The sequence below is a fragment of the Centruroides vittatus genome, unplaced genomic scaffold, assembly GCF_030686945.1.
Source record: "Centruroides vittatus isolate TY-2023 unplaced genomic scaffold, ASM3068694v2 contig_5, whole genome shotgun sequence".
Lineage (NCBI taxonomy): Eukaryota > Metazoa > Arthropoda > Arachnida > Scorpiones > Buthidae > Centruroides > Centruroides vittatus.
In genome coordinates this window covers 2,811,951-2,884,039 of record NW_027122286.1, presented here as the reverse complement: position 1 = coordinate 2,884,039, position 72,089 = coordinate 2,811,951, and the positions used below count along the sequence as shown (strand labels likewise).

The 72,089-nt window shown below is 30.8% G+C and overlaps 3 protein-coding genes and 2 long non-coding RNA genes across 5 annotated transcripts in view; 2 read left to right on the top strand and 3 right to left on the bottom strand.

Annotated features, from left to right (window-relative positions):
- Mat89Ba (nucleolar protein 6 Mat89Ba) overlaps nucleotides 1-27,015 on the top strand; it is a 38,332-nt gene extending 11,317 nt beyond the window's left edge. The window contains exons 3-23 of the mRNA XM_067273900.1: nucleotides 154-270; nucleotides 392-568; nucleotides 2,964-3,132; nucleotides 3,238-3,369; nucleotides 6,746-6,903; nucleotides 8,551-8,671; nucleotides 10,911-11,056; nucleotides 11,753-11,868; nucleotides 11,932-12,106; nucleotides 12,183-12,305; nucleotides 12,410-12,558; nucleotides 13,673-13,910; nucleotides 13,992-14,112; nucleotides 14,178-14,332; nucleotides 14,404-14,567; nucleotides 18,344-18,496; nucleotides 18,574-18,671; nucleotides 20,531-20,742; nucleotides 21,382-21,579; nucleotides 21,647-21,748; nucleotides 26,817-27,015. Of these exons, the coding sequence (XP_067130001.1) occupies nucleotides 154-270; nucleotides 392-568; nucleotides 2,964-3,132; nucleotides 3,238-3,369; nucleotides 6,746-6,903; nucleotides 8,551-8,671; nucleotides 10,911-11,056; nucleotides 11,753-11,868; nucleotides 11,932-12,106; nucleotides 12,183-12,305; nucleotides 12,410-12,558; nucleotides 13,673-13,910; nucleotides 13,992-14,112; nucleotides 14,178-14,332; nucleotides 14,404-14,567; nucleotides 18,344-18,496; nucleotides 18,574-18,671; nucleotides 20,531-20,742; nucleotides 21,382-21,579; nucleotides 21,647-21,748; nucleotides 26,817-26,966 (3,174 nt within the window). The 3' untranslated portion in view covers nucleotides 26,967-27,015. The remainder of the gene's footprint in view (nucleotides 1-153; nucleotides 271-391; nucleotides 569-2,963; nucleotides 3,133-3,237; nucleotides 3,370-6,745; nucleotides 6,904-8,550; nucleotides 8,672-10,910; nucleotides 11,057-11,752; nucleotides 11,869-11,931; nucleotides 12,107-12,182; nucleotides 12,306-12,409; nucleotides 12,559-13,672; nucleotides 13,911-13,991; nucleotides 14,113-14,177; nucleotides 14,333-14,403; nucleotides 14,568-18,343; nucleotides 18,497-18,573; nucleotides 18,672-20,530; nucleotides 20,743-21,381; nucleotides 21,580-21,646; nucleotides 21,749-26,816) is intronic.
- Nucleotides 23,427-24,161, bottom strand: LOC136978240 (uncharacterized). Its single transcript, XR_010881193.1, has 2 exons — nucleotides 24,101-24,161; nucleotides 23,427-23,959 (listed from the first exon to the last, which is right to left on the bottom strand). It is a non-coding gene; the product is annotated as an uncharacterized lncRNA (long non-coding RNA).
- LOC136978241 (uncharacterized) lies at nucleotides 24,332-25,066 on the top strand. Its single transcript, XR_010881194.1, has 2 exons — nucleotides 24,332-24,392; nucleotides 24,534-25,066. It is a non-coding gene; the product is annotated as an uncharacterized lncRNA (long non-coding RNA).
- An 8,754-nt stretch (nucleotides 27,016-35,769) lies between the features above and the next one.
- Nucleotides 35,770-63,740, bottom strand: LOC136978236 (polyisoprenoid diphosphate/phosphate phosphohydrolase PLPP6-like). The gene is given in 4 exon segments (XM_067273906.1): nucleotides 35,770-36,009; nucleotides 36,012-36,266; nucleotides 36,340-36,593; nucleotides 63,635-63,740. Coding segments are annotated over 3 exon segments (636 nt in total). The 5' UTR covers nucleotide 36,593; nucleotides 63,635-63,740; the 3' UTR covers nucleotides 35,770-35,881.
- Nucleotides 39,573-41,375, bottom strand: LOC136978160 (protein FAM200C-like). The gene has a single exon (XM_067273813.1). The coding sequence runs from the start codon at nucleotides 41,373-41,375 to the stop codon at nucleotides 39,573-39,575; it is 1,803 nt and encodes a 600-aa protein (XP_067129914.1).
- Nucleotides 63,741-72,089: the final 8,349 nt, after the last annotated feature.

Below are 72,089 nucleotides of genomic sequence, written 5' to 3'. Positions count from 1 at the left end.
CCATGTTGCACAAGAGATACCTGTATTTGATGTCTATAAAGACACAAGGTCCCAGGCAAAAGTTTAAATTACTTGTCTAAAATTGCCATTGCTTATTCTTGTTGTATGAATTCTTGTTTCTGTAATGATCAAATATATATTTTTAAATATTAGATTGATGAACTTCTTAAAGAAATAAAAATAAAGACTAAATGGAAAATAGAAATGGACGAATGGCTTGAAAAATTAAAATCCATTCTCACTCAGTTACCAGAATCTGAGACATATCAGGTAAACTCCTAGTTTTTGAAATGTAAAAATGAAAAATTAATATATATTATCAATAAATGTTTTGCTATGTAAAATATTTGGGAAATAAATGTGTGTTATATTTATAAATTTTTTGTTTCAGATTACTGATCAGAGTTGGATCAAAAAGATAAAGGTACCAATAATTCAAAAACCTGATTCGGACAAAGGAATTTTTAAATTCTTACCACCATCTGACATTAGAATAATAGGAAGTTATCCATTAGATTTATTGTGTTTGCCAAATGCTACTGTAGATATTGCTATTGAAATTCCAAAGGTAATTATACTGATTTGTAATAAATTTAATTATATAAATTAAAAAGTAACATACGTTTGCATACAAATATATAAATTATTATTATATACAGCAGCGGTTCCCAACCAGTGGTCCGTAAGAGCAAAAATATGGTCCGCGAAAGATTTAAAACTTTTATTCATTTTAAATTATTATTCCCACGTTGATACAAACTGAATTTAATTTTTACTAAAAATGTTATGTTTTCTATTATAATAGTACTGTTAAAGCATGTTACTCTTGAGTTTAACGATTACTTATGTTAAAAGTTTTGATTAAAGTTTATTTTTAGATTGACAGTTTATTTTTTTTAAACCTTGTGGTCCCTGCTAACAACAATGAAATCAAAGTGGTCCCTGGTCAAAAAAAGGTTGGGAACCGCTGATATACAGGGATGGAGAGTCTGGGAATCAAATCTTTTTATAGAAGTTGAAAAACTTATTGACTTTTGACTCCTTACATTGTATTGACATTTAGAAAATTCAAAAATTTTCAAAAGTTGCTAATGCCATTATTTTTGACTTTTTTAATAATACTAAATTCAGCCCATGTTGTTACTGCATTGCCTTCTTCCCAAGTCAATGTTAAACGATTATTTTCAGTTCTGCATTTAATCAAATCTCACTTGCATGTTAACTTGAAAGAGGACATAATTGAGGCTAATCTTTTTTTAGAAGAAATTCTTCTTAATTAAATTTTGTTCAATCTTCTTAGTGTTAAAGTTTTTACCTCAGTATTAATAGCAAGGTTGAGGCCAAAGGTTTAAAAGCGTAAACGTGTCGAACGTTCAGCACTGCTTTCCTGTAAGCCTAGAAGTTTGACAATGGTGTTTGGAAAGTCAGTGGAATCATGCTCGACATTCCAAACGCCATTGTCAAACTTTTAGGCTTACAGGAAAGAAGCACTGAACGTTCGACATACACGTTTTTGCATTTAAAACTTTGGCCTCAACCTCGCTAATATCATTATGTATAGCATTAAATATTAATGCATTAATATACATAAAAATAATAAAAATTTAATAAAGTCCTTCAGTTTTTTTATAAAGGTAAAAATTGTATTGTTAGATATGTATTATGCATATGCAATGCCAAAAAAAGCCCAAAATTAAAAAGTTCTAAGTTAACATTTTCATATATAATGATTAAAATTTAAAAACTCTGTATTCAAAGTCAATATTTTCTGTTTTTTTTCCCTTGCAATTTGAAAAAATTGTAGAACTATAAATTCTCACTGTCGTCTGTCCATCTGTCTTTCCTTAATCTCGAGAACAGTTAGATAGATGAAAGACAAGACCAGATACGGAAACTTAGGGCAGGAGGCCTCAATTAACTATATATGAACTTCCGATGCAAACTGGAATTCAAATTATTTCAGTTGAAAAATTTTCCCCTGAAAGGTGTTAGTAAGATGACAAGCATGTATATATTTTTTTAAGACGTATTCTTCAGTTTTATTCATAGTCAATTATCACATCTAACTGATTAATTTTCAGCATGATTAGACTATTTTTGAAATAAATTTGTTTTAAACAATTTTAAACAAATAGATTAAGAAATAATTAGTAATGTAATAACATTGTTTTGTTAACTATATTACACTCAAAAATTAGTGAATTTTTAGAATAATATATATATTTTTATCACAGTACTAATAAATCTAAAGTATTTTCAGTCTGAATAATAGTGTCAGATTGAAAACAATATGGATACAAAAAGTTGTTGTCTTATTGTTAAAGCTACCATTTCTTAAAAATCATTCATTTTTTAATGTTAATTCAATTTAAAAGTAATAATGTTTTTTCCAATATAATGATTATATACTGATTACTCTAATTATCGAAGAGTTAATTCTTGATGGAGAAGCCAGTTAGTATTACTAATGATTAGAAAGCAATTAATTCGTACATCAGTAGTATCAGGATTCATATCTAGTCTGGATTCCAAAATTTTCATATTTATTAAATATGTATCGGGATATTGTTCACCAAAGTAGGTTGATCTTGTAAATTAGGCTTACGTGTGATAGTCAAAATTGTGGCTAGCTTTATAGTCTTAATGTAATGACTTCTTGCATTATCAGAACAATTACTTAAATGATTGTATATAAATTTTTACCAAAATAATTTTGTTTTTTATTGGCCATTCAATATCATAGTACTGTTATGAGATTCAGATTTGAATTCAATATAAACACACACAATTTCTCGTGATTTGTGTTATCATTATTTATTGTTCAGACACGCTGGTTAATTATGCCTTTATAATCTTTAATGTTGGTACTTTGTTTAACAATCAATTAATCATTTACTTTTGTTTTTAGTTAGGCATTTAATAATTTAAAATTTAATTAAAAATTATTTTAATATTTATTCTAGGGATGTTGGCAAAAATGTGATTATTTGAATCATAGGTATCATAGAAAAAGATCTCTGTATTTGGTTTATATTGCTTCTCAATTAAGAAAAATAGATTTTATTGAAGAAATGAAATTTTCCTATCATTGTGATGATCATATGAAACCTGCCTTAATTCTAGTTCCTAAAGGTAAACTTTTTTACTAATTATATTTTTAACTTAATATCAGTTACATATATGCTCTTGTTTTACTGCAATAATTATTAAAAATTACATTATGTTTGTATTTTCTAGGAAAACTGGGTACAAAATTAAAAGTTAAATTGCTTCCATATCCGTCCAAAGAACATTTTAGAATAATAAGATTCATCCCAAAAACCAACAATGTTAGAAATTCATGGTTTTTTGAAGATAAGAGTATAGAAGGTAATTAGTTATATTCTGTTATCAGAACTAAAACAAATTTCTAATTCAGCTCTTGAAAATTAGTGAGATAGTGGAGCATTAAGGTTTAGCACTGGCCACTGACTTCACGTCACTGGTAGTAAGCAAGAGCTATGGAGTCATTATGCAAAATCTCCAATTTCAACACTAACTTATTCATAAAAATTCAGTGTATTAATGATGATAAACTTAATAAAATGGTAAATGGTATCAATAAAACATTTTCTCATCATTTGAATCATTAAGCTGTTTTTTAGTCTTATAACTTATATTGAAGTATAATTCTAATGGTTATCATAGGTACTTAATACCTTTATGGCTTTTTTCTTTATTCTTCATATTTAATGTTACAATAATGCTTAAAATAGTTATTAATAACAGAATTATACACTTAAAATCAAGAGAAGATTACATGATACAAAAGTGTTAAAATAGTATTTTCTTAAAGACTTTAAAGAGTTGATAAAAATGTAAAACTCCACAGTCCTGCTTGCCGCTATGGAGATCCAGTTTCTGATATGATCTAACCCAAGGGTCACCAAACGTTTTTGATCATCGACCCTCTACAATTTTTCGAAACCTCACATCGACCCCCACCGAAAAGTTTGTGTTACAAGCAAAACAAAGCACTTACTATTTTAATACATTTCTTTTAATTTTGCATTTGTTTTTCATTTATTGTATATTTGTAAATAATTTTTGTAACTGACAATCAGTGAGACAGATAAGCTTGATCCTTAGCTCCTTTTTATCCTTAGCCTAAGCTTGATAATCGACCCCCTTATAATGTTATATCGACCACTTTGGCGACCCCTGATCTAACCAGACTTCATAATTTATTATTGCTAACATTGATTAGGACATTATTTGCCATCTCTCTCAAGCTGGCTGATCATATTACAGGTCGGGCTTGCCCTGGATGTAATTGTGACTGATCATGTAGGTTAAATATATTGGTGCTTCATGTTAACTAATCAATTAATCAACCTGAAACATGTTGTTTTTCTTATAATTTAATAATAAAATTGCTTAGATTCAGGCAAAATTTTATTAGCAACATTTTCACATCACTTCAGTCTGCTTCACTGGAATTTGAACATAAACACAAACTGGAATGTTTACAGTATATTTAAATTTTAGTGAAATATATTTAAAGTGAAGTTGTCTGTAAATGTTTGGCAATAAACAAAATTTTTCTTTGAAGAAAGCAATTTTATTATTAAATTACAAATGGAAATATTTAGTAATATAATGAACTCTCATCTCATACTATTAATAAATTTTCAAGCATTTATCATATAATGAAAATGTAACAGTAGTAGTTCATTAATCCAGCACCCAAGGGAACAGAATTATGCCAGATATTTTTAGTGATAAGTTATAAACGATCTGAATGTTTCACACATTGCTGTACATTTTGTACCACTGCAAGCTGCAGTATGCTTCAGATTGTTTATACACACACACACAATCAGTCTGAAGATGATACAGTGCATGACTATACTGTGCCAATTTTGAAAAATTTACAAATTATTAATGAACATGTTATTGCATGAAATTAACATTTACAATGATTCATGTACAATATAATATTTTATAGTATTTAAAATGTCTACTCAGGCTCATTTTATTAACAGGTCATATTATACTGACGTCTTTGTTCAGCAAAAGTTAAGAAAGCTTATCAGAAAATAATAAATTGTTTGTTTTTTCTGATAAGCTTTCTTAACTTTTGCCAAACAAAGATGTCAGTATAATATGACCTGTTAATAAAATAAGTCTGAGTAGACATTTTAAATACTATACTATAAGATAAGGACACAGAGGCATATGATTCAAAACATTTACTTTACATATAATGTTAATTTACCAAAAATATATTACACATATACAATTCGTAAAACCTATGTGTAGCTTTTGTAAGTGCTCAGAGTAAGTGAAACTTGTTTTTAGATGTCCTGTCTTTACATTGACCTATAAGAAAGAAAATATATCAGTTGCACATATTACCGAACACAATCACACTAACAAAGCAATGTTTGTTCACCACAATAACTTACAAACTAGACTACCGGACCTTTAGCACACCACATGCCCAAGCTAATTTTGATTTGCAGAATAATATACTGAATTATTGGTCAATTTCAGATTATTAGATAGTAAAAGATGCCAGATAACCTGATGTGGATTATTGAATGCTGGATTAACAAACTTCTGTTGTATAATGCAAACCTAATAATACAATATTATTTTCTTGTAATTTGTTCCAAGATTTTGGGAGTTCATTACAGAATTAAGCTGTTTACATTTTTTATCAAAATGATAAATACAAATTACTAAAAACATTTGCATTTGCCATGTTGCTTGAGTTATTTACCCAAAATAGGTGTGTTTACATTGCTGATTGACCTACCTACCACTTAAGCTCACTCTCATGATCTGGTTGATGGTAATTGTGAGCCTATTGTAAAATAAATGCACTCAATTCTGTTTTACACAGCTTTATTTATGTGGTTTTGATTTAACACGATCAGAAAAAATTCAGTCCTCTGTTTACAGATCTGTTTTGATCTAATATATTTTAATTGTAAGAAAAAATATTCACACTCTTCCTAGAATAAAAATAGAAATCCTTTTTTTTTTTTAAGATAATTTTCTTAGAACTTGTATTTAAGACTGCTAAACATTCTCAAGTAAATTTTAAGGTTTGATTATTTTTACAACTTATTTGAATGTGTATAGCAACAATTGGTTCAGACTTTTTCCCATGATTGCATTTCTTCCAATTTCTTTTGATATGGAGCCCATTAGTGGTTAAGTGGATAACACTGCTGAACACTGATAGTTGTCCCAGATTTACACCTGATAACAGATTGGCATAAAACTGCACAATACACGTGGAGTTTTCTGGATTATCTTCACCTGTATAATATTTAAATAGGTGTTTATTTTCTAAAGAAAGTCCTTCCAGGAGGCACACCCCTTTTTGGCAGATAACCCATGTATTGTGTTACCTTATCCCATTACTCCAATCTAATTCAATTCTTTTAATATGGAATAATGTTTTGTACACTATTTGATGATGTTAAGAGCTACAGTAGATGTCTTTTGGCATTTAATTAAAAAAGTCAAATAAAAATTTTAAAGCACTTGATATAAAGCAATAATTAATTAATATATTAAATACCATACTTTTTTCACTGAAATATATCTACATATTATTTTAATTTTTAATGAAAATTAAAAATTCAATGAATATGAATGCTTTAGTTTTGTTAAATATCATTTTTATTAATTGTATTTTATCTAACAAATAGTTTTTCACTTGATGTTCATTTATAGAAATACTTTCTTTCAGAACAAACTCCTACACCACATTATAATTCTAGTGTTTTGATGGATCTTTTAATGGTGGATATCATGCAATATTTATCTCAAAAACTAAAAGATAACCAGAATTTAAAAGATGGAATTTTACTGTTAAAGGTTTGGTTACATCAAAGAAATATAAACCAGGTAAGAGAATTTACTTACATGAGATTTATACTGAAAATTTTGACTGCATTAATTTTACTTCTAAATAATGGCACTGAGAAGAAAGTATATGTCAACTCAACATAATCTATGTACCTTTATTTACGTTTCTATGATACAAAATCACCATTCTGACTGATTTGTCGGTTTAAAAATTTCTTTGCATTAAAAATCCATTTTGATCATTCAATCCTAGCAAAGAACAGCTTGCGTGAATGCGCATTTTAGTCTTTACATGCATTCAGTTGTTAAACAACAGTTGAATTTTTATTGAATGTGAATTATTTTAATAGATGATTTTTTAAGTAACAGTCATATAAAATTATGGAAAATTACCTTAGTCAGAATTAACTTGCACATTATATCTGAACATATTTAAAACTGCTAAAGGATAATAAGTAGTGTTATTTGCAAAACATTAATAAATGAAAGCTACAATGTAAAAAAATTGCCAAACAACAAGTAATTAGTTAACTACATAAAAATATATGATATGAATATGTTTTTTGTAGTAAACTAAATTCTGGTTGTTTGGCAATTTTTTATACTATTGCTTTTATTTTATAATGTTTTGCAAAGAACAGTACTTATCTGTTAGCAAATGAAACTATCATCATTTTTTACTTTGATTGAAGAGCTAAATGACTCAAATTATTTCTCTTAAGTTAATAAAATATGGAAGTGCTATAACAGAATTAAACAAAACTTGTTTCAATTAAATAAAATATGACAGACATAAAAGCACTTGGAGACATCTTAATAATATGGCAGGTCATATGACAGACCACTACCATAAAGTAAATATTGAGTTAAAGAAAAGACTGTGTGTATAAAAGGCTAAAAAGATATGTACAATAAACCCCCACTAATTCCAACTAATAAGAGTAAAGGTTGTCCAAGTTAGTGAGTGTTTTCTCCAATGAAACAGAAAACAAGGCAGTGGATACAGTAATTTATTACAATTAGCTCTATACAGAAGTTTTACTGAGCTTTAGTAGCTTATACTGCTGAATTTATTATTACAGGTAATGAGCTCAAAAAAATTCATGATGATGAAGTATACAGCTATATACAGTCTTCAGTAACTAATCAATTACAGTTATATTATTACTGTAAGTGTACAGTATTGCAAAGATTTCAGATTTTGAAAACACTTAATTATAATTTTTTTTATTGTCAAGAAATTTTAAATTACTATATACTTTTCATAAAAATTTGTCTGAGTTAGTAGAGGATTACTGTACATGATAATTTATTACTATTTAAAATTTTTACTTTTGCGTAATATTTTTAGGCCCTGTACTATTGTGCACTTATACTTTTGAACAGAAATTCAAAAGTATTTGATAAACATTAATGTTAATTAACTTCAAATAATTTTTTAAAAAGTTTGTGATGATAGATCTTCAAGTTCAAAAATACTCAGATATACTGTAAATGACTGCATTTAAAACAATAAATGATTATTATTTAAAAAGTGTCTCTCTGTATTTTAATTAGTTTGTAACAATAATAAAAACAATATTTTTTTTCTGTCAGCAAATTATGAAGGATAATTTGTAAACTAAAACAATATAACAGAGAAAAATAATTTTATATTAAAAACATATTAATAAATCTTTGTTTTAGGGGTATGGAGGATTTTCAAACTTCATCATAACGATGCTTGTCTGTTATCTGCTGACAAATCAGAAAATTAATATGTTAGTCAGTTCTTACCAGTTAGTGCGAAATGTCTTGTTATACCTTTGTAAGTAAATTTTGTTTTATTTTAGATAAATTTAGAATAGGAATTAAAATTAAATAACAGTTTAAGAATCTGTTTATGTTAAATTCACACTAAATTTTGGTATGTATCTGAGAAAAATTGTTTATATTTGCAATTTTATAAAGTTTCTGGCTTATACAGATGATTTTTACTTCCCAATAATGTGTTGACTTTATTGAAATTAATTATACAGTAAAGCATAGTGGATAGATAATCTTTGTATAAAGTATGACAATGCATTAAAGTCAGAAAATTTTCAATACAGATTCAGGTAAAATCAGTAAATGATATACACAATATCTTTTAAAGAAAATAATTAATATCTAAATATATTATTTTTAATTTTATTAACTACAGTAAAATCTCAAATCCCCTCTTTCTTGAATTGTTGGTCCTGATGAACATTTTATATATATAATATAAATTATTTTTCTACTCCAAAAATCAAAATTTTACATATCTTAACATATTTTTACAGTGATTAAATTTAGATTTATTCAATCTATGATGCACTGACAGTTAATTATAATTTTTTTTTCACTTAAATTCTTATATAAACTAATAATTCTATAGACTATTGGTTGCAAATTAACATTAAACTTGATAAATTGTTGCTAGGCTGTTTAAGCCTTTAAGAACTTGGTATTCTGAAATAAGCTACAATACTATATTGTCCCTATTAGAAGTTACTCCCTACCATTTTGTATTTCTTTGGTTAAAATTGACTTGGTAGATGTCTCCATTATTGTATCATATTTTTGTCATTGAGAAATTGGTATTTTAATATACAGTAAACAGTGTATTTTAATGAAATTTGATGTTGTTTTTTAAATAATGGTAACTGTCTTTTCCCTAACTGTTTCTACAATTTTTTGCATCAGCTTAAATGTATTGTAGAGCTATTAATAGCCAAAACAATGAGGATTGATGATGTAATTTTTTCGTATAAAGGAAAGAATTATAATCTAATGCTTTTCTATGGAGAGTTCTTGTACATTATTTTTCTTAGCTTTTAAGTGAGTAATGGTGTTAATAGAAGTCCATATCAGAAAATATTAAAGACTGATAGGGACAATACAATATTCTATAGCTATCCTATGGAAATGTAAACCATGTTATGAATTCATATCTCAAACAACTAAAGTAAATATTTTTATAACACATCATATTTAAAAATTCTTAATTTTAAAATATTTTTATGGGTTTATAGATTGATTAGTTAATATGATGCATTAATATATTAAAGTAGGTTTGTATCTGCAATGGGTTGATTGGTAAGCAGAAATGAGGGATAAAGAACAATTTCACATCCTATACTGGTAGTGCCCAAACCTTTCAATTAGCAAGCCAAATTGGGTAGAAATTGTAGATAACTCAGCCAAAAATATTTTGTATATTCCATATATAATAAAAATATACCAGTTTCTATCATTTATAAATGATATGTCAAGTATATTGCTGGGCTGAATTTTGCCCAGAGGTCTTAGTTTGGACACTACTATCCTTGATGAACTATTGGAATCTGGATTGGGTTTGTGTTAGATTTCTTGTGGCATTAGGTTAGCATCATAGTATGTGGCCATCTGACTGCCATTTCTACAGATATAAAACTTTATAAATGTTAACATGTTATAACCATACTCAACATTTCCTCTAATTTTTTTTGTAGCTGAGCAGAACATGTACTTATCTGAGCAAAAAAATTTTTGCTGAGCAGATACATAGACAATCTTATTTTTTTCCTTTAAAAATTAAAATAATTAATTATAAAGTAAAGATTAAAATTCATTTAAAACACTTCCATACAAAATATTATCTTTTGTCAATGATTTAATGTATTTAATCAAAATATACGTAGCAATAATCATGTCGCAGACAGAGTTAGAAATCAGTAAACAACAATTCAAATCAGTGTGCATGCTCGCCTGCATGGCGCACACATTCTCGTGCATGGCAACAATTTGAGCAGTGTGCAGCCGTGCAGCTTAGTATGGTCAAGGTTCCCTCTATCTTTTTACTTTACTCATCTATTTTTCATTTTGTTATGTTCATGAGGGAATGTTGCTTTCTTCCAAATATATCTATACTTTCCATTCAAAAGAGATTTTTGAAGCTTTAATAAATTTATGATAATTTCTTAATTGAAGTAATTTTTAATTTTAATTTTACTTAATAAAATTGTAAATTACAAATACTTAAATTTTTAAAATTTATTTTTTAGCTGACAATAATATGTTGGAAAAAGGAATTTCTTTAGAGAAAAATACAGATATAAAAGTTTTCTCTGAAGTGTATCATGTAACATTCTTAGATTTCTCAGGAAATTTAAATTTTTGTTCTTGGATGACAAAGGAAATATTGAAAAGGGTAAGAAATTTTATTTAGATGTAAAAACAAAAATCAAAATTTTGTCTTCACCAAATACTTATAAAACTAGATTAATTGATCAACACCAAAAACTGTTTTACCACCAGCAGGAGTTTGATTTTAATGCAGACAAATGTTTTTGATCTATTTTGGAATGATGGTGAAATTCAAATGTTTTCCATGTTCTTTGTATAAATATTTATAAATTAAAATTGATATTTAAATATGATGGTTCAAATAGTACCCAGCAAAATAGATTACATTACAGTCAAACCTGTGTAAACTGGAATTGCACGATACCAAATATTTTTTCCAGTTTGAACAGTTTTTTTAACACAAAAAAATCACTCCATTCTGAAGGATTCTTCCTGGCTTGACAGGTTTCTGTTTTGGATATGCTTTACTGTAATTAAGAAAAAATATGTTACGCATAAAATCTATATGAATTTAGCTAAATGTATAAATATTTATATTAAGAACATGGAACACAAATTTGAATTTTGCCATCATTCCAAAATTTTTAAATGTTGTAACTGCCTCCTTCATATTCCAAAATTGAGCAAAAGGTTTAAGATCTGAAAGAGACCTATCACTAAATTGAAAATATTTGTGTACATTAAAATCAAACTCCTACCAGTGTTAAAACAAGGATTTTGGTGCATTGAAAATTTTGTGTAATGAGATTTCTTGATGCAGGTTCAACATGAAGCCAAGTTAAGTTTGTCAGCATTAGATAGTTGCATGTCTGATAGTTTTGATACGCTCTTCATGAAGCCTATAGATTTTTATCAAAAATTTGATCACATCTTACAGTAAGTATATAAAATTATATGTTTTTAAATACATGTTTAATTTAATAAATACTTTTTTTTTAGCATTAAAACACATGATTTGAATAAGACAATAAATCATCTTCAATTACAAAATGAAATTCTTGATTATGGAGGAAATTCTATTGCTGCTGTTATTCCACATTTCGAAGAATTAATAAATAGAAGTTGTAAAAATAGAATTGCTTTATTGGATAAAATTTTATGGAAACCTAAAGAGGTAGAGACTTTCAAATATTTCAAATATAGTTTTAATTTTAAAAATATAATAACTGGATGATTCATTTTTGGTTTAGTGGAAAGTTACAGTTTCACCTCCCAGCCCTAACAATGTTAATGTTGTGACTTTTGGAATATTATTAAATCCTGAAAATTATAATAAAACTGTGGAAAGAGGTCCTTGTGCAGATCTTCCTGAGGTATATTGACTATAAATTTAAAAATACAATTTGAATTAATATTGAGAACTTCTACAGTATGTTCATTTTTGGAATCATAATTTTATTCTTTTTTCATAATGTAGGCTAAAGAATTTCGAGACTTTTGGGGAGAAAAATCTGAATTGCGACGATTTCAAGATGGTGTAATATGTGAAGCTGTAGTCTGGCCTGGAAAATCTTTTTCTGAAAGACAAAGAATTTTATATCACATTATTGCTCACACATTAAAAATGTATGTTTTATATTTATTTTAATATCCATTTTTTTAATTAATATTCTATGATTTAGATTTCCTGAACTGAAAATAATAAATTGCAAATTGATGAAAGCATTGTCGATTATTGCAGATTCCATAAACAACCCTAATTACAATGCTGATGTTTTACATATTCTGGAAAATCATCATCCAGTTTTATGTAAAATAATTGGTTTTCATACAAATTTTGATTTTTTTAATGCAGTTCTCACATGCGTTATAAGCTCTGTAATATAATTTAATTTACCTAAAAAAATGGTTTGAGTGACAGTTTAATAATATAAACCAAAACCCAAATCTTGCTGTTAGACTATTAAAATCAAAATTTGACCTAAAGGTAGGTGATGCACTATCATCTTGTACAAGTGTAAATTATTAGAAATCAATTTTTGATTTATTAAATAGTTAGAAAATTCTGGAAGAAAAAACAATATGGAGTAGAACTCGCACCAACAACTCCAATGGCCAGATGGTTGAGGTGGTTATGGTGTCAGCTTATCAATCTGGGACCTGGGATTGAATTCAGGCAAGGAAGCCCAAGAGTTTTTCATGGGTTATTGGACCCAGTTTTTCATCACCTGGCTGAACCTGAAATGCATCTGGAAAAAGGAGAAAGTCAAAAAATACTTTAGCATGTTATCCAGTTACCCAATTATATTGCTGCACCTCTGGTTTAAGTTTCATTTCCAGATATATATTAAATTATGTGAAATATTTGATTATTATGACAACAAAATATGACTTAAAGCATTGTTCTTAGTTTGCCAAAAGTATGGATACGACTAACTTCAGAAGATGAAGTTTATATTTTCTGAATTTTGATTGAGCTTATTAACTTGAGTTGAAAAACTAGCAACAGTAGTATGTGGAATTGATCCTTTTTAAATTAAAATAAAATAGATAATCTTTTGAAAAATCAGATCACTTTCTTAAATATCCTTTTAACAAAAATGTTGGTAATTACGCCAAAATTTTTGCAGTATTTAATGAAGAATTTAATCAGATCAGATTTGGAATGTTAAATTGGTAGAATTATAAAAGTAATAATTACAATTTGATATTAAAAACTTTTACAATAATTCTATTTTAGGCATGCGCATGTAGATGAAACATCTATACATTATCTTAGCAACCAGTTAGATTCTGTACTCATGCATAGATGTGCACCTGTTTTTGAAGATTCTATTCCATACAGAACTGGAGAAGAAATTAATCTAGATTTACTTCTAAAATATAATGAATTAAGCAAAGAATTGAGAAAATTAAAAGATATTCCATTAACAGTTTCATCTGTACAGGGAATGTCAGCTGCTCTCCGATATTGTGAGGTATCAAAATATCTTTTTTTAATAAATATTGACTTTGTTTTTTGAGTGCAAATAATTAATTATATTCATTATTTTTTCTAGATCTTTCCACCGATTCCACACCAACCTCACATTGATAATAGGATAGTGGGCTCTTTAGGAAACAGTCTAATATTGAAAGAAAATGCAACAATGGCTCCTCAATGGGTTCAACCTATGGAAGGTAAAAAATAAATAAAAATTTACCAATTTGAAATAAATAGAATTTTAAATGACTTTATATTTTAGTATTGTTACATATGGAAACTAGTGGAAAATGGCCCGACGACATTGATGCTATTAGACGTACAAAAGCAGCCTTTTATATAAAATTAGCTGAAATGTTAAAATCTCAGTTTATGTTAATATCTGTTCCTTTTACAGAATATGTGGATGTCTTAAAGGTATTCAAAATTGTTTATACGTAAATTAAATAATTGTCATGTGGTTATATTATTACTATTGATATTTGTAGGATGGATATGTGTTCAGATTATCAATAGCTTGTCATAAGGAAATTAATTTATTGAAACAAACAATAAATGCTCAAGGAATGATAAAATACGAAAATAACGAGGAGTCACAAAAATTAGAAAGGAAAATTGTTCATCTGCCAAAGCTTTCTAGCTATATTTATGGGTAAGTTTTAAAATATTTTCTGAAGAAATAGTTTGAAATCATTCGTATTTCTTTAATCTAAATTATTTATACCAGTAGTAATAATAATTTTATGTAGCACAGGAGAGAACAACAAACAATAGTAGTACTTTCACACACACAAATATTTTTAAAGTCCATATATACCAGTATATTTTCATTTTATTTTACAAACTTTCATCACATACAATAATCAAATAATATAGTTAAATAAAAACTCAGAATCTAAAATCTGAATTAAAATTAGTTTAATTTAGTTCCAAAGTATAATTCAATTTTTAGATGTTTATCTATTAAAACTGAGATATAGTTTATTGTGTGTACTCAATCTTCCTTACACACCGGTGATTCAATCAAAAAATACACTTACGTAAAACCAGATAACCGGAGTGATTAGTATTCGGGTCGCAAACGTTTTCGTAGCCTCTTCTAGGCTCTTCTTCAGGCTTAGTAGTAATAAATTCGAATATATTCCTTTTTGAAAGAAACGAGTTTTGAATTCCGTCACGTGAAAACGTTCCAACATATTTTTTAAACGAAACGATCGCCGTTCTGTGTAGCGCGCATGCGCTTCGAAGCGGCGAAGATGTTAATGTTTACAACAGCATGGCAGTTCCTTTCAGCAGCGTGGCAGTTCCTACTGGAAGATAATTTGTAAACATTAACATCTTCGCCGCTTCGAAGCGCATGCGCGCTACACAGAACGGCGATCGTTTCGTTTAAAAAATATGTTGGAACGTTTTCACGTGACGGAATTCAAAACTCGTTTCTTTCAAAAAGGAATATATTCGAATTTATTACTACTAAGCCTGAAGAAGAGCCTAGAAGAGGCTACGAAAACGTTTGCGACCCGAATACTAATCACTCCAGTTATCTGGTTTTACGTAAGTGTATTTTTTGAGTTTATTGTGTGTTTATCTATTTTAAAATGTTACAAGCTTTAGAATTCTATAAACATTAAAGATAAAATGTAATTACTTACCAAATTTTTTTGTCTACAAATTATATTTCTAAAACTAATTTTCTGCACAGACTGTGTTTTTTAAAGTCAATTTGAAAAGTGACGAAGGCTGTTTGTTTATATTAAATTGTAATTTCAAACTCATCCAACAGCTTTCCTTTATCTGCACTTACTGAGCATGTCTTTTTATGAAACGTTTTTATGCACTGCACATATTCATCTCCATTGCAATTTTTCCAGAAACCTTCAAAGTTTTGCCCTTAGTTTTCATTCTGCTTTATATGTCAACCTTGTTTTAACTGATATTATTAAACGCTCCTACTTGTCTTCAAAGCTAATAAATTTCTGCTAATTCCTCTTTTCTATACAATGACTCCCAGAAAACTGTTTAGAAGATGACTGTCAATTTTAGTATATGCTCATCCTCTATAGTGAATAAGAGCTAAGTCAATTTCTTCCAAAGTATGGGGTGCATGCCTAAGTAGGCACAATCACATTATGACTTTTGAAATTCTTCTCCTTTTAAAGTATACTGTAAATAGATCATTGGTTTGCATATGATAAAAGTTATGAATACTGTTATTGTTTATATGTAGCAAAATACAAATATGTGCCATATTCAATTTTGATGTATTGATTAAAACTGATAATTCCAATACAGTAGAGCATCGATTATTCGACTCCCAATCAACCGTCACATCGGTTAACCGACCGCATCCTAGTCGGCAAATTCAAATGTCCACTAGTGATGTGGCGCTACAACATTTGGCTATGTCTTGGCTACTTTATTATTATTTTTGTTAAATTTTTGCATGTTTTAGCTGGCAACACTGACTCGACCACAAAAGGAAGGCCAGTATTTAAATGAGGCTTAATTTTATTTAATGACACTATCCAATTGCAATTTTTAAAACAAGTGAGAGATTTAGGGGCAAAAAAACAAGTGTCAGTTGTGAAGCAAAAGAAAATTTTGGACTTCTTTTTCTAATGTATAGGTCTACTTTATGTAAAATATGTAACCAGAATATATATTTTTTTGTTTTATATTTTTCAATATACAGTACAGTACTGTATTTATTTTGTGCAAAATAAAGAAATAATTTTTAACGATACAACAGCAACGATTATTACTTTTAAAAAATTTTTGTTAGGCTTAACATCGATGAAAATTCAACACAAAGTAGGTTAATAGCAATATACTAATATACCAATTACATGGGATATACTAATCTATATATATATAATCGAGACAAGTTGATAATAATAATAATAATAATCAGTGCAGAGCCCAAACGGTTAGGAGTTGAAAGTTGAAATTTGGTACACAGTTAGGGTACGTCACGAGAACGCACACTAAGAAGGGATTTTTCGAAATTCCTCCCCACAGGGGAGAGGGACAGGATTAAGACTTAACACTTCCATCAACAAGGGAAGTGTTAAGTAACAATGGAACTGTCAACAATGGAAGTGTTACGAGAAAGCGACGTGCAAGACGCAGATGCAGTTTTTTCGTTTATGCGAGAAATCAAACATATTTTTAGACCCATCTAAAAATTCTCTAATTAGTCTGGAAACAGGGGGACCCAATTCTTGCATTCTGTGAAAACGGGTAAGGTTGACTATAACGTAATAATCTTAATCTTCGCTATCGTTACTTTTGCCTAAGCAACGCCAGGCCTACCTGCTAGTATACTATACTAATAATGTATTTTTTCATACTTTTCGGTTATCCGTTTTTTCAGTTATCCGACCAACACCAGTCCCTAATTGAGTCGGATAATCGATGCTCTACTGTACTTACATGTCCTATTGTTGTCTTAAAAAACCAGACCGATAAATAAAACAAGTCACATTGCAACATCTACTCATCTGCATATTCCCAACAGCCTTTGGCTGGAACATATGGATTCAAGCCAGTCACGTGTGTTCTATACATAGTGTTTTTTTCAGCTTCAGTGATCAAGCTTTTCATGCTTGCTCAGTAGCAATCATTCAGTTATAACTAGTTACTGTTAACTAATTATGACGTAATTTGTAATTTCATGAGATTTTGTATGACAGAAAACAGCATAAAGTGTTGGAATAGTGTGTGTAAAATGAAAAACAATCTTATTGTTCAAACAATCGGTGTTTGAACAATAAGGAGCGAGCTAGCCAATATCCACAAGACTCATACAGGTTTGTGGATGAAGCAGCACCGTAGTTGAAGCTTACTGTAATGATAGCTGCAGGGTATAAAATCTGTTAAGCAAAATCAAAGCATGCATTCTCCCATTTTCTGCTTTGGTTACATGCTTCATGGAAAAGAAGAAGCAGTGGAATGTACCCTACCACCTCACCCATAAATAAATTTTTGTTGTGGGTATTGATTAGTTCACTCACTTCCCATTGACAAAACACCAATATCTCTGTTGTTTCTCATTTTACACACACATTTCCAACACTTTAAGCAGTTTTCTGTCATACAAAATCTCATGACAATGCAAATATCTGGTATTTGTATTCAAAACTTTTGATATATAGTTATGTTAAATGTAACCATGTTACGTATTCTACCCGTATTTTCATGTATAAAGAACGCATCACCCTGTACTTATCCTGCAAAAGTTTCAATTGATTTCTCACTTTCTACACTTTCACAATTGCTACTAGTTGTTCAAGTTACTTTTATGATCACCCTGTATTTATACAAAACAAAAATTGTGTACACAAATGCTGAACTTTGTATCCTCTCTCTTACTAATCTCGCTTTTCAATTAAAACAGATTAATTTTCATATTGCTTATATAAATTTCAGCTTGCAGCAACAGAATAATATTTATGGTTCTGCCTGTCGGCTGGCAAAACGTTGGATATGTTCTCAGTTGTTAAGTGATTTTATATCAGATTCCTGTGTGGAATTATTAATGGCTTATATATATTTATCACCATTTCCATTTTCTACACCAAAGTAAGTTATAAGCATTTAAAATTTTTAGATATATGCTTTTAAACTATATTTTATTTATCATTTTACTATTATAACAGCTGTCCTCAAGTTGCTTTTTTACGTTTCCTTCATCTTCTTCATACATATGACTGGAAATCCTCAGCATTAATTGTAAATTTTAATCAAGAACTAAAGGGTGAGTTTAGATATAATTTTTGTCTTATTCTCAAAAAGTTTTTCAATGCAAACAATCTGAATATTTTTTAACTGTTAATTTATATGACAAATAAGTTGTTCTTCTGCTGAAATATATTATTTTTAAATCAGTGTAAGAAAATCTTTAAAGAGAATTTTATGGCTTGTTATTTAGAAAGGAAAAAGAACTCGATACTGAATTTGAACCAAATGGTTACAAAAATTTATGTAAAATGATTTAATGTGTTTTGTAACCTAATGATAATCCATAAAATAAATCCAAGATGTTTGTTTAAATACATTTATTCACTGTTAAGGTGTCTAGTTCTGTTTCTTTTCTTATTTATAAGATATAAAGTGGTGATGTACTGCATAAAATAAACCATAACTCCTTGCACTTTTTAATAAAGCATTTAATAATCATAACAGAAAATTTGTGTCAGTCTTTTACTTTTTGTTGGTCTTCTCAATATGGAACATTATATAGTTCAAACTATATTTCTTACAACTTCAATTTATGACACTGAACCTATGAGAAATGTGCATTGTCATAATGAAGCTCTGATAACTGTTCTATAGAAACTGAATTAGATAATAAAAGCAGGGGATCTTGTATGGTGTAATTTGTCATGTTAAATCTGCTCTAACCAATTATCACAGGTAGAATGAACCAGAAAACAAACACCAATAACCAATTATCACAGGTAGAATGAATCAGAAAACAAACACCAATACTACTTTCCAGCAACCAGCTTATTTAAGAAGCCTGCTTCAGGTTTAGTTACCAAATTTGAATCTGCTGTATAATCTATGAAATTGTTATCATCATCAAATATTTGATTATGATGGAAAATAGTATCGCATGCATAATAACATGAAGATGGCTTTAGGCTATTACTTATAACTCATAATGTTTTTAAATCTAAACCTAGTGAAATAAGGAATTAATAAAATATATATTTTGAGGTTCAAGTTATTATTAATTCTAAATACAGCTTTTTGCAGCTATTTTTAGAATTTGCTGAATTTCATGTTTTAAAACTTAACTAGATAAGTGCTATTCTGTTTATAATCTACTAACTATGGAAATCTTTCTATAGTAATCTATGGGGAAAATCTTCAAATTTGTTTCTCTTTATTGCTAAGTAGAACAAAAATCATTTGAACAGACTTGAGTACAAAATGATCTTGAGAATCTCTTGAACCTATTATAATTACCTCTAAATTCAAATGTTTTAGGAAACCTTTAACCAAAAAAGAGCTTTCAGTTGTTAAAACTGCTTTGCCATCCAGAATTGATCCTCACAAATTTTCATAGATGATTAACTTTCGGTATATTGAGAACCCTCTTCCTCACTAACAAATCACTCCATGATTGGCATGAGATTGTCCTAAGATTTAAAAAAGAACAGAGCAAACAACATAACTAGAAATATAAATTTTTTCAATATAAAAAGTTGTTAAAAATCTTTCATAGTTATAAACAGAGTATCATATATTAAAATAAACTCATTTGGTACAAAATAATAATAATCTCTTTATTATACACTAGAGCATCAATTATCTAAAACAATTTGGGACTGGCATTCGGATAACCGATTATGTACGAAAAAATATATTAACCTATCCCACGTTGAAATTTGATCAAATCCTGGCATGTCCTTAAGTACCCTCTCACGGTCGCACTAGTGCTGCCAGCTAAAACACACACACCAAGAAAAATAATATTGAAGTAGCCCAAGACATAGCCAAATATTCCAGCGCCACAGCACTAGCGGAAATTTAAATTTGCCGACCGATGCTCTACTGTATTAGCATATTTTTATAATTATATTTACTATTATTTTTGAAATTTCATAGGGGAAGAATGTTCAGAAATTCAATCTAAGTTTACTCTTAATCGTTCTACTTTACCTGCAATGGTCATCGCTACACCATTCGACAAAGATGGAATCACCTGGACTAAACCATCTCCTAATGCAATTATCCTTCACCATTTAATAAAATTATCAAAGAATGCTTATGAAACACTTCATGACCACTTTATTAACTGTGAACCATGTGACACTAAGGTATGGAGACTTCACAAATAAAAAATTCCAAACAATATAAAAAAAATATCTTATACATATTCTAAAAATAATTCTCTTTAAGCATTTGAGCTGGTAAATGTATTAGTATCTGTTAATGAAAAATTATAATGTTTAATTAAATATTCTTTAAGGATCTCTATGCATATAATAAATCTTTGATCAACATATTACTAGGGTTCCAAATTTTTATAGATGGACAATTCTTCAGACCACAAACTATTACTACATGTTTTCTATCAAGGACAGTAGTCAAAATATCAGTCCTACGTCACCCTCAAAAAAAATGGTTTTTCTTTTCCTTCCACTTGATATAGAACTAGATTTTTTGTTTTGTTTGAGATCCAGTTGCCTTAATTTTCAAAACTTCTAATAAAAAATGATACTTTGAGTATGTTCATTGGGCTGCAATTTGAAAAAACTGTAGCCCAATGATTGATCAATGTTCTATGCAGAAATGGTTTTATTTGACCCCAATTGTAGATGGAAACAAAACTACTGTTAATAGCTGCTGGATTGACTTGCTACTAATATATTTTACTAGCTGAAATATCTTTTCACAAAACATTTTAATTAGAGATCATTAATATTTTGTTTAATACAAAAAATTTCTTTTTTTAGCAAATATTTCGCCCTCCCATTGGTCTGTATGACATCATAATACATTTAAATCCTTATTATGTGCCAAAATATTATCAGGCCATCGACATCACTTCAAAATTCAATCCACCCGTTTACAAAAAATATAAATATGTTAATAATGAAAAGATGCCGATAGTGAATTTTGATCCAGTTCTGTGCTACTTGAAAGAATTAAGGGTATTTTGTTGAATTTTTCCTTTCTCTTACATAAACCATGTCATTAATCTTCTTTAATTTATTTAAGGCTTGCTTTGAAGAGATAGCACTTTTCTTTTATGATCATTGTGGTGGTGATGCAATATATGTATTATGGAAACCTAAAGCTTTTGAAGCACAAGATATCAAGGTATGTTATATGAAAACAATTATCTTTTTTTTATGGGAGTACTCTAAACTCTTAACAATCAAAGCAGGGTTTGAACTAGATATAAAACAAACAATGCAATAATCAAATCAACAACAATCATTACTTGTGTTGTAACTATATTTTACATTCTCAATAGCTATCTAAAGAAAAAAAAATTCTTAAGTTTTTAGTATTTTTGGATAGAATATACAGAATGCATAATAAAACCCTTACAAATCCATTAGCTATAGTTGTGAATATGATAGTCACTTTACTATAACTATACATGTGCTACAAGATAAGACTGCTTACAGTGCCTCTAGCAGTAAAATTTGAAGTTAGTCCTCCTATCTTGAAAACAATGTAATTGACCTTCTGTATCATGCAAAGTTTTAGAACATGACTGAGTTAGTATGAGAGGACACTGTTCATACATGAATAGAAGCATGAAATGCTAATTTACTGGTATTCCATTTGTCAATTATGAGAACTAGAGACAGAATAGGAAATACACATTGTTTTGGGAATAAAGCATCTCAGAATAATTTGCCATATATACGTCTAACATGTGGTTTCACTTTCCATGCTGTGTGATGTGATTAGTGACAGCATTGATGAGAATTGAGTACAAATTAGCATTTTATACTTTTCATGTTTACACAGTGTGTCCTTTCATACTAAATGGGTATATGCCCTATAACTTTGTAACTGACTTTTTTTCATATTGTGCATTGTTTGAGAAATGAGTGCTGAAAGTAGTATCATAGCACATAGCTACAGTAAAACTATACATAAATGACCAGCATGCTGGTCTCTCCGGGAGACCATGAAATCTGTTAGTCAGATATTTCCGTACAGTAAAAGCTGGCATCCCTCTCTAAAAAGGACATTAAAAACTTGTTCTTTTTTATTCTACAACTGTGAAACTCAAAATGAAGAAATTACACATATAATCATAGAAAAAAGACAAAAACTAACAATGTAAAATACATAAAAAAAAAGCACTTTCAAAATTCTACAAGTATATTTTGCTATTTGATTCAAAAATGCAAAAATAAACATATTAAATTTAAGAAACTGGCTGTAAATTATCTCAGCTTATATCCATTAACATAGCTTCCAAATTTCACACAAAGCCTGTTAGTTTTAAGGTGAGGTAGATAGTCAGTGTAGCCCACACTAACTATTAATTACTACTACTAATGTCAGTAAGTTGTTAATTGTGTTGTAAACTAAAACTCTGTAATTTGACTGACTTTAAAGAAAACATTATTCCCAGTACAAAAAATCAGGAAGAATGTTATTTTAATGTTTATCAGATCTAACAAAACTAGTTGTTAATTAAACTGCAACTAAAATAAAAAAATTAACTGGCATGCTGGTCATTATGCCAAAATAAGGTGGTAAAGTGACTATCAGCACTTGTCAATTACATGAGGACTTTACTATGTACAGTACCTTGTATACAAATACAATGCCATCACTATACATGAAATCTGAAATACGAGGGTAATCCCAAAAGTAAGGTCTCCTATTTTATAAAAAATACAAATGAACATTTAAAAAACAATAATCTTTAAAAAATTGTAAAATTTCTTAAAAATAAACGAGTTTGTAAAAATAACTCTTTTCTATCCGACTTCGAAAGAGCTAAGAACTGAGATGGACACCTTGGAAATTAATAAATACTTCTTACTTTATTATTCACCAACCATGCGTTATCATTCAAAATATCCAAATGCATTTCGCAAGATTTTCTTTGCCTCTTCAGTGGATATTACACCTTTACGACAGTGTTACATTTATATTCTATCAAATTTTCCCAGCATGCATCTACAGATAATCCGGTATTCAGATTGATGACATAATTTGCATAATTTTTGATACAATAATGTTCCGCGATACGTCTTGTTACAATATTTTCAAATTTATACAATATTTTGATACTATTTCTATTTATGATACAATTATTATTTTTACAATGTTGATACCATGGAGATTCACTTCGCTTCAGGCGAATTGCCGCTTCATGCTCTTTAACACGTTGTTCAAGCTGTCTTCCCGTTTCTCCAACGTAGATCTTACTTTCTGGGCATGTACATATTAGTTTGTAGACGACTCCTGCTGTTTTCAAAGGGTCTTGTGCATGTCCTACTATTCCTCTGTTTACCACATAAATACTTTTGCTTAATCTATTTTTCTGTTCGCCCACTAAGTTGACAGAACAATTATTAAAGTTATTTTTATATTTTTCATAGAACTTTTTAATATATGGTATTTTAATGTATAGGTTTTTACTTTTTTCTTCTTTTACATTATATCTACTTATTGTATAACAATTATACCACTTACGTATTACTTGTTGAGGGTAATCGTTAAGCAGATATTTTTTAAACAGATTTTCAGTTTCAAGTTCTATATACTTCTGTAATGTCGTTCTGTTGAGGATTTTTCTTAGTTCCATTATAAAAACGTTTCTCTTTATACCTAAAATCATACTGTCCTTTAGGTATAAAGAGAAACGTTTTTATAATGGAACTAAGAAAAATCCTCAACAGAACGACATTACAGAAGTATATAGAACTTGAAACTGAAAATCTGTTTAAAAAATATCTGCTTAACGATTACCCTCAACAAGTAATACGTAAGTGGTATAATTGTTATACAATAAGTAGATATAATGTAAAAGAAGAAAAAAGTAAAAACCTATACATTAAAATACCATATATTAAAAAGTTCTATGAAAAATATAAAAATAACTTTAATAATTGTTCTGTCAACTTAGTGGGCGAACAGAAAAATAGATTAAGCAAAAGTATTTATGTGGTAAACAGAGGAATAGTAGGACATGCACAAGACCCTTTGAAAACAGCAGGAGTCGTCTACAAACTAATATGTACATGCCCAGAAAGTAAGATCTACGTTGGAGAAACGGGAAGACAGCTTGAACAACGTGTTAAAGAGCATGAAGCGGCAATTCGCCTGAAGCGAAGTGAATCTCCATGGTATCAACATTGTAAAAATAATAATTGTATCATAAATAGAAATAGTATCAAAATATTGTATAAATTTGAAAATATTGTAACAAGACGTATCGCGGAACATTATTGTATCAAAAATTATGCAAATTATGTCATCAATCTGAATACCGGATTATCTGTAGATGCATGCTGGGAAAATTTGATAGAATATAAATGTAACACTGTCGTAAAGGTGTAATATCCACTGAAGAGGCAAAGAAAATCTTGCGAAATGCATTTGGATATTTTGAATGATAACGCATGGTTGGTGAATAATAAAGTAAGAAGTATTTATTAATTTCCAAGGTGTCCATCTCAGTTCTTAGCTCTTTCGAAGTCGGATAGAAAAGAGTTATTTTTACAAACTCGTTTATTTTTAAGAAATTTTACAATTTTTTAAAGATTATTGTTTTTTAAATATACAATAACCGATCCCATTGCTTGATATTTGTTTAACAAATGAACATTTCTATCATTTTCAAGCTTGAACATTTATCCATTTTTCTACATAATTGCCATTTCGGACAATGCGGCAATTTATGTATGCCCATGTCATACCAGCTTGCCATCATGTCGCTGGACCCATCTTATGCACACCTTCCAATATTGCAACTTTTCATAAAATCCTATGAATGGTACTTTGTGGAAACCCCAACAGCCAAAATGCAGAGATCATCCAGTGTGATTCGCCAATTTTCACGCATGGTTTGCTCAACCTTCTCGACTGTCTCCCGCACCTTTCTTTGTCGTGAATTTCAGTACTATCAGATGCAAACTCCTCCACCACTTGAGGACGTTTTTGACATCTATGCATGACTCGCCATACACTTCCGTCAATTGGAGATGAATTTCAATCTGTTTAACATGACATGGCGGCGAGCTGGTATGACATGGGCATACAAAAATGCTTCGATCGAAACGGCGATTAGGTAGAAAAACAGATAAATGTTCTAGCTTTAAAAGGATACAAAGAAATGATTATTTTAAAAAAAAATGGGAGACCTTACTTTTGGGATTATCCTCGTATAATTTCTGAAGTTTGCTGCAGTCATAATTTTAATTTTTATAAGCATCAAAATGAATTATAAATTATTTTTTGAATTTTAAACTTCAAGTATCATAAAGTATGTTCAGTTATACCAGTTAATAAAGATATCAAACAGAACTGAAGAAATATACAAAGAATGAACTTTTCTGTTTTTGTTTTTTATTCATGGGAAAAGTAATTTACAAATGAGGTCAATTTTAATAAAGTCCTTGAAAAAATAAGAATAATGATCATCAATATAGTGGAATATCTTTTCAAGAATATGACTTTATTGATATGGGAAAAATCAGAAACAGAACAAAGTAGTTTATAATTATACAAATGACTTAATGTCATTTGTATAATTATAAAGTTCATTCGTTATATATCAGATAATTATCAAAGAATATTTTTCACAATTTGTATTAATAAGAGGAGAGTTTAATTCAATGAAGGAAAATTATTTGTACAATTAACAGTCATTATTACTTTTTCTCTTATGGTGTACAGTAAATGAACAAGCAATTATAGATGTAACTGGGAAACAAAGTTAATTATGATTAACTACATAGTTTCCCACCAAGCATGGCAAAGAACTATGTAGTCATTAATAATGTTCAAGCTTTTTGTCCCAGTCAGAGCCTCCTTGTTAGTATGTTACTGTAATATGAAGAAAAGAGAGATGTATTTATTCCATCCCTTAGTTTATGTTTCGACCATAACTGTAGATGTTTCTGCCATTTGTGTTCCAGATATGGAATTATATCAAAAGTTCTGTAGTTTGGTAAAAGAATTCCTTGCTTTGCTTTCTCTTGGACATCAACATACCATGAAGCATCTGGTAAACAATCTGACTTTCACTTTGTATTATTAATGATGATAATTTTATTATATCCAGTGTTTATTGTTATTTTTAGTAGTAGTGCTATCTGGAGAAAGATGCCAAACAAACCCATAGCAATAATATAATATAATCTAAGTACTCCCTCTAAATAATCAAATTTTATTGCATTTTTAACAGGTGTCACATCTTAACTGTCGAAAAATACGTGAAATGCAACCTCCAAAAGTCATTTTAAATGTGGAAGCTATTATTGAAGATTTCGGTATTCTTGGTTCAGGTCTGGTAAATTTTGTTGAAACAAAAGCAGACAAATGGAAAATATCTTGAAAATTTTCATGAAATGTAATTTTGTAAATAAAATATTTTGTTTAAAGAATGGCATTATTTATTTATAAACAAGAGTAGCTGTTCAAAATTTAAAAATATCTATCAGAAATTTCTTTTGCATCTTGCGTAATTTTCTCATAAGTAAGTCGTCACTTCATGTAACAAAATATTCAAATAGTTTGATTATAAATTTTAGACAATGAACAGTTATATTTCTGAGTTGGATCTTTAAGGTTCAACATACAATGGTCTTTTTCAAATTTGGGGCAGGATTTAGAAATGATCTGTACTACTGACTACTGCTCTAGAAACCAGATTCAAGATAGATCAGCTTGGAAATGTTGGTCCCTCACTGTGGACCTGTAAAGCCACGATGAATTTGAAAAAGATTAAAGAACTGTTGTCAGCACTAAGGCAAACTAATTTATTTGGCTTGAAAATCCAAATTAAATGTGTGCTCTGGAGAAGTAATGATTTTAAGTTAAAAATTTCAAACATTTGTTTCAAAACACTTAACAAAAAAAATAAGTACACAATAGTGCTAATAACCTGAATAAACTGCAATATTGAAAAACATATTTGGAAAAATCATAGTATAATAAATTGATATCCAAAACTTTTAAACCTCAAGAGCATACACCAAATAGAACCGATATACTATGACAAAAATTGAATCCCAAAATTTGTTTTCACTTTCCAGAGGAAAAAACCATTTATTTTTTACAAAATATGGAAAAGGTCCTGAAAGACAAATGATATCCGCCCCTCAAAACTAAAAGTAATCAAGTATATATAAAAAATAAAACACAGTTAAAATTTATACTTATACAACACCTTTTTACATATTTATTTATCTAGTTTTAAACTAAAAAATTATTTAGATTGCAAGAAATAAAAGAAAGATTTTCTCTTAAGCTTACATCAAACAAACACAAGTTTGAGGGCATAGACTTGTCTGAAGTATTCACAAAGAAAGCTGATCTGAATAAATTAAAAAATTTGTAATATAACAAATGAGATCAAGATCAAAATGTTTTATACACTCAAAGAATAATGAAAAACCCAGCCTAACCCTAGCAATGCTAGGATTTTGAGTATAAGGTGAGCTGCATAATTTGTTAACAGAAAGAGAAAGAGAAAGAGAAAGATAAATCTTATCAAGAACACAAGCAAGCTTATTTTAAAGGAAAGGTACTGCCAAAGTCAAAACGGACATTCTGTAATCAATACAAGACTGAAAGTTGGTTTTAAAAAAAATAGCCTTCAAGGCACTTTTAGAAAAAATTTAACCAACTTAACAATGTGAGTTTTAAAAGTAAGTTTATCAAAAATTATGCCCAAATCATTAAAAGAGATAACATAATGAGAACAGAATCAATGTAAAAGCAGGTAAGGGGGATTGCAAATCAGAACAAAACACACAACCACAGTTTTTCACATTCATTTTCAGATTAGCAGATTTAATTAGGTTTTTCATCAAAAGGATGTTGGATTGTAAGATCAATGAATCAGAGCAAAACTTCGTGTCATTGGCATAAGCTACAACATGAGATTTAAAGTGGCAAAGAAGGTGATTAAGGTGCGGTGGAACGAAAAGACCACCGGGAACAGAACCCTTTTCAACGCCACAAAGGAATAAAGTCGAGGAAAACATAACTATTTTAAAAATAATTTTGCATGTTTTCAAAGAAATCATTCAGGGCTTAATAATTAAGTGCTGGGTCAATACATTCACAAAGTATTTTAAGAATATCAGGTAAGACGGAATCAAAAACACTGCTTATTTCTAAAATCCTTATATTTTAAATTTTAAAAATATGATTAAAAATTGCAACGTGGCATTGTGACAATAAATAATTGCTTATCTTACATATATGTTCTCCACCTCAAATTAGTAGTGTTCCTCCTGTACATCATACTTTTCCTGTTAGATGACTGGTATAACTTACTATCTAACTCTTTTCGGGGGAAAAGTTTTGAATCGAATTCATGAGACTTCCAATCTAGATCAGAAGGTCATATATAGTTAATTGGGGCCTCCTGCCCCTAATCTTTCCATATCTGGTCTCAGCTTACATCTATCTGAGATTAAGACAGACAACAGTGGGAATTTATAGGTTGATACCTTTTTTAAATGCACCCCAATAAAGCTTGTATCAAATTCATTGTCGTTGAGAGACGTCAAATGCCACAACATCGAAAGGGTAAAAGCTTACTTGATAATGGAGAATAAATTCTACAATATATACAATTTCAAAAATATTTAGCATTGCTGGAGAAAGTATAATAGGACAAACAGTATTTTTATCTTTTTTGAGGATTGGAATATAATTGTTGAAGAAAGCCATCAAATAGGGACAAAGCTAGATTGAGTGTGACAAGTAAAGAGTTTGGCAAGGATTGCTGAGATTTAAAAAAACAAACAGCAGGGATTTGATCCAGAGTAAACGTGAATGTATTAAGTGAATTAACGGTTGAGCAAAGTAGCCCAAAACATGTATTACTTGAACTGTACATAAGGTATCACAATAACTTCTTTGTTATTGTTTTGAATGTGAAGCTTCGGAAGTGGGCCTACTATTTGTGCAAATAAGAAAATCTTTTTTTTCTAATTTTTGTAAAGAAGCAAATAATAATAATTGTTGTTATTATAAATTAACGTTGTAAAAAGAAACCGTCAGACAAGAAAAAAATAGTAAAACGAAAAATGAATATTACATGTCCATAAAAGGACATGTCTGTAGAAATTTCTGAGAAAGTCATTCTTCTCAGGTTGAAACAATAGATGAATCTGAGTGCTTAGATCGAACATCTTCGATAGGAATCGAATTGTCAGTCGATGTTGACTCATCCAACGACCTGGGTTCCGATCTCGTTGCAATGCGTAACGAGGGGGGGACCAATTAGAGAGCGGAGGCAAGTCGACCTATCGGAATGTTCGATCTGGGACTCAAAAGAAAGTTATAAAAACCCTGAGAAAGAGGGATGTGAGGTTCTCGGTTATTAGTTCTCTCGGTTCTTGGCTCTTAGAGCTTTGTCTCGCGATTTTACGATGGGGTTTTTTTTCGTGATCTTCGGCAGTTGGATTACATCTCTTTTGGAAGGTCACCCACTCCCTTGGATTTGTCACCTGTTATCTGAATCGTCCCTACGTCCGGAACTTTCCCTCGAGAAGCTGAACAGTGCGCCCCGGGGCCATCATACTCCTGCGAAACATCGGAGGACTTTTCTTGTGGACTTTCGATTCCGAGAGGGGGCCCAGAAGACTCGAACGCCACCGCTGATAAAAGTGTATCGTAGTTGTAAGCACCTTTTGTTATATAAACGGGTTACGAATGAAAACCTGTCTCTTGAGAATTTCTTTCACTCCCACACGTGGATCGTGACCGCGCGACATTCTGACTAACGCAGTCGTTCGGCAAACCTCACATGAACAAGACTCCATTAATTCTATAACATGAGTGAAAAAGTGAGTCTTAGAATCAAAAATATGATTTTAAAATTTAAAAAAACTAATTTTCAGTTAAAATTGAAATGTTAATAATCATCTTGATCTGACTTTTATGCATGACTGAAATTGAATGAAGCAGCGAGTGTTTCTTTCTATTTTTTATTTTATGATCAAACCAGTGTATTAATCATCAAATTATAAGTTATTAATGTTTCAAATTGTTTAATTGGGTTTGCTCGTCAGGAATGTATTGATAACAAACTTGCCATTAATACTCTTCAATATAATTATTATAAGATAGCCTCTCTTTGACATTTTTTTTACACAGAGCACTGAGCATATTTACTCAAGCTTGATGCAGGTTCACTAGTGTTGAATGGCAGATATTATCAAGCCAAAAATTACTGAAGATTTGGATTTGAATCTCAGCACTGACAATTGTCAACTATTTGGCCATCTTAGCAACGCTTTCCGGTATTCTGCTAATCAATACCATTGTCTTTTCTTTTCCTTATCTTCTTTAACAGCTCTATTCTCTTCAATAACTCTTCATTTGTAATCTTACCAATCAATTTTATCCTTCCCATCCTGAAATTAATAATTTCAAACAAAAATTGCACAATAAATCTTTTTAAAATACCTACTTAAATGCTCTTATATGCTGTATATAAAATAAACTTCAATATACAAGTTGATAACAAAATAAATGAATTTAAATGAAAATATTTAATTACTGTTCATTAGTTTTTTATATTAAACCACAATTATATTAAGGAAATAAATGGTGATCCACTAAAAATTATTTTTTGGAAGCGACTGTCTTTTTATTTCATAAAAAAATAATTTCATCCAGCGAAATTAAATTACACACTTTTGACTTGTACTTTTTTCAAAAGAATAAACATAACTTATCATCATAAAATAAACTTAATAATTATTTGTAGAAAATATAAAACTTTTTGAAGTTCTGATACAAGTTCACCATTGATTTTCCGATATCTCTTAATCTGGATAGAATTATATAAAGGAATTTAAAATTCCCACAATTGCCAAATTTGTTCACTGAATGGCCGCAGATGGTTGCATGAGCAGCACTTGGATTGTCTACATTGAAGTTGTTTATGATCTATTTACTCTGTGCAATTTTAGCTCTTCTTACTTACATTCAATCTTTTTTTAGAAGCAATGGTTTCTAAAACAGAGGCAAGTGTTAACACCAGCCTACATTTAAGTTTCTAACAGTCTGTAGTGCTTTAGAGACATGGGAAACATGTAAGTAGTAATCTACAATGTTGAGTTATAATGGTGGATCAATAAATAACTGGCCAATAAGAGTTGCACAAAGCAGAAAATTTGCATGTGAATGTTCAGTGTATGAAAGGTATAGTACATCCCTATGTAAAGTGGATATTTGCCTTAATCAATCAAATAGCCTCAATCATTTGTTTACATGACCATGGTGGAAAATAGAAGCATCCATAATTGAACAATGAGATGTAATCAGGTTCTTAGTTGCGGAAGGTTATCGGCCCACTGCAATTCATTGGTGAATATAGCAGGTCCATACATCCTAAGTTTTTCCCAGGTTAAGATATAGACAAAAACTTTTGGGAAAGACTGACAAGCAACAATTAGCACACCTGCAACATGCAGACACACCACAGAATATACAAATGGTGTGCATATTCTGTGCTTGCAACAGAATAATGACATTGCAACTGCAGTAGCACTGATTTTATTACTGTGCATTTCAGAAAAGTGTGTGCACAGTGGGTACCACATTCTCTCAACAAAGAATAGACTAAACTCTGGATGGACTTGTCATTGGTGCATCTTACACATTTCATTTTGCAAGGTTCACTTTTCTTTTTATGTCACATGATAGGAGGTGGGACATGGTGTTTCAGTTACAATTCAAAAATGAAGCATTCTAGTATGCAGCGAAAACATTCATTATAGCTACTACCCGGCAAAAACAATGTCCTGCAAACATCAGCAGGAAAGATGATGCTTACTCTCTTTTCAATCATTAGGGCCTCTCCCTCTTAAGTTATTGCAATACCTTGCACATATTACAAATGTACATTCAATGCAGGCAACCTGGAAAACTCACAAATAGATCATCCTTCTGGCTCTGTGAGGCATGCTTTATGACAAAACATGTCTTCGCAGAGTCAAAGGTTAAACATTCTCATATAGTTCAGACTGTTGCCCTACAATTTTCATGTTTTTGGAGAAAGCCCTTAAAGGCAAGCAGTTTTCCTTGGATACCAAATGCAAGCTAAGGTCAATGATTGGCTCTGCCAGTGTCCCACTAAATCCTTTAAACAAGGTATAAGTAGGCTTGTGTCACACTGGGATAAGTAGCTGAACAATAGGGGTAATTACTGTTAAAATAAAATGTTTATATATTCCAAGCTGTTGCTTTTGGCTGGTTATTAATTGATCCATCCTTATAAGGGACTTTAGTTGTTATAGCAAGGTTTTGGAATCACATGTGCTAGAAAATGAAGTGTATAAAGTAAAAATTATATAATTATGTAGTAGGAATTTCTAATGATTTAAATATATTGCATCATCAATAATTAAACTTTGAAAATGCATATGAAAAATTGTTAAACTTGTCGAAATTCATTTCTCCATTTTCAACAGTTTGTCAAGCAATATTTATCACTCAAGCAAATAAAAAAAAACTGTTTTCTCTTTCAGGTTTAGATTTATACTAGAACTCTAATTACTTGATAATAGATTTGTTCTAGAAATCAGCTAGTAGCACATTCTTGTATGCATTCTAATTATTAGAATTAATTTAGAGACATACAGAAAAATGATTAACATGGGATAAATCCCTGCAAACTAAGTTACTAATTATTGGGTGTATAAATATGACTCCACTCTTTTACAATAGATGGCATTAGTAGTGCTGTTTGCATGCAACTGAATCTGGCAACACTTTTATTTGAAAAGTTTGACAGCATTCTTCAAAAATAAGTCTGAGACATCTGTTTAAAGTCTGAACAATAATTATTTTTATTTGGTTAAAAATGTCAAGTTTTGTGCCAGGAAAACAGCATTTGTGGGAAGTTTTGCTTCATTATTTCAAATAAAAATGCAGCAGAAACGTATTGTTTGCTGTTATAAATTTATGGTGAACATGCTCCATCCAATACAACATGCAAAGAGTGGTTTCGATGGTTTAAAAATAATGATTTTGATACACATGACAAAGAGCATGGAAAACTATCAAAAAATTCTAAGATGAAGAATTGGAAGCATTACTGGATGAAAATGCCAAACACATTTGAAATTGGCTGCTGTTTTAAATGTTACCCAACCATGCATTTCCCAACATCTACATGCAATGGGAATAGTTCAGAAGCAAGGAAATTGGGTCCCATATGATTGAAAGAGAGAGAGACATTGAACGTCAAAAAACCGTATGTGAATGATTGCTCCAAAGACAAAAACGAAAAGGTTTTTATACCAAATCATTACTGGAGATGAAAGATGGATTCACTTCAACAATCTTAAATGCCCAAAGGCATGGGTGCATCCAGGTGAACCAGATCCATCAACGCTGAAATAGAATATTCATGGAAGTAAGGTTATGTTGTGTATCTGGTGGGTCCAAAAGAGTGTAATATACTATGAGCTGTTGCAACTGAGTCAGATAATCAATACTAAACATTACAAACAACAGTTAATCAAATTAAACGAAGCATTGAAGCAAAAATGTCCAGAATATGCCAAAAGACACAACAAGGTTATTTTCCAACATGACAATGCTTGCCCACATGTTGTAAGACCAGTCAAGGAAACTCTAGAAGAACTTCACTGGGATGTATTGCCCCACCCGACCATATTCTCCCGATGTCGCTCCTTCGGATTACCATTTGTTTCGATCCACGCAGAGCAACCTTTCAAGAAAGCAGTTCAGATCTTATGACGATATCCAAAATTGGGTTGTTAACTGCATTGCTTCAAAACAACCAGACTTTTTCCTTCGTGGAACCGGTTTGTTGCCTGACAGATGGGTGAATGTTGTACTTCTGACGGAAAATATTTTGAATAAATTTTTCTTTCATTTTAAAAACAAACAAATGTCTTATATTTACTAAAAAGAGGGCAGAATCATATTTATACACCCAATACATTAATATTTATAGAGTAGGCTGGATGTTCATACAATGAAGTATCAGATTACTGCATCACTGAATCCAGATATTGCAATTCTTTTGGTAAACAGTAAAAACCATAATATGGTTCCCCATACATTACCCATTCTGTGGATCAAGCTCATCCATAATGAAACTGGTCATGTGGTCTATATAATTATAAAATATGTTAGACCAAACATAGTGTTATCACACACTAAGCTTGACAAGTGATGTGGAACCGTAGTATAGGAAGAACTAGGACACACGAGAGCATTTTGCATTTAATGCAGTCTTTCTTCTTTCAGGTTGGTTGGTTGGTTGGATTTGGGATTTTTGCCCTAGGTTTTTCATTTGGATGGTCATTCCCTCACTGTATCTGTGGAAAAGAATTCAATATAAACAGGATGGTGTGTCACAATGGTGAAAGCAATCAATATTTACACATGTAGAACTTTTATGATTACAGTAATCTTTAAAAAAATGTTTTAAGCAAATTGCAGTTTCCATAAACTCAGTTGAAGTCCTAAAGGTAATGATCAGAAATTATATTTTCTATCATTGGTTGAAGGTAATGTACAAAAGAACATGGAAAAAATTAAAACTTCTACAGAAAATGGAGGAAAGTATAGCATATAGATTTATAACTAGAATATTAAGTACAGTACAGTACATTCTGGTCACTCTGTAAAACATACATATAAAAAAAAGAATAAGATTTTTAAAAAATTTATATCATTATAACAGGATTTATTTTACCAACTTCTATTCTTAAGCAAAATATAAATTAAAAAATACACAATAATGAATCAAATTGAAAATTTTGCACTAATATTTGATATGCAAGAGTTTATTATAATCATTTAAGACTTATAAAGTTTATTTTTTTCTTTTTAAATACAAAAATCTATCACTTAGAAAAAGTATATGTTAATTTAAAAACGAATAATCTGGAATGATTAAATTCCTGTTCTTCTAGAGATTCCTTAGATGAATATTGATTTTATTAAAAATTTATTTTTAATGTTTTGTAATTGAAGTTTTACCGATTTTATTTAGAAATTAAAAATTAATAATATTTATGCTCAAAATGAATAATTTATATTAGATAAATATTGGACAATATTAATCTAGATTATAAACTATAAAAATGAATTTATGAAGTTCTTATAAAATTAAGAAAAATAATAGTTGGAAATTTGTTCTATGACTACATTTATATGACTATACACTTGAGAATTTCCCATAGCAAACTATGGAAAATTCACATAGCTTGCTATATGTAACAAAATTTAATAATTGTTTAACAATTATTCCATATACAAATCGCTTGAAAAGAAATCTAGGAAGTACTGTGCACTTTCTGAATTCAGCCATATCCAAGACAAGAAATTATATTCGATATAACCCAAAACGACTCCGAGGAGCATATCCCCACGTGATGCCGACCTAATAGCACTCGTGAAATACATACGGCTATGCACCAAGCTAAGATGATAACTGTAAACGGTAACCAAAGAGCGCATTCGTGTGTAAAAATATATCCTAAAAATATGGCTCGAGACGTGTGTCCGGATGGACAGGATAACTTGTCAATTGAAACAGTCATAAACATGTCCATTGTGTTACTTGTAGGTCTCTTTCTTCGAATACTAGCTTTCAGTATTGCTACGAGCATGATATCCAGCACCAGACCTGTCATAAAAGTCAAAGATGATTATCAACAATGACAACAACATAATGTTTTCACTATTGATACAAAACTTACCTAGGAATAAATTCAGGAAAAAGCTTTTTGTTTCGGGATTGGACGACAACCAGATGCACACCAAACATCCTCCCAACCATGGCACTCCGTGACATGATATTTCTAGCCATTTCATATAGGGACGAAGTTGACCCAATGGAGAAGTTGGAGTAGCAGATAAACTCAAACTATTACTTAATTCTACATCAATTTTCTTCAATATTTGTAATAAAGGATGAAGTGAATCTTTGGATTTTTGATTTTTATCCTGCATCCTGAAAAAAATTATATATAGAAATTGAATATAATATATATATATATATAAATATAATACTAAGATTTTTTAGGAATGTATATATGAATGCATATATGTATGATATATTATATTCCTAAAAATCTTTACATTTAATTTTTCTATAACTTTATGTTATTTTAAATAATACAGAAACTATTCAACAATTTTTTTGAAGTACTGAACTATATAAGTGAGGTTTAAACTGTACAATTCATATTCGACCAACTCGGTGCGCCAATAACTATAAACAAAGTTCAGAAAGTTCAATTAGGTTGTATATTCTGATCTAGTTTGTCGAGAAGGCACCTTGTGATGTTTATGCTGTATAGAAGACTAGTAGCAATCTTTTGTTGGCTTCTAGGTGACTTAACATCCCTGGACAAACTTGCTATTAATCTGAAGTTCCACAGCAAACTTGAAGTGAACTTGACAAGTAACCTGAAGTTCCTGGACGAACTCTATGTAGACCTGAAGCTCTGAAGCAAACTTAAATTTCCCGCTTTGACATTAACCTTTTACAGTCGTCGACAGCAGACCAATCAACCAATCAGTGATTTATGCTGGTCGTAGCTTTAATGGAGGTCTGCTGGTGGTGTGATGATCTGCCAACCAATAAGCGGTTACGCATTCAAAATCCAATGGTTGCTTCCTCGACCGTCTTTTTGCAACGGCAACCGTTATCAGTTTAGAAAAAGGTGGGAATCGTGTTCTTACACGATCCACCCCAACAATATAAATATTTCAAATCACTATAATAATAAATAATATGGACATAATAATTTATAGCAGGTCTGACCAACTTATAATGGGGTGTGATCAACTTTCAGGAGTCAAAAGCATTAATGATCTACTCCATGTTTGTTTCAAAAAATTTCATAATCCATCATAATAAAAATATTTTGCAAAACATAGTTGTATTTACATATTGTACAATAATTAATGTTCCACTTTACCTCTTTTTGGTAAAGACACTAAGGTATAAATTAAAAGAAATCATTTATTCTTCACAACAAAAAATTGTATTTCTTTTTGTCACACAAATAAATTTTGCTTCTCTTCTATGCACTCATTTTGCATTGAACTGAATTGTTTATGGTACAATAACAACATATCTGGCTAGCAATAACAATCAAACTAAGGACACTTCCTATTCATCTCACGTAGAGCTCGGCATTACACACTTATAAAGAATAGTTTAAAGATTTCTCTGTGAAAATATGGTTTTAATGTTCATATTAAAATTACATTTTTTGCATTTTAACAAGCCATATTATCTGTGGTTGACAAAAAATGTGCCTACGATCGATCAACCAGTCGATTACAATCGACTTGTTGGTCATGCCTTATTCATAGCATGCTGATAAATGTTTGTTTCTTATAGTGTGGTCCACTAGTCAGTACCTATTTACAGAGAATCTTAAAAATTAGAATGCAATTTATTGTTTTTTCTCTGTGCTGAAGTTGATGATTTTAAAACAGCTGACATAAATTGTCACATGTATATGACAACATTTCATATTCAAGATAAATCTTGAGCAAAAATTATGAAAATTATCAATCACAGTGAAGTGTTTAAGAAAGACTACTATTACTTCTGTAATAAAAACTGACTCTTTACTAATGTAAACAGCAGATGCAGCCTTCATATTGAAAGAAAATGTTTACTTCTACTGCATGTTGATATATTGTAATTTGTTTAGTTGCACATTATACTGTGAAGGATATTATTAGATAAAAAATATTTAACTTTTTGTTATGCCAGGTTCCACCACCAGGGTGCGTTATGTACTTACAACACTAGCAACACTGCCACGTGTTTTTATTCTTGTTCCCGTATTCATGCTGTACAGACTATAAAATAAAACCTCTCTTTGTCTTCCAATTTGGAGTGCCTTTTATCAGATTATGGGCCCAGGCCATGTCAGGACAAGTCAATTTTAATCGAAGAATTAAGTATCTGAATTTCGTTAATCAAGTCATCTTACTAAAAATAGAATTTGTGAGTAATACCTTTACTATTGCTAAACTGAAGGGTGCTAAAAACTGGAACTTATGGAAGTTTAGAGTAGAAGTTCACATGCAGTTCAAAGGATGAATAGACGTGTTGCGTGAAACACCGACAGACAAAGAAAGATTGAGACTAGACAAAAAGGTGCAAGATGTAATCATATCACATAATTACACTTGCATGTAGTGGCATTACCAACGGTAAATTTAAAGTTTAACTGAGTTCACAAGCACTTTCAATAGCATAAAGTTGCCATCGTCAGGTGAATGTTGAATACAATGGTTTTCAAATTTTGAGCTGTCGAACAACTTATGAAATTATATGAAGCACATGGATGGAATACAAATATAAATTTGAAATAGAATAATAATTTGAAAATTTTTTTGAATAGCAATATGAGTGACATAATATCTCCAAATATGGGTAGAGAGCAATAATGATGTTCTAGAGATGTGGATTAGATTGCTTGAATAAAGTTGTCCATATTTGTGGGATTTCAAGAGTTGTTGTGTTGCACGGTGTTAATGCCGATATGTAGAGGTTTTCCCAAATAAATAATATAAATAATTCTTTCCGATTGTTGCACCATTTGAGTAACTTTGTTTGGGCCCAGAGTGGCTGATAATCTTGATCAAGCACTTTTTTGCCAATTCTGTTGACGGTCTACTGTTTCTGATGTCCTCCTGATGTTCTAGGACAGTGGTTCTTAACCTTGCTGGAGGTACCGAACCCCATCAGTTTCATATGAGCATTCACCGAACCCCTTTTAATTGGAAAAATAAAATATAATTTTTCAAATTCAAAACATAGGTATATATTTTATTGGTCCACAAAATAAACAAAACCATTATAGAACAAAACATTACGAACAAAGAACAAAACATTAAGAACAAAGAACAAAACATTAAGAACAAAGAATAAAACATTAAGAACAAAGAACAAAATTTAAAATCAGTGTGACTGCTGCTGTTGCCTTTTAGACACCAGTTCGGAAATGCGAGGCTTTACCTTGGAAAGTGCCACTCGCATGTCATTTTCGCAACTAAGTCTGTTCCTTTTCTTCGTTTTAATGTCCAGCATCCTCGAAAAGGATTGCTCACAAAGATATGTTGTCACAAACGGTATCAAAATCTCCAGAGCTTTCTTCGCAATAGCAGAGTACGTTACTATTTGGTGGCACCAAAACGATGAGAGCGTTGTTGTTTTGAAGAGTTGCTGTTGAACCTGGCTCTGCTGAATTTCAATGATTTCATCCAGGTATGTATCATTGACATCTGTTTTCTCAACATCAAACGTAAACGGCTGCCTCACCCATGCTGGATATAACTCTCTTGAAGAAAAGTACCCTTCAAGAGACTTTGCAAGCTCGTCTAAGTGCATGGAAATTGCGTGCTTCAGTTCCCCCGATACAGAAATATCTCCGATTCCAGGCACATCATAAATCTTATTTACACATTCGTCTAGCAGGGTAAAGTTTGCAAAGTTACCGTTTTCTATTCGTCGTTTCCACAACGGTAGCTTTTTTTGAAACGCCTTCAGGGCTTCTTCTGCTTCGATGATGTTGACACCACCGCCCTGCATCTGTTGATTCAGATGATTGAGAGCTGCGAAGATATCAGCCATGTACGCAAGCATGAGAATAAATTCAGAATTTTTGAAGCAATCTGCATGACCATGTTGGTGCTCTTGCAAAAACAGGGCTAATTCCTCACGTAGGGCAAAAACACGATTCAGAACCTGTCCCCGGGATAACCACCAAACGTTTGAATGGTACAGAAGTACCTCAAATTCAGACCCCATTTCTTTACACAACTCCTTGAAGATGCAGTGCCTCAGAGCACTATTTCGCACATAGTTCACGCATTCCACTACAATTTTTAAGACTTCTGCCAGTTTTGGAGGCATGGTTTTTGTTGCCAACGCATGCCTGTATAGAATACAATGTGTAACAACGATGTGTGGTGCATCGGCTTTCACTAGTGCACCAAAACCAGACTTTCTTCCCAGCATGGCTGGAGCTCCGTCCGAACAAACTGCAGAAACCATATCCCACGAAAGATTATTTTCTTTGAAGAAGTCATCCACAAGTTTCTTTACATCGGCTGCCTTAGTTGTTGTTGTAAGAGGCTTACATAATAAAAAATCTTCCTTTATAACGTCGTCTTTCACACAGCGCACAAATACTGCAAGCTGACTTAGACTGGAAACGTCTGTAGTTTCATCGAGTTGAAGGCTGAATTTTGCCGGGCTTGAAATCAGATCTGCAACTACTTGGGCCAAGATATCTTTGCTCATGTCGTCTATTCTGTCACTGATGGTGTCATTTGAAAGAGGAATTTGGGATAACTTAACTTCAGCCGCTTTTCCCAGCATGATATTCGCCATCTTCAACACGGCTGGTTTTATGAGTTTTTCACCAATATTGTGTGGTTTGCCCTGCTTTGCAATAAGGTAAGCGACTTCGTACAATGCTGTAAGGATCGGTTTATCGATGGATACAAAGCCGAGGACAGGCAGACTACCCTTTTCATCAAATCTGGCCCTCTTCACCTTGAATTCAGCGAGTGTTGTATTTTTGTAATTTCCATGCAGATTAAAGAAGTGTTCTCTTAGTTTTGCTGGTGCTAGACTAGAATTGCTCAACTTGGCATTGCAAATCATGCAACAAGGACGCTGACTCCCATCACGTTCCGTTATACATGTGAATCCATATTGTACATATTCGTCCGACCACTTTCTTTTTTTGCTCGACATAGTACGAAGGGATTAAAATATTAAAAAAGAAATCACACGACGTACAATCACGACAGTCACAATTTGAATACTGGGCGCACCAAATTTCCTGCAGCATAGAAAGGCCAAGCGATGTTGCGTGATCACCCGCAGCCAATGATAGCCGAGTGGGGCGTGTCATCACGAACGTATGAGTCGGGTGTGTGCTTGACTGTCTTGCAGGTCGTTTATACGTGTATTCGATTGGGACCTCTTCACTTCATTTCAGTTAGAGAATAGTAGAAGTTAGAGAGTAAGAGAAGTTAGTTTCCCAATAGAACACACATTATGTAGCATTAGTTTTCGAAACCAATACGGTTTCTACGTCACGATGACGTCAGGTGGTTGACCTCCACCGAACCCCTGAGACTGACTCGCCGAACCCCAGGGGTTCGTCGAACCCAGGTTAAGAACCACTGTTCTAAGATGTGAGAAAGTAACATTCTGGCCATGGCCCCCTATGTAGCTAGTCTCTTCTCCTGACAGATCATGTTTTAGTGGAATTTGATAGACCCTAGATTTTTCATTCAGTTTAAAAATCTCTCTGTTGTTGCATAATATTCTTCTTAGTGTTGATTGTGTGGTTAATGGTAAAATAAAACCATTTGTTCTAAAAAGATGTACTATTTTTAGTGAGACGGGGCCTAAAAATAGTATTGGAGGATGTGCTATTTTTAGATCCTCCTTGCTACTGAGAAAAGATTGTGGAAATATCTTATTTTTAACACAATTTCAGAGAAAATGGAATTTAGATCTGAAATATCCAGCTTTTTGCATAGCTCTGCTAATGAGTTACAATTCTTCTTTAACTAGTGCTTGGTTGGAAGGGAGAAGGTAAGCCCTCTGCATGAGTGAAGTTATGGCAGAGCAGAGTTCACGTAGTTTAAAGGTTGGAAGGATGTTGCAGGGATAGTTTGTGGTGTGTTGTTGTTTCTATGATGTACAGAAAATAGTAGCTTAAGAGATGTATGGATTTCTAGATCTAAGAAAGAGATTCTGGCATTTTGTTCCTCCTCTACTATGAAGTTGATAGAAGGATAAACCTTCTATCAACTTCACACGTGCCTTCCCACGAGTAGTATGTTATCAACATAACATAAATACATAATTGGGTATTGGATAGTTAAGGGGCATTGAAAATCCAATGTTCCATGTTCCGCATAATGAGCTCTCAATATACATGATAGTGGGAGACCATTGGTACTCCCAATGGGCACCCCATTATCTTGACTTCACTACTGTTTGGATGTCAATGGTTAAATTCGAACACATCACGTGAAAGAATACACAAACAAACTGGACATCCAGAACTTATCATCATTCGGCTTAGTTCAAATTTTCGTATTAAAGTTTGATCCAGCTGATTTACCTGAAGGGGTTAGGAAAACGTTTGTTTTGAATGATTAAACTTTGTACGCACCAGTTAAAGGTTCAAGTAGGTCATATTTTGTTACATAGGCATTATTGTTAAAAAACTGTGGTTTACTCAACATTGTTTAACTTGTCACCACTGGATAAATCAACATACTTTTTCTGTCCCGCACTCATTTAGACAACTGATAAGTCGACTTTCCTCCTGAAAAAAATACGTTCACACTTCACAGTAAGCTGTGTAGTGTGAACTTATTAATTTTATGTAACATGTATACATTAATATATTTATTAATGTATACATGTTAATAAAAATACCTTAATATTTTATGTATTTTTATAAAATAACAACAGATAAACAAAAAGAAAATATGCAACATTACAGCAAAATCAGATTTTGCATTTTCTCATCTTTCATTCATGCGTTATTTGCAGCAATTCACATTTCTGTTAGAAATGAGTAACAACCTTACTCTGAAGGAAAAATACGAACTTGTATCTGAATTTGAATGTAATAAACCAGGGGTGGGCAAGCAAGAGTTCAGTGGGAGCCGAAATATAGGTTTTGCAAAATCCATGGGAGCCGCAGTTCTGTACTGTCGTGGCAGATAGTATGGTAAGTCAATTTTATTATGTAATATAAATATAATATAAAACAAATATTGAATTTTTTTAATAAACATATTTTCACAAAATTATAAAAATAATAATAAAAAACAGAAATTAACACTTTCAGCAAGAGCCGCATGTGGCTCTCGGAGTCGCATTTGCCCATGCCTGTAATAAACCTTCGCAAGCTGAATTTGCAAAACAAGAAAACTTTCCAAGAACAACATTGGTGGAAATTCTGAAAAAAAAAAAAAGAAAATTAAGAAACTTTTTCTTGGGTCTTTGTTGAGACTGACTCAAAAATGCCATACAAAGATGTCGAAGAGCATCTTCGACATATTTGTATGAGCAGAGAGATACATCTTTGTATGGTCGGAGAGATACATTGCATATACTGTATAAAATATTACTGTATTTTCCTAATTGTAGTTTTGTTATTTTTTTCAACTTCGTTTTAGTCATCATATCAGATAACTTGACACATTTCCACTTCCCCTTGGGGTGTTGACTTATGCGGACTCGACTGTATTTAGTGTATTTGTCCTCTCATACTTTTGGCATTTGGCCCAGAAAGTTTTTTCTTCTTACTGTTGTGGCAATATGCCATATTAATGTATATATTAGATATAAGTTTAGTTTAAGTTTTCTTTCGTCTTTGTTCTTCCTTTTATTTTCTCAAATTTTCTATTAACATTCCTTCCTGTGGGTGGGGTAACCCTTTCCACAACCACATTAACAATGGGAAGTGAAGGCCCTGAGGCTACTAGAATGATAAGATATAATGTGATTTATCCCATTTCTGCAATAACAATTACACAAAGATTATAAGAAGGTTCATTCTTAGGTTGGACTCTCGGTGAAGGTAGACGGTGCGAAAGTTATGCTCCTGCTCGTCGTCTAGAAGGGCAAAGGGCGACGAAAGTAGCCTACAGAAAGAGAAAGAACACCGCTAACGTAAAGAGAGACAACGTCCCTTGTATAAGGAGAATCTTCAAAGAGATCTGAAAAAGATCATTGAGAAACGATTTAGTGTGGTTCCTCACCAGAAGAACGTCAATATCAAACAGAGAACACGGGTATTCTTTATAACCTCCTCTATCATACTAAAACTTCTTGCTATTCTTCCTTTCCTTTTTAGTTTATAATTTAGTGTAAGTTAGTTGTAAGATTACAAGTCCGTCTTTTCTTATTTGTCGCAAGCACATTCCTTTGATCTGTATTCGCTCGATTCCACGCCCCAGTTTTGGATATTGTATAACATTAAGAGTTGGAATCTGAAAGAATCCTGTATATTGCTAATCACGTAAAAAAAAAAAAATAATTGTTGTTATTTTTTTTCTTTGTGTACTGCCTCTCGTGGACTATTGTACACTCGTGTGACTATCACAAAAGTAAACTTATAATAAAGTTTTATTTATCAGGAAAAATAAGAGTAACTACTGAAGACTATTTGGGGAATTCATTAGCCTATGAATGATTGCAACTTCACATATAAAATGCAGGGCAAGTTTCTGAGCTTCCATTTTTTCGGACAAAGTTGTATGTTACATGCTATAAAATATTAGTAATAGTATATTAAAAAGTGGGATTCTATTTTTGTACAGAATTGGTTTGGAGAAGAGATTTTAATTGTTAGAATTTACATTTTTGCGATTTATCCCATTTTTGCAATAACAATTACACAGAGATTATTCAATTCGATTTATATAAGGATTATGTTCCATTAATAGCCAATTGACCAAAGCAGTATATGAATTAACCTGTGCCTTTTGATTTTAAAATTTAAGTACAAGTTGAAATTTCAGAAATTTTCACTAGTTGTTTGATCTGGAAGTGTTGTGTTACACCTCTCAACATCCAGCCACTCTATTTTGGGTCTAGCACAACCTGTTACAGATATGAAAACAGGCTCTACAGACAGACAAACTTAAGGAAAAAGAAATTATGATTTATTAATAAAAATTACAAGATATTCTTTAAATTCATTCTCAATTATCAAAAATTCACTGAATATTCATTTCAAAATAAAATGCTGAACTCAATTAATTATCATATTACTAATAAAACATCATATTAATATAAATATGTCAAATGTAGATGAATATAGTAACTACAGAAATCAATTTAGATATTCTTTATCTTGTATATCAGTGGTCCCCAACCCTATGCCCGCGGGCACCATGGCACCCGCCAATCGTTTTACGTGTGCCCGCCACTGTGCGACCACAATAAAAATAAAAATAAAAATATTTCGGTTTTCGATAAAATGCTATGTAAAAGTTTTTTCACTTTGAATGATTAACCATTCAAAAGTAGAAATGGCATCCAACACAGATGAAAGCACAAAGCGAAATGCAACCGATCTCTTTTTCCCCTCCGCCAAATCTGCACCAATTCAATTTCCCATACCTGAAATGAAGTAAATCGGTCCATTCTGAATACCATAAAATCAAAGTAGGGAAACGTGTAGGGCCCGTAACTTGGAGTGACCTAGAAATTTCAGCAGTCGTTAACTAAAAAAAAAAAAAAAAAAAAAAAAAGTCAACAGCCATCCGTGTGTCAGAAGTAATCTCCGCCACGATATCTCTCGCACCATCTAGAAATATTCCTGGGTGACACCACGAATATCCGCACCGGGTGTCACCCATGCTAATGTCACATTATATAAGATTTGTTTAGAAGCAACTTATTTAAATGGGGCCCCAATTTAAATTTTGTCTAGGGCCCGCTAGAGGCTTAATCCGGCGCTGTTAACTATGTCCAAATATAAATTCACCTTGAAAAAAATAAATGGTGCCCGTCGTCCAGCCGGTATTCTAGAATGTGCTCTTAGGTACAAAAAGGTTGGGGACCCCTGTTGTATATATTTTGTATAATTAAAAAATGATTATATAAAGTGTAAATTAATCACTTAGTATAGAATTGTTTAATTATTAAGTGAATTCAAATTGTTAGTATTTATTATTTTATTTATGAAAATTTTTATTTAAAATTGTTTTATTATTACCACTATTATTTTTTCATCGTTATACATTTCATATATTTTATCTATAATTTTAAAAATATTAAATTTAATAAGGTCGTTACTCTTATCAATGTTTCATTACCTAATTAGTTTATCACATTCCTTTGATATTTTGCTTTCATTAGATAATTCAACTGAACTTTACACATTCCATTACATTTCTTATGTATTAAGAGAAACTTTATTTTTGTCAAATTTTACTATTTAAAAAAATATAAAAACAAAGCAAAGTTTAAAAAATTGTGTTTTAAAGTATTTGGGACTTAAAAAGGTTAGTAGTTCAGGCATTTATTGACCTTTAAGCTCACCATCTATTGTCATTTAAAAAAACTGCTGCAAAAAATCTACTGGTTTAAGCCAGTCAGTCGGACATATGCTATATTTGTTTACTTCTTAAATATGTGAATTAGTTCCTATTGATTTGGACCAAAATATCAACACTACTCTTTATGAAACTGGTCAATCATCAAGAAATAAAGACAAATCATAGTCCAAACTTAATGTAAAGACTTGGATAACTTCAAAACCTCCAAGAAATAACATCTTACTGCCTATATTTAGCCAACAGTATGAAACAGTCTATTTGCTACTTGAGTGCTTCTTGTTCTCTTTTTAAGATCATTAGCAGTAAGCACAAAATTGCTGTAGAGAACTTATTTTAAAGAAACACTAAGTAATTGATTATACAGACTTCACTATTAAAAAAGGAAATGCATTTTGGGTTATTTGCTCCTCATCAATCCTGGTCATCCTATACATACTTGGTAAATTGAAATGATAAATTACACTATGAATTATGACTGTTTTTTACATTACACACAAAAATTCCAGAAAATAAATTATGCTCAATATATTTATTTTGGTGACTAGACTATTATAAGGGTAAAACTAATAAAATGTGACTGATAGGAAAAATGTAATTGCACATAATTTATTTTACTGAATTTTTGTAATATAAAAAGCAGTTATAATCAATAGTGTAATTTACTGTTTCAATCAACTTGTTTTTATTTACCAGGAAATGCCTTTCAGGCTATTTGAGGGACAAATAGCCCGAAAGGCATTTCCTTTTTAAATAATAAAGTCTGTCTAATGAGCAAATATTTATTGTGATATTGTCACAATGCTGGGCTGAAATTTTTAATCATATTTTTAATTTATTTAATTTAAAATATATGCTCTCCACCTAAAATTAGTAGTGGCTTGCCTCTGTACATCATACTTTTCCATTAGCAATGGAGTCATGTTGGTCATCTATCTAACTCCTTTCAGGGGAAATTTTTAAATTGAAATAACATGATTTCCAGTTTGCATTGGAAGTTTGTATATAGTTAACCAGGGTCTCCTGCCCCTAAGGTTTCCTTATCTGATCTCGTCTTTCATCTATCCATTCTCTGCATTCGAGACTAAGGAAAGACAGACAGACCTTGGGAATTTATAGGTCTGCAATTTTTTCAAATTGCAGCCCAATCAATCACCTGTTGTTCCTATGTAATAAGTTCTCTACAGCAATTCTGTGCTTGCTACTAATGGAATAGTCTAGATCAGTATTTCCCAGTCTGGGGTAGGTGTACCTTGGAGGTACCGGTACATGAAACATTTCTTCATTTTCTTTGGAGCATTCCATTTTTGAATATCAAAGCAATTTCAACAACCTGAAGCAGGTCTTAAAAGTAGATCTAATGGGAGTCATGTAAGATTAAGATGTTTGCCTGGTTTTGTGGAAAAGTGAAACATTTCCCATTGTATACAAAGAACTATGTAATGACTACCAAATAAAAAGCTGTTGATATAAAATTACAATTTAAAAAAGTTCAAACCAAGGTAATTCAAAATATTTAGATTTATGTTCATAAAAGTTGATAACTAATTTTTTCACAGACTTACAATATTTTACACATTTCTGAAGGTGTCAATTTAGTTGCTTTAATTTAAATCTTTTCTATCAACAAACTACTGGTATGTCTATGTTATTAAAATAAATAGATTAATACTTTAAATGGCAAATTAATAATTAAAAATCAAGTTACAACAGTTAAAGAATACGGTACTCCTCATTTTACGACCGAGTTCCGTTCCGACGACTAAGTCGTTAAGCGAATTGGTTGATAAGCAAGGAGCTTGCGCTGGGAATATAGGATCATTGTAAAATTATCCAAATTATGCAACAAACTTCAAATTTATTCATAAAAAGACTATTATAGTACACGCAAGCCTATTATAGTGCACTTAGTGCGCATGTCACCATTCGCCACTGACCGACACTCAAGCTGAGAAAGGGGATTTTCCAAATTGCAGGTCAAAACTCTATTGGTAGTAAGTGCGAGTGGTCGTTAAGCAGATAGGTAGTAAAGTGAGGAGTACCTGTACTGTCAAATGGTTTTTAACTATTTTCAATTTATAGATGTTTTAGTGATACTGTACTATACATGAAATTTTCCATTTTTATGAAAGGGTACATGGACTAGAAAATGTTGCAACTGCTGGTCTAGATTTTGTAACATTTTTTTTAAATACTTTGTAAAATATTAACCAGCCTATAAATTCATATTACTAAAGGCGCACAACCTATTACTCATAAATACACATGCTCTGGCTGTATCTTTTTTTAAATTTTTTAAAATATCAAACATTCTTTATATATTGATGCTCACTCACATTTTAATTACTCATAGATATAGAGATGCAAAAAGATGTAAAAAAGTCACTTAAAAAAATTTCTTAAAGTAAAATAAAAGAGTAATTGATACTCCATATATCATGCACAAGGAAAGTATTGTGAAAACTGGTAAACAATAGAGATAAAAAACCATTATTTATTATTTATTAAATATTTAATTAATATAATATAAATATTTATATTAATTAAAATCAATATCGAAACAAATTTGTTAATTACACAATATAGTTATCATAAATTGTATTTTTTAATATATAAATAGTTAGCTCTATCCACTAATAACAACCTTCTAATACTTTTCCAACAGAAGTTTAATACACAGACGAATGTTTCCAGCCCAATATACAGGCCCATATCAGGACCTCGTGTTCTAATGTGGCTGTCAAGCCATATTGTGTTTTTTTTTGGTGTTTCTTTTATAGTTTGTAAGTTATAAATACATATACATATATATATATATATATATATATATATTTTTTCTTTCTTTCTTCTTCCTTCATTTCTACTTTCTTGTTTTCGTTCCTTTGTCTCAACAATTCTTATATCAACCGTTATCGCTGGAGGGGGAGGATTACCCCTTCTAAGAACCAAGGGATAAACAAAGAAGAGGGTATTAGGACTTCCACAAATTTGGGGAGTGAGAACAAAAGAAAAGAGGACTAAGTGAGGACTAAGTGGTAAAAGAACGGACATTTTTTGGCTAGACCTCGAGAGGAACAGAGGTGCAAGGCAGCGTTCGAGACTCGAAAGAGAGAGAAAGAAAGGAGGCTGCAGGATCGTCGAGGCCAGAGAAAAATAGGCACGAGGACCAGGAGCACCGAGAAAATAGGAGAACATCGAGGACGAACAGCCGAATAAGGAGGAGGGGGAAAGGCTACCATTGTGGAAGGGTACTTGCCCGAGTGTATCGATCGATTGTGAACCCGGGTACTTTCTGTCTATTTCTATATACTTTCTATCTTTCCTAAGTCTATCCGTTTCCCTATTACATTAGTTTTAAGGTAGTTATAAGTTTAGTTTTTAAGTTGGTTGTATAGGTTTTATGTTACGCGCGTGTATTATTGCTTGTATGCGAATAAGTGGCGACCCCTTCCCCAGTGAGAATACTCAAGTTGGGATCAATTGTAAATAATAAAGAAAAGAACTGTGTCCTGAGAGAAATAAAGGAATATTTAATTGTATATATAAGTTTTTATGTTCCTATTTATAACGTTTGTTCGCGTATGTACAAATTTCTCGATACGAACAACCACACTAATTTGAAACAGAGAAGAATTCTGTAATGAATGTATCACATTTAAAAACTTTTAGACAGCCAAGGCACTTAATTTTTAAATATATAGAATTCTTAGTTTAGATTTACAAAATGTAACATTTTTACAGATAACCTATTAAAATTAATAAACTAAATATCCTAGTAATTCTCAATGAAAGTCAATATTACAATCATATCTGGCCACTATGTACATGGATCTTCTGGGAGTTATAAGAAGACTAGAAGGATGCTAATAAGGATTTGCAATCCTTAAAATTGAGCAGTTTCCTTCATTTGTTGCTTTGAAAGCCTCCAAAACTTCTAAGGTTCTAATGTAGTTAGTGTTGAAGGCATGATAAATTAGCTTTGCTTCTCCAAGATTCACTTTTACCCCTGGTTCTGGGCCATAAACAACTAAAGCAATGACTGATTTGTTTTGTGAATCTTATACCAATATTCTTTTAATTTATATACAAGTAGAGCCAATTTACACTAGTTTGTGTCTAAGCCTTTCATCTGTAACAAGAATAGTGTACACCTGATGGTCTCAATATATCAATATCATCCTTATCATTACATAATAATACATGTACTGTGGGGTTGTGGCAATAGGTGATGGTGGTAGTGCCAACATATTCAGTAATTTCTCCATAAAATGACCAGAGTCTTACGTCAAAATCCACTATTATACATCTGGTCCTAGTTTTAGTGCATTGTCTAGTGTTTCTGGTACCCAAGAGAGGTTTGTCCATCTGTATTCTGCATATATATTCAAGTTGAGCTTTGTATTAGCCTTCTCATGTGTGACTGCAATTTTTTCTCTGTCTGAGTTCCTCTAATGTGTAAAGTATCTGTAGTGTGTGAAAGCATACCTAATCAATATCCTAAAGACTGCAATCTTATAAGAGGCTGTGCATAAATTACATCTGCATTTTTCTTGAAATTTTTACTCCCACTTCCCGTTCCAGTTTGTCCAAGTTTCCATAACCCCCTCTGTCCATCAAAACTCAACGCTCCTCCAAACCTTTATCACTTTATGAATAATAAAATGCATAAACTGTATAAAATTTAATGAAATAAAACAGACATTCATTAAAGTTCAACCCCCCTTGTCTGACTTTGTCTGACTTGTCATAACCCCCTCCCTCCCTTCCAGTGTGCACATCATTTATGTAAAGCTCCTAAGTGAAGGGGTCATTAGAGCACTCCAGAATGAAGCAGGGTTGATATCCTAATTTGTAGTATGTACTAGTGACAATACTGTCACCAGTGGCACGTGCAGACTATGTAAAAGGGGAGCACAAGCCATAAAAAAAAGGGGCATTGTACATTACAGAAGGAGCTTCAAACTCTATGATTTGATGTCAATCAACACTCCCAGAAGATGGCACTAGTTGTACTGAGAGCTAAATTGGCCTTGAAAACAAGGAATGGAATTTTCATCAACATACAATGAAGTTGTTTCGGTCATATTGCTCATTAGTTTCTTTTATATTTGCAGAATAAGCAAGAAGTCACAAATTTTCTGTTGTTTGGGGCCTCCTTGGAGGGTATTAGGAAAAGGACAACCAAGATGAAAAAAAAGAGCATGTGCCCAACCATAGGCGTAGCTAGGGTGGGGCAGTGGGGGCGGCCCGCCCAGGTAGGCCTGTACCTAAAAAAAACAAAAAAAAAAAAAATCACACCAGCTAAAAATCTTACTACGATTTATTCTATAAATCTAAACTCATACGTCGCGACATCGCATATTCAATATAGCGTTCAAGTTGCTCGAGTGCGAAGATATTACAATTCAACAGTGTTTTATAAAAGAGTTAAAAAGGGTGACACCACAATATCCACACCGGGTGTCACCCATGCTAGCTATGCCACTGTGCCCAACTGCCACCCTTGATCATGATATTCAAGTCTAAAAAATATACCAGAGAATTATTGTACTGTTCAAGCTTCAAAGTAAGGCTGTATGCATTATTATTAATTTGAAATAAAAAGGTATCAATATCCAGTTTAGACCTCCATATAATAAGAATGTCATCTAAGTATCTAATTTACAGTAATATATTTTGGGAAGAACTCAGGGAACATCTCAAGAACACAAACCACAAGGTCATAAAAAAGTTCTTTATATTGGTGGAAAGTGTCATTGTTAAATTTGAGAAAAGTAGTATAACAAAAGATGTTATACTTCTTTTCAACTTCTTTCCATTTTGTAACATGCCCATCATAAGTTCAATTGAATTCACAATGGAGATTCCAGGTGATAAATAATGGCATACTAGGATCAAAAAATCCTTGAAAACTGAAGATCCAACCTGAATTTCTGGAAACATGATAGATACTTTGAAATGTTTGAATGATTAGAAAAATATGTATCAAGAATCAAAAATTTTATAATAATGCCAAATAATCTCCCAAATTTACCAGAAATAAAATTATCTGAGCTTTCTCTTAAGATATAAATTTTAAAATATCATTCAGTTTATTTTTATTATATATTAACTGGATTTAGGTATAGATAAAGAGATCTAAGATAGAGATTGATACTTAAATGCAGTTAATGTATAATAAAAATAAAGATGAATGATGTTTTTAAAAGTTGGCATTCTAAGGAACCAGATGTCCAAGTTGGATCCCCAGTTTTCAAGGAGGTTTGATCCTGATATGTCATCCTTCATCACTGGAAGCTCCATTATAAATCTGTTAAAATGGTATAAAAGGAGGTTCTGTAAATATCTACATTTCAATGTCATCTGTTACACATTTAGAAGTATGCAAGATGTTATTTTCAATAACTAAAAATATACTTTTTGGCAACAAAACAAGAAATTCTAATTTTGTATATAAAAGATGCATTTGGGTTTACAAAAACAAAATGAATAAAAAAATTAAACAAGTCTTACATGTTACTTTTTAAATTTAATTTAAAAATTCATACACAATAATAAATAAATTTTTCAATATTTTATTCTAATCCAGTCTAAAAAAAATCAAGCATTATAATATATAATGTAAATATCACAATGTTTAATGATTGAATTAAGAACCAAAAAGTTTAAGATATATTTTATTATTTTATATTATAGGAAAAATAAGTTAATATTTTTATCATATCACATCACCAAAATGCTAAATAAGAGGAAGTATATAACTGAAAAAGTAATTTCCTGTAACCAAAATAGAACAGACTTGAAAAATTTACAAGAAAATTGAACTAAAATTAAAAACAATCTATATCAAATGTAATATTTTGTAATTATTTAAATTAAATCTTAAAGATAATGAACAACAGTCTTAAGTACAAGAATAAAATGACTAGTTTCTTCAATAAGTAGAATATTTTATCAATATTTCAACATAATCAGATATGCAACATAAAATAAGGATGTTTAATCAACTGAGACAAACTATCTTTAAAAAAATTCTCAAGACCTTCGAGTTTCCAATAAAATCAATTTAAATAAAAAATATCTCACAAAGAATTTTCCTTAACAACCAGGAAAACTTAAATGATATCAAATCAAATCAATAGAAAACTTCAAAAATTGTAACAAGCATAAATAGCAAGCAAACTTATGGGAGATATAGAAACTACATCCTTAATTAAAATTTTATATGACCACCATGGGGTCTTTAGTGCAACTTTATATAGTTTGGCACAGAACTGTCAAAACAGATTTTTTCCAGATTCTTTGGTCACTTTCTCAGCAATTTTTGTCCAGGTATTCTTGAACTTGCACAGAGTATCGCATTTCTTATTCAATTTCTTGTATTCAGCCTTGCATAATTCCCAGAAATACTTTATTGGTCAATATTGCTGTAAATTTGGAGAATTCTCATAATTGATCAACTCTTCTTAGCTTTCACAAACTTAATTCTGAGTTCCTTCATATGCTTAAGAACTGTTTGCTTGAAGTGTACTGTAGCTCTCTATCAAACCAAAACAATATTGGACAATTGCCTTTCTCATAAAATGGCATAAGACACTTGCTAATGCTCTCTTCATTGGTATATATCATCATTGGTAGTACCAACTGTCATAAATGATTTTGACACATCTTATTGTGAGGACCGAATTGAGCCAGTCCGATTTTAAATTTTCATTATTTCAAATCCCCTTGGGAGATAACGATCGAGATCCACGATAACGATCAAGCTTCGAAGGATGTACAGTCTTCCGCCGTCAAACCCGCTTCCCTCCTTCTCCGGATCCCACCTGAGTCATGGAACTCAAGTCACCACCCTCCATCGCGATTGGTGATCGTTACGGAAGGGACCGGGAGTATATAAAGGGGGAAGATATCTAAGAAGGGGCGCTGAGGTCGGAGGACGGGGGAACGACCCGTTGACCTGAGTCCTGTACGAAGGCTATTCCAAGACGCTGGAGCCTCCGCCCACAAGCCGATCCTGCCGCCCACCTGCCGCACCGCCAGGAAAGACGCCCGAAGAACCTTCAGCCGAGCCGAAGAACTTTCTCAGTCGTAGTCGATAACCAAGACGTATGAATCCCCTATTGTGAGCTCTCTCTCTCTCCCGCGATTAGGGACGGAATGTGTCGCTTCGATGTAATCGATTCTATATTCTAATAAATCTTATCTGTGTTGTCCTGCTACTACAGATATTGCCTTTTTCTTATCAACGACCCCACACTTCCTCCACTCAACCTGACAATTAACTAAACAATCCCGACAAGTCGGGATAGTACGATAAATTTAGCCATCCTTGACAGTGGGGTGGGTCTTGCCGACCTGTGCGCCGCCAAAAAGGGGTCACAACTCCGTCCTACCCCCGGCGTTCCCACATTATCTTCAGCAATGGCTTGCGAAACCATAAATTTTAGAGTGAATTTCTCCTTCTGGATGACCATTTGTTTGGGCTTCAATTCAACTCCTAGAACATGACAAAAATATTCTCTACCAGGAATTTGAAGAGAATTCCTGAAGATGTAGGTCTCATCATCCATAATAAAATTTTTACCACCACTTGGCACGTGCCTACAATAAAGTGTTCTTTGCTGCATTAGTAACTCATTCAGTTTGATTTTCTGCTCTTTTTTTCCAATGTTATTAACGTCCAAACACTTAACAAATTTTACACCTCACAATAAATTATCACAGAAAATTATAAATTATGACTGACAATATTTTAAATTTATTATGTATAACTATATAACTGTTTTCATATGTATGTTCTTAAAACATATCTCCTTGTATAGGATTGTCTATAAGCACTTTCCATGCATTGGAAATCATTTCAGCATCCTTATGGTTTATAAATTTTCCATGCCTCCAGTGTTCTCAGCTTATCCGAGTTTAGTATATTTTAATTAATCTGTCCTCTTCCCACAGTACCAACACCTCGAGTTCCATCACATACTGTACTAGAGTGGTAATTGTCATGTTTATGTTCGGCCAATCTTTGTATCCAGGCCCTGTTGCTAGGTCCTATATATACTAGGCCAGGGATGGCGAACCTATGGCATGTAATGTATCATATGATTTCTGTCTTTTTCAATCATCCTTTCTGTTTATCACCTGATCATCGTTTTTTCAATCAGATTTTTTATATTTATTCAAACTAAAGCGTTTTCATTTAATTTCTTTAAATATCATTAATCAAAGTCTAAGACATTGGCATGCATTAACATCTTTAAAGCTAAGTAAGCTTACAATATGGTATGCGGACTCAAAAAGGTTTGCCATCCCTGTACTAGGCTAGTATTAAATCTGCCAACAGTAGTACAGAGTAGACTCCCAGTGATCTGTTAACATCATAACAAATAACAGGCGACTTGTAGTATTTCCATCCTAGCCTGATTACTATATACAAACAAATAGTGCATTATACCAAGAGTTAAGTTGCTTTCAAATGTAACTTTACAATTTTCAGACTCCTCACAAATACAAAAGGTAATTACAATGTTAACAAATCACCAGGATTCTACTCTGTACTACTGTACGATGGCAGACTTAACAATAGCCTAGTATATATAGGATCTAGCAACAGGGCCTAGATGCAAAGATTGGTCAAACATAAACACAACTACTGCTCTAGTACAGTATGTGATTGAACTCGAGATGTTGGTACTATGGGAAGAGGACAGATTAATTAAAATATACTAAACTCGGATAAGCTGAGAACATTGGAGGCATGGAAAATTTATAAACTATAAGGATGCTAAATGATTTCCAATGCATGAAAAATGCTTGTAGACAATCCTATACAAGGAGATATGTTTTAAGAACATGCATATGAAAACAGTTATATAGTTTGATAATATTTTAAATTTATTATGTACCAGTACCAGTCATAATTTATACTTTTCTGTGATAATTTATTGTGAGGTGTAAAATTTGTTAAGTGTTTGGATGTTAATGATATAATTGAAAAAAAACAGACAGTTAGTTAATTTAAATAGAGCTTGTTCCAGAACGTTTTTCTTTCAAAAACTGTTCCAAATTGAAAAGTTTGGCTAAAAGATCTTTGATAAAAGGCCCTAAAAGAAGCAAAAACATTTGCTTCACATATGTATCAGATTTGCTGGAAACATGCAAAAAAATCAGTCTAGTATCAATTTATATGGGAGTTCCAGCTAAAAAAAATTAGTTTTCATGTTTCATCTTTTATATTTTAATCAAGAATATTTGTTATTATGTATAATTTTATCAGCTTTTAAAATAATTTCTCCTTATTTTAGTTTTATTTATATCAGTATGTTTCATAATATGTCTTCAGGAAGTTTAAGTGTATTATCATCAAATTGCACTTATTAATTTCCTAATAAATTCTTCAGCAAAATAACAATCACCAAAAGTTGCAAGCTCAAGTTATGGTGATAAGTTGATTTAATCACTAATATTAACATTAAAATATTTTCTTAGAATAGTTCCAATTTAATTAATTATATAATTTTTAAATTTGAATTAAAAGCTAGCATCACCACCTCTATCAATCATATTAATAATCAATAGATTTGAAATGATTTAATCTATTTTGATGTCTGAATAACCTTTGGCTAAATTTGAAATCTAACTATCACTGCATGAATGTATTATCATTAATTTAATCAATTCTAACCTGGAGATTTTACTATATCTGAATGGCATGTCAGATGATGGCTACACAAATTTGCTATAAACTTTTATATTATATAAAAACTAATTTCATTACAACTTATTATTTAAAGCAACTTTTTATCTTATTTAAATTTTCAAAATTTTAAATCACAGTTCAGATTATAAAATTATGCTTTCTTAGAGTGAATTTTTTTGATTTAATAGCGAGGTTGAGGCCGAAGTTTTAAACACGAAAACGTGTACGTCAGACGTTCGGGCGCTGCTTACAGGAAAGCGGCGCCGAACGTCCAAAGTACACGTTTTCGTGTTTAAAACTTCGGCCTCAACCTCGCTAATCTTTACCGGTCATCATCTTTTTACTTTTTCAAATTTGTTTAAGTTCTTTTCATAAACAACCTTGTTCTTTTCAAGTAATTTTCCTCGATTTGAGTTTCGGTTGATCGAAAGAAGTAGAACGACGGTATTAAAAGTTTTTAAATTTCAAGAAAACATTTTTATCTTTAATTTTACTTATGTTTTTAAAGGGGGTTTTCATACATATATCTTTAAGAGTGTAAATTATTTCAGAAAACAAAAATATTAAATTCTAAACATCCTAAAAACATTCCAGCAAGGCTTAAAAATATTTAGGTATTAAATATGTATAAAGTTTATTTCAATAAAATATAATTTTCTTATAATCTATCTTATAATTCAACTATTGCTATATTACAGCATTAATAATGATGATAGTGATATAATAAAGAATATATCTGTAACATAATATTGATTAAAAAATCACATATCAATCTCTTTTCACTGATCTACATTTTAATAATAAACTGTAACTATTCTTTTGCTGATTTTGGCACTTTGCCAATTATTCAATAAAAATATTTTAAGAATGAATTATATACTTTTTTCACATTTAACAGATTTAAAATCTAATTATAAGCTCTTTGCCTCCAATGAATTACTTAATTATCTCAAACTTCTAATCAATTGAGATATAGGAGACTTATCAAACTGTATTGGAGCAACAAAAACATTTAGATTACATCATTGGCAGCATTTGAAAAAACTGTAGACATATAAATTTCCACTATCAACCATCTGCCTCTCTGTCCTTTCTTAAGAATAGTGTTAGATAGACGAAAGTCGAGACCAGATATGGAAAGCTTACGGACAAGAGGCCCCGATTAACTACATACAAACTTCCAGTATAGACTGAAAGTCAGATGATTTTGATTCAAAAATTTTCCCCAGAATGGAGTTACACAGATGACCAGTATGACTCTGTTGTTGTTGTTGGGAGAAGTATGATGTACAGAGACAAGACAGTAATAATTTGAGATCAAGAGGATATATTTTAAATTAAATAAATTTAAAATATGATTAACAATTGCAGCCCAGCATTGCGTTGATGTCACAATAATTTTTGTTCATTAAAAGACTAATTTTATTCATGGAATATGTTTCAATCATAGATAGATCCTCTTCAGCCACTTTTATATTGATACCTACAATATTGCAAATCTATATTTAACCTTCAACTTTAGACTTAATATATAAAAGTACAAAACAAAAACTAACCTGTATTATTTTAACTTAATTACTAAAGTTTACATGGGTATATACTACTAACTGTCCATATAGTCATCTGGTTATAAATTTTTCATGTAATTAACCAACAGTTCACACAGACAATTCCTCATAAAACACTGTATTATGCATTCTACAAATAAAATTTGTCTTTTACTAATGTAATTTGAATTATTTTGCTGCTCCAATAGTTTGATAAGTCTTCTATATCTCTACCTATTGAAATTTCAGATTTGAAATCCTTTGAGAATATTAATTTCATAATTATTTACAATTTTGTTCTAATAACAATAATTTTAGTTTTATTTTGAAAATAGATACATCACTAAAATTTTAAATAATATATTCAATTTTCTTAATTGAAGAAAATATTTATTTAACAACTTTTGTTGTTATACAAATTATATAATTCTAAAATATATCACAATATATGCCAGAGTAAATTTTAGCAATTTTACATATTTAAGCAGAGAAGAGACAACAAAGACCAACTGTGTTAATATTTTAATCTGTTCCTATTTGTATAAAATTGTGAGAATCCAAACTTTAACAAAAAAAAGAAGCAATTTTAATCGACGTGCTCGCCATACGTGCTCAACAACTGTTGTCCTCAGCTACCCGAGAATATCTCCACTTACACTTTCCCGACGACAAAAACGACACATTCCCGCAATCTGCTGACCTCTTGGTTGGGCAATAACAGTCAGATATCGGAAGCAACGGCCGAAATAGTCAGTCGTCGCCCGTTCTTTGAGGAATCTTATCATCCCGGATTTTTGCCAATAATTAACGGTGTCAGTGCTCAATTGGAGATCTCGCCCTGAACATTGAATAACCTTGTGCCAAAAAACTTGGATAACCTTTCTCAACAGGAAGAATGTGGACATTCACGAACCCTCATGGACATTCTTTCCTCCAGGTATTTAGCAACTCACGAACCACTATAAGCTCTCTCTCGGATACTCGGATACTGCGGAATTAGATTAATGTCACCCTATTCTAACTATTACATCCCCTATTGAGATATTATCGTATTGTAATATAATGTTTTACATCCTTCCAAATAAACATTGTTTCGTTGACCTAGTCTTTGCGTGAGTCACTTCCGGTGTGTTGTCTCTCACTCCATCCCGAATCCATTTGCTCACACACACGATCGTTTGCGCGACCTACTTTCAAGTCAAACCACCGCTGCTTCCATGTCAACCGAGACACGGTGATGTCAATCCTGACGAGGCACTAAAGAGGTGCCAACACTCCGGTCACAAAATACATATGTACAGTACATTTAAACATTTCAAAACTTATAAATTATTATAAATTAAAAAAAGAGAAATGTTTCTTTTGTAAATAAACTCATAAAGCTCTATATTCTATTTACAGAAAAATCAAGTTTAAACTGTATTTGATATGTTTAGATTTTGTAAATCAGAATGTGATGACTTTGCACTTTAAATTTTTTTATAATAAACATTGGAAAAACAAATTCTATAATAAAATATTTAATAGCAATAATGTAGCAAGGTATTCTTGGAGACTAGTGTATAAACCAAGACTATGGTTTCAAAGATGAAAGCAATGTTGCAATTCTTGAGTTACTGGAGTTAGTAAAACTGGACCATTCCTAACAAAGTTAAATTGTAATGTAATTCATATATGTTAAAATTTCTTATTTCACAAATAACAACATGATTAACCTATTTTTTCCAAGTTATATTTTATATTCAAACAATACTTTAATCTTGAATAGGAAGAGAATTGGTAGAGAAAAATGTTTAGTTTCTTTTTATTTTATCCTACTACTTCATAGCATTTTGATAAAAATATAACCTAATTTTATTTTCTAACTTTTGTCTTTTCTTTAAGATTACTGAATGTTACTGAATCTTTGTAACTTCCTTAATAAATAAATTAAAACAGCCATATTGGCATAGCGTTTAGACTCAAACTTTAATAGCTTATGATTCTGGAAAGTAAAAGTTCTGATGATTCATGATGACAGTGATGAAATGCCTTGTACGTTGTATGCTTTCAACTGATGTAAAAATTATATAAATAATGCATTTATTATTTATTTCCTAAATTGATAATATAATTTAATTTAATTTTTTGAATATAAATTTCAGTCCTGTAAACAATAAAATGTAAATTTTCACATGTTTTCCCTCACATGCATTTTTTTTTTCATTTTTTCATAACTGAATAGTTTTCATGTCATTACAAATAACAATGAAAACTAACTGATTAAATAAATTGTACAATGTAAAATAAAAAATTATTCTGGCTAAACCTTTATTCATGTAGTTTGTTATTTGTAATGACATGAAAACATTGAAAAAATTTTAGTACAATTTATTTAAGTTTGTTCATGAAGGATGAAGTGATTCTCAATCGATTGTTTTCCATATTGAAACTTGCTTTATTCAGTTGAAGTATCCTTTTGTTTTTGCTAAGCACTTTTTTGACATCTGCACCATGAGAAAGAGTTAAATATATTTTTATCAGCCTGTTGAGGATTTCCCATTTTGCTGTACCTGCTTGAATCTTTATGTTGAACACTTAACCCAGTTATGGTTAATCCTCATATAGCATAGCAGCCTATGCTCCTTGACCTTTTGTTATTAGACTTCATTGTTTAAGTCACCATTACAGCTTACTTCAAGAGATTCTTTACTATCATTATCATTTGCATCAGGATGATTTTTACTAAAATCAGATGTGCTACTCTCCAGGAATCAAAATTCTGGTATTTTCTTGACATGAAACATTTTCTATTCATCTAATAGCCTACTTAGTTTATGTCCTTTTTTGCAATACACAACTGTATACATAATTGCAATTAGCAACTGCCTAAGTATGCCATCACTGCTGAACTAATATATTACTGAAAAACTATGACACATACTAAAATACTGCACAATCTATAGAATCAAGCAACAACAGACAAGTTATATGATACGTAGTACAATGGTAAAGAGCATGAAATGAGAATGATATGTTAACACTACTATAACATGTAAGATGTCTATTTCAATATTCAATCTAACTTAAATATTTGCTTCAATTTTTCATGTTTTTCACACTTTCACATCTTCTGACAGTATTGAAATTTATCCAGCTTGGAAACAAAGTGGAGATTAAAGTCAAAAATGTAATGGTAAAAATTTTTTTATCATAATTTATATTTTTAAGTTTATCTTTTGTTTTCTTGTATTTTTAAACTTGATTTATATTGTATTTCTTTATTGTTTTTTTTTTTATTTTTAAAACATTTTGTTGCTAAAACTAAGCGCTGTTCTCTCTCTCTCTGTTTTTACAATTGCAATAATACTATACTATACATTATTGTATTGATAATACTATGCATCACCAATACAATACAAACAAATGAAATAATGTAATACATACAGTAAGCAAACTGCTTCCTGTTTAACAATGTAGACAAAAGTTGATGAATAATATTTAAGATTATTCAAACTGAATATTTATATATAAAGCATTCATATCTTTCATAAGAATATTACAAAGAAAAACATTACAACATTAAAGTGTAACATTATATTTCGATAATATTTCATTAAATAATAATGCGTACAAATTACATAAGTATTAAAATTATTAATTATATTAAAAGTCTTACTTGTTTTTAATTAAAGAATTGAGGAACTTTTAATAGCATATTTTCTTGTTGTTTATTCTCATTAAATGTGAATAAATTATATATATATATAATTTATTTATATATAATTAAGTAAGTAATCCTTACTTAATTATATATATATAATTAAGTAAGGATAAATAGATAATTATTAACATTATTATATATATATATATATATATATATATATATATAATATTGTTAATAATTATCTATTTATCCTTACTTTATCATTTTTTAATGCTTATCATAATATTCTCAAAGTAAGTAGTTCTTTTATGCCAGTTCACTGGTTTTGTAACAGTGGATTTCAGATCATTTTTTAAATTTGTTTGTATTAATTTAAGTCTTTTTACCTATAAATTTTACATATATCATTGAATATATTTAAATTTATATATTTTTTTAATATTTATTTAATTAATGAGTAACAAAAATGTTTATGTAAAATTTTGCTTTTTTTTAATATAGAAAGATTATCAATTCAAATTATTGTATTTAATTTTCATATTAAATAGTTTTAATTTAGAAATTGAAGTTTATAGTAATTTATTTAATTTCAAATCATTTCACATAAAAATTGCACAACTTTATTTTAATTAACATGTGATAATTAAGATAAGATTTTATGATTTAGAAAGATTTCATTTTTACAATATCTGGTGAGATACTGTATATAATATACTGTAGTGCATATTAGAATTCCATACTTTACCATGAAGCTCGTCAACTTTTCATAAGTTAGAATCCTGTATGGAACATTTGGTAATAGCTTATATTAAACAACTATCACACATACACACACATAAATATTATCTAATGGCTACTTCTACCATTCTGTCAGCTTCATGTGTATGTCAGTATATTGACCAATTATCAATTTTGTTTTAATGTAAATATCAACTTCCTTATAGGAAAATTACCTCTAAGCTTTTCTTAAATGATAGGAAGTTTTTAAATTAAATAAAAATATTTTTAAAATATTTTACCTGAGTTCTAAAACAGAAATAACACCCGTATTATTACTCTGTCACAATCCAACTGTAATCATGTGGACGACTTTGGTAACTCTGGTGAGAAAAATATGTCACAATTAATTTTTATATATATTTATATATAAATACTGTATACATTTAATTTCTAGTTAAAATATTTATTTATAATAAAATTACTATTAAGTAAAAATAATAATTTAAGTTATGCAAGCATCAAAAAGTGATTTACTTTAATTTAATTTAAAATAATTCGTTTGTAATATTTTTTTATAATAAAGAATTTAAAATAAGTTTTTCCATTAATGTATAAACATTTCAGCGTAATAACCTTTTTCCCTCCGAGGAAACAAGAAAGGTAGCTCCAAATGGGAATGGAAACACAACTTTTACTGGAAGCACCGTAGAATAAATAGAGGCGGCACTCCACGCTCCTTGGCCTTATGGCCGAGTGGTTAACATGGCAGCCTACTGCTTTGGGGGACTTGGATCGAATCTGTACGAGTCGAAAAATTGCTGGGATTCGACCAAAGACGAGACCAAGTATTTTATTATTGGGCTGCAATTTTCAAAAATTGCAGACCTATAAATTTCCACTAGCTATCTAATTCTGTTTTCGAGATTAAAGAAGAAAAGATATGTTCTTCTTCAATCTCGAGAACAGAGTTGGATAAAAGTCCAGACCTGGAAAATTTAGGGACAGGAGGTTCCGATTAACTACGTACAAACTTCCAGTTTGGACCGGAGTTTATATTATTTTAATTAAAATGTTTTCTCCTGAAAGGAGTTAGACGGATAGCCGGTAAGATTTCATTGCTAACAGAAAAAGTATGATATACAGGGGCAAGACACTGCTAAAATTGAGAGCATCGTGACGAAAAATTGCAGTCGGCATTGTAATGATGTCACAATAAATAATTGCTCGTTACCAAGATATTTCACATCTAAAACCAAAATTAAATTCGAGAAACTTGTTATGTCAAGAGTTACGGCAGTGACTCCCAAGTAATAAAGTCACTGACTGACTATATAATCAAGAATCAGAATTGTCAATTTTCGGGGGTCGATTTCTCCGCCCCAAACGTCTAAGGTAATTCCGAATTTCTCGTTCGAAAGGTAATTGTTTTCTTAGGTAGTGTGAAAATTTCAAGATTTTCTTTAACTTTCTTTCTTTAAGATCTCAGATGTTTTTGTTTGGATAATTATTTACAAAAATTAATTATTAAAACAATAAAATGGAATTACAATAAATACAATGCTTCAAATTCTTGAATGTTGTTAGCATTACAATGCATTTGCATTCAAGTTACAAACATGTAAAAAGAACATTCAAAGTTCTTTTTTACACTTTATAAAATCAACAAATCTAATATTGAATCTATTGCTCTAACACGTCGAGACAGCCATTTTTAAAAAATCAAGCCACTTTAAGAAAAAATTTCCTTGACAGGAACTGACGTTGCTGAAGCGCAAAATACATAAGAAGAATGTTTTCTCACATACTCAGCACGCTCCAGAACTTACATCTATATCACCGTTTCCAGAATACTTTTAGCACTGCTCCAATGTATGACGAATAATTTTAAATACCGATATAGTAATTATTTCATTATTTTAAATTTTTTCAAAGCTTTTACTACTGGAGACCGAGATTTTTATCTTCCAAGACCAAAACAAGACTTAGACACTTCATTTTGGCCTCGATACTTTCTCCAGACTTCACAAGACTAACTTTATGGCAGAAGTATGTAGCTGCAAATGATATTTTGCAAATACTTGTAGTATTATTAAAAGTTTGTATTGGTTATGCCACGTATATAGATATACAGTACGTGCTTTAGTATTAAAAAAATAACATATTTATTTAAATGATAAAATAAAGTAGAATTAAATGATTCGTTACTTAGTTAAATTATATATATATATACTAGTCTTCTATTCAATCGAATCATTTGCATATCCATCTCTTTCTTTTTAACTCTTTCTGCCTTGTGGTGCATTAAGAGGGCCACTTTATAGCAAGCCCATTATGGGTTCGACCAAGTCCACAATGGAGCAGCTGAGTGTGAGGGAAAGGGGCCAGACATATTCAGACAGACCAGCACATGAGAAATTTCTAGGGATTTTTCGATCTGTCTGGATTCGATCCCGGGTCCCCCAGAGCGATGGGTTGTTACCGGATGGCCTAGTGGCCAGCCTAAAACTAAAACTAACCGCATATTCAAGCATTCCTGCATTGCATTCTTGTTATGCAGTGATGCACTGCTACCCTTTTGTGTTTTCAGTAAGCATTTACCTGTTATATTTGACAGCCTGCTCCGGGGATAGACTTTAAAATATTTTTAAATATTTCAGTTATAAAAGGCATCAGTTTGAAATACGTAGTACTATAATGTAAAAATAAAATTGTTAAATGTAAATATCAAGCTGGCAACAGCGGGTGCTGATGCAAAGAAGAATCCTTTTTAGAATATAAATAACTGGATTTAAGATTAAGTTGTGATTTTGATTTGAATATATTTTAGTACTTTAATATTAACAAAATAAAAACGTTTAGTCTATTTCGCATCGTACATATTCATAAATATAATAAGTTAATGAACTAGAATAAAAATTTGATTTATAAATAATTGTAAATATATTTATTTTCCTATAAAAACAGGAAATAAAAAAGATATTTAAAACAAATATATTCTCTAAATAGCAAAATTCTAGCAACTAGCTTTTCTTTATTTTTCATTTGTATGTCTTTATGCTCCAGTTACGCTTTGCGCTTGAATTCATCATATAGTGATGGGCCAGCTAATATCTCCATTACTCTTAGTCAACAATGGCAATTCGTTTTTAAGTCTTTCAGCCCTACGGTCAAACCATAATGGGCTTTTTTTTTAGTAAGCCCATTATGGTTTGGCCAATCTCACAATAGAAAGGCCGGGTAGTGAGAGTCGGGACCCGACATATCCGGACAGACCACTCTTCGAAAAATCCTTGTAGTTTCTCGACCTGTTTGAATTTGATAGTATTTTTAAGTACATTTATGCGATTCATTCCTAGGGTTTCTCATTTCCCGGTCTTTTGCTTGTCCCGGGATTTCGGGGAAAAAGTGAACTGTTTCCGAGGGTCCCGATAAATCTCGGCATATAATTAATTATTTTTTAAAATATAAAAAATATCTTGAAATCGAATGATATAATTATTTTTCATTTTTAAAAGTAATTTAATACGTTCTGCAATCTCCAAAATCATAATATTAATAATGCTGTGTAAAATATATATTAAAATTACCTTTGAATTACGTAGAAATTTTCACAAATAGAAAAAATTTATTAAAGTTTGTTGAAAACTGCTTACAAAAAAAATGCCTTTGAATTGAGTTGAAAATTTAAAGAAAAAACGAACTTAGATCAAACTTAAAAGGTAATTTTCGTTTTTTAAATAAAACATAATAAAACATATTATAAATTTTTATAATAAGATTTTGAAAACCAAAGATGGTCAATACTCCGACCACTCAATCTGGTTATTATTTTAATAAAGAAAAATTCCGCTACTGAAAACGCCCTTTCCAATTCAATGGATGTGGGTGGAATCGTCTTTAATGCATTTAAGAGAAGACAAATGTTACGTGTTTTTTTCACCCGTAGCGTCAAAGATTTCTAGTTCGTTTTCGAGATGCGTTGCAATACTTCTTTTGCTCTCAAATATTCTTGATTTCTCTACTTCGGCTGCTTTAATAGCAGTATCGTGCGTATAGCCCGATAATTCGGCAGTTGGTGTTAAGTTCGATATTCAATTTAACAAAATTGTAACACGTGTGTTTATGTTACGTAGTGTTGATGTACAATCCACAGCTCTGTCACACCTGTCAGGTGTGTTGTGTAACTATAGACTTGGGAATGCAGGGAGAGATCTTCCTGCCTAGAGAGGGAAAAATTGTGCTTTCCCTTTGGTGTGGCCGGGCAGTGCTGATCAGAGTGTGTGGCTGTGTGGCTGGCAAAGAACTAGTGTTGTGCCTTTATTAATTAATTGTCGGGTGCCTGAGTGTTACTCGCTTGTGGAGTGCCAGAGAGTAACTCACTAGTGTTGAAAATAAATTACAAATAGTGTTGTTGTTGTGTTATAAATAATTTGTGTACTGTGTTTAGAACATGTAAACAGCGACAGGTTAAAACATTTTACAGTTGATTTGGCTTTAATAATCAGGTTTATGAAGAAAAACTTTATGTTTGCAAACTTCGTACTCGTTTGTATCCTTGCCCAATTTGTACAACCTGGCATAATTCAGTTATTGAAACTACTGGGCATGGTTAAAAATTAAGACAGCATCCGTGCAATTATTCATGATATTACATGTTCTGACATATAAAGAATTTTCAGAGTCCTGCCACAAATAGGCTACATATTGATTATTGACAATAACAAGCAAAAATTTAAAACTAATAAACAGGCTTAAAATTAATAAATACAAATGTATTCTGACAGTTTAGGTTAATTATACTTTCTATTTGCAAAATTTCCTCAACCTTAACACAAAAAAGAAAAAAGTAAATTTTTAAGAAATTTGCGGGATTTCTCGGATGAGAAGAATTTCCCGGGTTAAAAAAATAGCCGGGATCCCGTTTGAAAAACCCTATTCATTCCTCAACAGACATTTCTACCGCAACCCGTTCCGCAGCTGCAATATCGTGGAAATCAATTTCGTGAGCAAAAATTCAACCGCAGTTTAATCCACAACCCATTCTGCAATTGCAACAACCACCACAATACATTTAAGTAATTCTTTTCGCAACCTTTACTGCAAGATTGGTAAAATGGTAAAAAAAGTTGCTGTCGAAGTTGAGATGAAGAACGGGGAAAAGATTACAGAATGAGTTGTGATTGAAACACAGGCAGCAAGTGATTTACAACTGCGGAAGGGGACTTTCGTTAGCGACTCCGACGTAATAATCAAAATCTTGTGCATCGTACATTTTGAAAATCTGTAGCAAGAAAACTATTTTTCAGCATTTTGCCCATTGGAATTTTTGACCACCTAAGTAGCTAAGTAAACCAATATTAGGAACAATCTACATAATTCTCCGACATCAAGAACTAATAACGTTTAATTGTAGCTAAAGAAGTATTTGTAAATTGTGATATTCAGTAGCAACGGTAAAATTACTTTATTTTTTTCAATTTCAAAGCATCTGAAACCCATTGTTCCTAGGCACTAATCCAGTGATATTCGTGCCTAATCCAGCACTGCTCACATATCAGTACAACCTAATCAAATTAGGTTGTACTGCAGTCTTTTAGTCCTGCAGTACAACCTAAATGGCGCTGCTGAGTTACGATTTCACACGAGGGGGACAAGCTGGGTATCTTAGTATGTAAGATCTTCGGTTGAAATGATGTGATCTACAAATTTTTATAATTTTCATTTATCATATTCTAGGATATCGTGCAATAAAAAAATATACAGATCAGGTTTTTTTCTGGAAGTGTTTGAATGTTCAGATGTGTTCATGAGCCATATCTGTGATGTTCGAGATGACTTATTACTCCAAGAGCGCATTTTGACCATCACTGTCATTACTGGGAGATTGAGGAAAAGGCGAGCGTTGAGGTAATGTCGAATTTACCACGTGGTCTAATATAGCCTAATAAGTGATATCATCTAGTGCTAGCTTATAGTAGAGCGCGCGATGTGTTTTGGCGCCATTAGAAATTACACTGTTCCTAGTACACTATATTAGGGACAGCGTAACAGTACAGTGTACTAAGGACAGTGATTCTTTATTTTTGTTTGATACTATTTATTTTTATTAAGGTTTATTTTGATATTAAGACATGATCATTGTTGATACGTAAATTAAATTATAATGTTTGTACTATATTTTGATATAATGTTTTTGCAATGAGAATAATTGAAGGTCAATATAATGAGGCAATCGCGAACGATCATTCGCCATAATGAATCATTGTACAAATGCAGTTTACATTGATTGGATCCATTCTATGGATTTCAGTAGATAGAATCACTCCAATAGCAAGTTCTACATTTGTGACTGTATATTTTCTATAATGAAATCATAACTGCTTTATTGTTTACCCTTTAAAAAATCCAGCGACGAATTGCTAACTTTCCTGGTAACATTTGGTGGCGCCATCTGTTATGATATTTTATTTAAATACTTTTTATATTTTTAACTTTTATAAAATGGCAAAAAGCTTAATTTTGAGAGTAGGGATGGGTTTCATATATATATATATTTAAATTGTAAATGATAATAACAAGTAAAATGTCTTTAAGTCTGACCCTGCTGGAGATACACTCGATCCCGTTTATCTCCCCACTTCCTCGACTTTTAATCACGAAAATTTAATATCACTAATCCCTTTAATACACAGACCTCCCTACAAAATTTCAGAAATTTTCGACCAAAAGCGCAGCAGTTATTAAGCTTCAAACAGGGTGAACAAAATCGTGCCCTCACAAACACATATACTAACATCCATATATACAGAAAACCCCGAAATTTTTTTCGTACTTTTCGACGTTTTAAGGTGTTCTGAGTTCAAAAATGTAAAATCTTGGGGAGTCATTTTTTGACCGATCGCCATAATTTCCGTCTGTTATATATAACAGCCGGGAAAATAATAGATCGAAAGGATTTACTCGTAAAGATGAATGTTTTATAGTCCAAAAGTGCTTGGGTTATATTTTGTTATTTTCTAAAATTATTAACTTGGGTTAAATGATAAGGATAACGATTAACACACACACTAAATCTCAAACAAAACTTGTAATTATTTTTTAATCACGCAATTAATATGTTTTTAATGTTTTTCTTAAATTTATTTTATATAAGAATACAGAAACATTAAAAATTATATTTAAAAAATTATAATTAAAGTTATATTTCCTATATATATTTTTAAATTTTATTAACATATTAACAGCATATTTTAAATATTTAATTATATTCCAAGTAATAATAATAGTAAAATTTAAAACGTTTAACTATTATTATTATTATTATTATTATTACAAAATCAAAGAAAATAAATCAATTAAATCTATTTATTTAACTAATATATTATATTATAGATTTATCAATAATTTTCTTCTAAATTTAATTGTTTATATTTAAATTTAGTGATATTTAGTATTTACAGTATTCAATAAATACTGTAAAAATGTTTTATATAGTCTTATTTATTTTATAATATATATATTTTAATATATATCATTCTTTTAATTAATATAAGAATTACATATTTGTTATTATTATAATATAATAAAGTTTTTTTATAGTTTTATATAAAACTATTAAAAAACTAAACACTTAAACTATAAAAAATAGTTTAAGTGTTTAATAAATATGTTGTATAAAAGTTAAGGACATTAATATTAATTAGAAATGAGGTAAATGTCTCATAAAAATGTTCCCATTGGTAAATTTTGTACTGTATTCCCAAATGGCATCATTTTCTATCCTGTCTTTTCACTTCAGGCACTTAACACTAACAAAGAACAAATCCATTTAAACAGCAAAAAAGTGACAGAGTGTAATGTCTACATTGTTAAAACTGACCCTTTTCCCCTATTTAGTATTGTTAGCCACTTTTCAAAAATCCTTAGAGAATCTAACACAAAAAAACGAAGGCCATTCATTCTCTCCCCTTTGGGTGATGACACCAAGCCATCTGTTACAAACACCAAAAATTATTATAATTTTACAGTTAAAAATTAAAAATAATAATAATTACTATTATAAACACAATCAAAACAATTATTTAACATTTAAATTTTGCGCTTTTGTTGTAATTGCACATTAGTAGATAGCGCTTTTATCGATTTAATTCGCTTGTGACGTTAATTTTTCGGTAGAATGGACACAAGAGCGGTCAGACACCTGCTAGGGGACAAATGTGCAGTGAACTAATCATCACCGGGGTGGCCAGATAATTAAATTAGCATTTCTACACAAGGGAGTAGAAAAATGACATAAGTGCAAATTACTCGAATAAAAGTCCCATGGCAGATGGAGGTGGTGGAATATGAAAAACTTTATATATTTATATATTTTGAAATTAATCAAATTCTTTAACGAAAGATGGCAGCACGAATTATTCATATTTCTTTTATAAATCGAAAATGTAAAACACATTTTCATCAGTTACTTTAAATTATTATTTAATTTTGACATTCATTTTTCTTATACACACAATCAATTATTTATTTTTTAAATATTTTAGAATATAAATTATAATATTAAATATTGTTATAATTCGTTTACTTCCGATGACATTTTCGAATTTTTAATTAATAAAATTTATTATAATTAATCATATTATAAGAAATTAACTATAAATATATTTGAAAATATTTAAGTTTCTTTAAAATTTTTATTTACAGGCGTAAAATAGAAATGGTTATAATTTCAATCAATAGATGGCGGCAAAACTT

Bases quoted from the DNA above. Each gene is read 5' to 3' on its own strand.
- LOC136978160 (XM_067273813.1), bottom strand. From the start codon at position 41,375: ATGTCGAGCAAAAAAAGAAAGTGGTCGGACGAATATGTACAATATGGA.